Source organism: Taudactylus pleione, unplaced genomic scaffold (genome assembly GCF_031769625.1).
Source record: "Taudactylus pleione unplaced genomic scaffold, aTauple2 ptg000559l, whole genome shotgun sequence".
Taxonomy (NCBI): Eukaryota; Metazoa; Chordata; class Amphibia; order Anura; family Myobatrachidae; genus Taudactylus; species Taudactylus pleione.
The window spans coordinates 862,296-934,384 of record NW_028284961.1 but is presented as its reverse complement, the minus strand read 5'-3'; the positions used below and the strand labels follow the sequence as shown (position 1 = coordinate 934,384).

General features: G+C 43.1%; 1 protein-coding gene across 1 annotated transcript; it reads left to right on the top strand.

Moving 5' to 3' along the window:
• The first annotated feature begins 29,822 nt into the window (after positions 1-29,822).
• LOC148481839 (uncharacterized) lies at positions 29,823-61,965 on the top strand. Its single transcript, XM_088452922.1, has 4 exons — positions 29,823-30,099; positions 31,427-31,705; positions 39,140-39,202; positions 61,895-61,965. The coding sequence occupies exons 1-4, from the start codon at positions 29,823-29,825 to the stop codon at positions 61,963-61,965; spliced, it is 690 nt and encodes a 229-aa protein (XP_088309048.1).
• Positions 61,966-72,089: the final 10,124 nt, after the last annotated feature.

The following is a 72,089-nucleotide window of genomic DNA, read 5'->3' as shown; positions in this document are numbered from 1 at the left end:
TGAAGACAAAAAAAACAAGTTATAAACAATTTTTTAAATAATTATGGTTTTGTTTCTATTATTGTTTGATTTTATTGTTATTTTATTATGTAATTATGACAAAAACACAGTGATATCATCTTCACTTCTTCATATTTCACAATAAATATGTAAAAAACAATTAAACTTCTTGTTTTTTATTAAAAATGTATGTAACCCCCCTTATAGGTAAATATGATGTGGTAATTTTTTTTTATATACCATTTCTTGATGTACATAGGAGTATATTTAAGAATATAAAAGTATTATTAAAAAATCTTTCAATACCTTACATTTCGCAGACCTGTGTAATCATTCTAATTAGATGCTACTCATAATGAATTTGAACTTATTGGAGGCAAAGTGCAAAGTTCAAACTGGATGCATGTAGCGTTGGATGCAATTGCCCCTGAATTAAGCGCAAAAGACTCCTTTATGAGCATATATAATAATGCATCCTTCCCCAGGATAAATTGCACGGGGACTGAGAGAATGCTCTTCCTCCTGCAGTCCCTGTATGACACCATATAAAAAGCATGTGATTACTCTATATGTTATTGAGCATTGCTTACTGCAGTTACTTTACTATAACATATGAAGAGCAGGTGATTACTCTGGGCACCACAACACCTTTGCTTTTGTAGTCTCAACATCTAGGATCCCTTCTGTCGGCAATCTGAATGCATCCCATTTTGCAGATGAGTTTATTATCTTGTTATTTTAACTACTGCACATGCTCTGTAGCTGGAATATCATGGGTAAGAAAAATAAATACTTAACATATTGCTTTTCATTTTATATTTTATGGTTGTTACTATGCACCATTAACACTTCTCTCTCCCATTAGTAAATAAATGGGGAGGGGATAACTGTGATATGACACGATGACCTAACCTGAGCACTGGGTGGGCTTAAACTATGCAGACCGTGCAACACATCACAGACTGGTTTATGACATACTAATCTGAGGGTTACACTATTGATCCTCATACTCATGAGTATGATCAATTATACATTTAAAAGTACAGTAACCGTGAGCGGTCACCAGCTATTGGATATGCTGATTCCTGACTGTGATTTATGCAGTTATGATATTTACCAAAACAGACCCAAAGTTATTCACAGATCTTTGTGACTGCATGATTTTATTTTTAAATCTTTATTATGGACACAACGTATAGTCCGATTCTGCGATGAGGTCGAAACGCTGATCTGCCGGTCGGAAATACCGACCAGCTTTCATCGTTGTTCTATGATCTATCAGAGGATTGGTGAAATTATACTAATTTAATTTCACAGATTTGCAGATCACTTTAAAATTTTGATCATGATCGACAAATCTGTGAAATCTAACAAGAAATACGCTTACCTGGGCACAGGATGGATTTAATCTGATCTATTTTTTCCTGCATTCCTGGCAGAAGAGGTTTTCTGGTGAGAAAGTTCAGTTCTGCCTTTGTGAAGAACAGGTGATCACATTCTGGGTACAAATTTCCTTCCCGCTCATCTCTCCTCTCATCCTCCGACTTCTCAGTGCACCCGGTCACCACAATCACCTTCTTTGGTCCTGAGTAATGTAGAGAACACAGAGATGACATCACAGTAACATCCACTGACACCACAGAAATGACATCACAGTAACATCCACTGACACCACAGAGATGACATCACAGTAACATCCACTGACACCACAGAGATGACATCACAGTAACATCCACTGACACCACAGAGATGACATCACAGTAACATCCACTGACACCACAGAGATGACATCACAGTAACATCCACTGACACCACAGAGATGACATCACAGTAACATCCACTGACACCACAGAGATGACATCACAGTAACATCCACTGACACCACAGAGATGACATCACAGTAACATCCACTGACACCACAGAGATGACATCACAGTAACATCCACTGACACCACAGAGATGACATCACAGTAACATCCACTGACACCACAGAGATGACATCACAGTAACATCCACTGACACCACAGAGATGACATCACAGTAACATCCACTGACACCACAGAGATGACATCACAGTAACATCCACTGACACCACAGAGATGACATCACAGTAACATCCACTGACACCACAGAGATGACATCACAGTAACATCCACTGACACCACAGAGATGACATCACAGTAACATCCACTGACACCACAGAGATGACATCACAGTAACATCCACTGACACCACAGAGATGACATCACAGTAACATCCACTGACACCACAGAGATGACATCACAGTAACATCCACTGACACCACAGAGATGACATCACAGTAACATCCACTGACACCACAGAGATGACATCACAGTAACATCCACTGACACCACAGAGATGACATCACAGTAACATCCACTGACACCACAGAGATGACATCACAGTAACATCCACTGACACCACAGAGATGACATCACAGTAACATCCACTGACACCACAGAGATGACATCACAGTAACATCCACTGACACCACAGAGATGACATCACAGTAACATCCACTGACACCACAGAGATGACATCACAGTAACATCCACTGACACCATAATTTCCCATATTCTTTAGTATAGGAAAATAAAACTATTTTTGGTTTTCTTCAAACTTTATGTGTATAACAAATTTTAGCTGACTTAGTTTATAGTAGTTCTTTAAGATTAATAGTAGAAATGAATAACACAGCTGAAACACTATTATTGGTTATTTATTAGACTTTGTTCCTTTAAAAGCTACAGTTAGAAATTAGAAATTAAACCATTTGCCATCTGGTCATGAAATCCTATTGTAGAAGATATGAGAGAAGAAATTCTCCATCACTGCAGGACTGTTACCTATGTAACACCAGGCGCACATGACCATAACCAGTATCGTCTGAGCACTCAGAGAGTTGCTGTGTTACGCTGGCATTACGCTATTTTCTGTTTAAATGATGCACATGAAGCAATAAATATAAAAGGTAAGTACAGCAATCTAATGGTGCATTATTCCTATATGCTAGTGCAGGGACTTGGAAGACTGAGGATCTCTTGCTACTGGGATGTAAGCTAAACTTTTTTTGGCATATCCATGTTGGTTGTTACTTCCTATATGGTTTTGCTGACCTCATGGCGTGTTGACATGCCTGTACTGTGTTATGGTTATGCATAACAATTCTAAATAAAGAATACTGTATAAAACATTTTTTGATCAGTATAGGAACAACATCTTTATGTTTTTATTTGCTAGATGTAGATTCTCAGTGTTGGTGAAAAGCACAAATAATAAATGTTTTTCTACAGAGTATTTTCCTCATTGGAAAAGACCTAAGGGGGGAATGTAATAACCTCTGATTTTGCAAAACTGTTGCGATTCCACCAAATTACCAGCAAAGGTTCCGTATGTATTAGAATATGACTAGACGCATACTCACCATAAATCCACCTCAAGTAAGGTTCACAATTTTTGTAGGGTGATAGATAGAAGTCACCTGATGTAGTGGGCAGTGAGTTTAAAACTCAAAAAATGCACCAGAATAATTAGCAAAATAATAGACGGTGCTTTTGGCATTAGTGAAACCAGATATCTAAGGCCTATTAGCACTTATAATATTTAGTGCCGTAGTGAGGCTTGCCTGTCCCCGGTTATTTTCCTAAACCATGAGCAAATCCCCCTCTCCCTTCCCCCCTGCACTGGCAGAGGAGACTGTTGCTGATCAGTGCCAGCAGCACATGCTGGGATGAGGAGAACCACTGCTGGCAGGTGACAGGTAAGGTGGGGGGGGGATATGTGGGTCCTGGCTCCTCCCGGGCCCCTGCATCAAGACTGGGCCCAGGTAATTAGTACCTGCTCCCCCTTTCCTCTCTTTGCCCCTGATTACATTACATTGACATTCTATAAAGGCCACCCCAATGTCCTTTTCCCTTGTGTGTGGCTGGAGTCATGGCTGTGCTGGGGAACACATCTGAACTTCTGATGAGTACATTCCTCTCTGTCAGTGAGGATCAGTGTAAGAAGCAGGTAAAGCACCACTGCCACCACCAGAATCAAAACCCACTTGGTTATGTTCCAAATGTGTATATTGATCTAGAGTGTCCCTGGACCTCGACTAAGGTCAGGAGGTGGGTCAGATGTTTAGATGTAATCACAGAAACCTCTATGAGAAAGTGAGAGATGATACAGAACTTTTCCATGCAGTAAATAAGCAGGGGAGGGTTAGGGTTATGGACTAGGGGGAAGGTTAAGGATTAGGCACTAGGGAGAGTGTTAGGGTTAGTCACCAGGGGGAGGGTTAGGCAAAAGGGGGAGGGTTAGTGTTAGGAAACAGGGGGACAGTTAGGGATAGCCACTAAGGGGAAGGTTAGGGATCGCCACTAAGGGGAGGGTTAGGGATAGCCACTAGGGGGAGGGTTATGATTAGGCACTAGGGGGAGGGTTAGGGTTAGGCACTAGGGGGAGGGTTAGGCAACAGGGGGAGGGTTAGTGTTTGGCAACAGGGGGAGAGTTAGTGTTAGGCACTAAGGGGAGAGTTAGGGATAGCCACTAAGGGGAAGGTTAGGGATAGCCACTAAGGGGAGGGTTAATGATAGGCACTAAGGGGAGGGTTAGGATAGGCACCAAGGGGAGGGTTAGGGATAGGCACTAATGGGAGGGCTAGGCAATAAGGGGAGGGTTAGGGATAGGCACTAAGGGGAGGGTTAATGATTGGCACTAAGGGGAGGGTTAGGGATAGGCACTAAGGGGATGGTTAGGGATAATCACTAAGGGGAGGGTTAATGATAGGCACTAAGGGGAGGGCTAGGCACTAGGGGCAGAAGTTGGGTTAGGCACTAGGGGGAGGGTTAGGGATAGGCACTAAGGGGAGGGTTAGGGATAAGCACTAAGGGGAGGGTTAGGCACTAGGGGGAGGGTTAGGGTTAGACACTATGGGGAGTGTTAGGCACTAGGGGAAGGGTTAGGGATAGGCACAAAGGGGATGGCTAGGCACTAGGGGCAGAAGTTAGGGTTAGGCACTAGGGGGAGGGTTAGGCACTAGGGGAAGGGTTAGGGATAGGCACTAAGGGCAGGGTTAGGCACTAGAGGGAGGGTTAGGGTTAGACATTAGGGAGAGGGTTAGGCACTAGGGGGAGGGCTAGGGATAGGCACTAGGGGGAGGGTTATGATTAGGCACCATGGGTCGGGTTAGAGTTATGCACTAGGGGGAGGGTAAGAGTTAAGATTAGGCTTAAATTACAAAAAAAGCTTTTATGTGTCAACCATCTGAACCAGTCAACCTTTTGACAATCTACCTTTACATTATCGATCTTTTATACCACACCCATTTTTTATTGAGTTTCTAAATTGAAGTCTGATAAATCAGGTGGTTGTATGCTTTACATGTAAGAACATTAGAATGGTGATATGGGTCATTGCATCTTTTAACCTGGTGATTTTCCAGCAGTTAGCAAATTTACCCCCAAAGTCTATTTTTGTGAAATCCTTTGGCAAATCTTTTTCCCCTGTTTCAAACAGAAAATTTGTGTTTCACTACAATTGTTTAGCATTTTTGGTAGTTTAATATCTGAATTTTTTTTAGGTCATAAGTGAATTTGGAATGGCCACAATTTTTCTAACACTCCCAAAATATTCACTGACCACTTTTTAATTATTGTATTTACTATAGAACAGTGATCATAATATTTTAACATAACATATGACATAATTATTCAATAGCATCTAAAATAATGTTATGTTATTATCTATTATAAATTCGTAGCAGCTCTCTTACCTTTCTGAGCAACACAGATTTCCAGGTAAGGTTTCATGTCCTGTATAGGCCTCTTTGATGTTGCAGAGTGATAAAAGATGACTAACGATGCTGTGTCCACCATAGATTTCCAGGATTTATCTTCTTCTTCCGTGGAAGGTGGAAGAGGAACGTAGAAACTTGAACTGATACTGACATTATTAGACAAGGAGGCTGACAGGTAGATGGCATCAGAGTCCTCTTGCCAGGAGAAGATCACTACCCTGAAGCAGAGGAACAAGGAGACATTGCTTTCTATAAAATAGAACTGAATAGTCAGAAGACCAAATAAAGCATTGGAATCATCATTCTGTCAAGTGTGAAATATGTGATATGTTTGGGTTGAGGAGTTAAAAAGATCAACAGACATTATTTGGATCCCTAAATACATATAAGCTCTGGTTGGCAGTTCCCATCATTTAGACTAATATGATGGGAAAAATGTATTTCCATTTCTCCCTTTAGCAAAGTAGAGCTCAAGGAAGAATTTAGATAAGGGGGTATCCTCTGTGGAGTTCTCAGTCACACCCGGCCAGTGTTGCAGATGGTGGGATATTTTTTGTTACTCTAGATAAAAAGTACATTAAGGTCTTTAACCAGTATACTGTGTATAAATTCTGATGAACAGTAATGGGAGGTTAATTCATAATGATTAGAAATAAGGGCATTAGGTAACTCTAGACAATTAAAATGAGCAATTGAACGATAACGATATCGATATCGTTTGAAAATCATTTGCATATTGTTTAAAAAATTGGTCTTTTAGACATCTAACATCGTGCAAACATGCTGGTCAACCTAACAATAACGTCAGGTGCAGCATGTTTGCAGATGATTGATTGTGCCTACACTGAATGACTGCTCGCTCGTTCAGTGTAGGCACATCACAGACTGACAAACGACTGCATAATTACAATGTCGTAATCGTGCAGTCTTTTACCAGTCTTCTAGTGGATAGGCAGCTTTAGATTTGGTTACTACATTTTCTTTGTAGTGTCTAAAATAATTTGTTTACAGGTTTATACTGAAACATTATCTTGATGACCTCTAGTGTTGTATACACGTACTGTATCCCATCACCAATGTCCTTCACTCCAACAGAACATATCTGTGGCCTCTCAGCATTAGGTTTGTGATTGTTATTCTTACTCCCTGTCTATTTCCCAGTATACTGTAGATGGGAACACCAACACTGAGCACAGGTCAAGTTTCTATTCCTGGACAACATACACGTTGCAGATTATGGTCTCCTCTTAACCTAATTCACACAATATGTCACTATATATTCAATTATTTCTTCCCTGTATACATGGTAGCTTCCAAAATAAAATATTTAACTATATCTCTTTATTTCATCTTTAATTGGTTGCTATTTCTCACCATCAGTACACTGCTTGATGGTGGATACAACTAACAGCTTATGTGTCCTAGTGATATTGCTTTTTGCATCCTGTCTGGATCCTGATGATCTGGAGCCTGTGATTTCATGTCTCCATCCAGCCCTAACCCCAGCTTGTGGCCTGAATTCCTTGACTATTTCCCAGTGAATCTGCAGGTAACTTGTGACTGCTTTACTATTCCTGTAATCAGCACCTAAATGCTTTTTCTTATATTACTTCCTCAATTCTGCAGCTATTACTGAAGGTTCATTTCTCATATCAAGTCTGGGTTTCCATTACTGTACTGACTCTGGGAAGGATTGTGAGTCAGACAGATCTTTGAATGGATGCAAAATAGTTATTTTTAGCATACAGCACATGTGCAGTGGTGAAATTATACATTTCTGAATATCACCGTCCTATCTTCAGTTCGATGGAACTTGGCTGGATCCAGCTTTCTGTGAAATGGGCATTTTGGGACAGGATCTGGGTGGTATCCATGAGCTTGCGTAAAGCGGTTGTCTTTTGTATGAGTGTCATGGTGTGTTGCTTGGGTTCCGTGCTATTCTGAGTCCACAGACTGATGTCTCAGTGTGACATACACAGTAATAGTATTCCATGTCTCAGTGTGACATACACAGTAATAGTATTCACGTCTCAGTGTGACACACACAGTAATAGTATTCCCCGTCTCAGTGTGACATACACAGTAATAGTATTCCCCGTCTCAGTGTGACATACACAGTAATAGTATTCCACGTCTCAGTGTGACATACACAGTAATAGTATTCCACGTCTCAGTGTGACATACACAGTAATAGTATTCCACGTCTCAGTGAGACATACACAGTAATAGTATTCCACGTCTCAGTGTGACATACACTGTAATAGTATTCCACGTCTCAGTGTGACATACACAGTAATAGTATTCCACGTCTCAGTGTGACATACACAGTAATAGTATTCCAGGTCTCAGTGTGACATACACAGTAATAGTATTCCACATCTCAGTGTGACACACAGTAATAGGATTCCACGTCTCAGTGTGACATACACAGTAATAGTATTCCACGTCTCAGTGTGACATACACAGTAATAGTATTCCAAATCTCAGTGTGACATACACAGTAATAGTATTCCACGTCTCAGTGTGACATACACAGTAATAGTATTCCACGTCTCAGTGTGACATACACAGTAATAGTATTCCACGTCTCAGTGTGACATACACAGTAATAGTATTCCACGTCTTAGTGTGACATACACAGTAATAGTATTCCACGTCTCAGTGTGACATACACAGTAATAGTATTCCACGTCTCAGTGTGACATACACAGTAATAGTATTCCACGTCTCGGTGTGACACACAGAGTAATAGTATAACACGTCTCAGTGTGACACACACAGTAATAGTATAACACGTCTCAGTGTGACACACAGTAATAGTATAACACGTCTCAGTGTAACACACACAGTAATAGTATAACACGTCTCAGTGTGACATACACAGTAATAGTATTCCACGTCTCAGTGTGACATACACAGTAATAGTATTCCACGTCTTAGTGTGACATACACAGTAATAGTATTCCACGTCTCAGTGTGACATACACAGTAATAGTATTCCACGTCTCAGTGTGACATACACAGTAATAGTATTCCACGTCTGTGTGACACACACAGTAATAGTATAACACGTCTCAGTGTGACATACACAGTAATAGTATTTCCCGTCTCAGTGTGACATACACAGTAATAGTATTCCACGTCTCAGTGTGACACACACAGTAATAGTATAACACGTCTCAGTGTGACACACACAGTAATAGTATAACACGTCTCAGTGTGACATACACAGTAATAGTATAACACGTCTCAGTGTGACATACACAGTAATAGTATTCCAGGTCTCAGTGTGACACACACAGTAATACTATTCCATGTCTCAGTGTGACATACATAGTAATAGTATTCCACATCTCAGTGTGACATACACAGTAATAGTATTCCACGTCTCAGTGTGACACACAGTAATAGGATTCCACGTCTCAGTGTGACATACACAGTGATAGTATTCCACGTCTCAGTGTGACATACACAGTAATAGTTTTCCCTATCTCAGTGTGACACACACAGTAATAGTATTCCACGTCTCAGTGTGACATACACAGTAATAGCACTCCACGTCTCAGTGTGACATACACAGTAATAGTATTCCAAATCTCAGTGTGACATACACAGTAATAGTATTCCACGTCTCAGTGTGACATACACAGTAATAGTATTCCACGTCTCAGTGTGACATACACAGTAATAGTATTCCACGTCTCAGTGTGACATACACAGTAATAGTATTCTACGTCTCAGTGTGACATACACAGTAATAGTATTCCACGTCTCAGTGTGACATACACAGTAATAGTATTCCACGTCTCAGTGTGACACACACAGTAATAGTATTCCAGGTCTCAGTGTGACATACACAGTAATAGTATTCCACGTCTCAGTGTGACATACACAGTAATAGTATTCCACGTCTCATTGTAACATACACAGTAATAGTATTCCACGTCTCAGTGTGATATACACAATAATAGTATTCCACGTCTCAGTGTGACATACACAGTAATAGTATTCCTCGTCTCAGTGTGACATACATAGTAATAGTATTCCAGGTCTCATTGTAACATACACAGTAATAGTATTCCACGTCTCAGTGTGTTATACACATTAATAGTATTCCACGTCTCAGTGTGACATACATAGTAATAGTATTCCACATCTCATTGTGACACACTACACAGTAATAGTATTCCTCGTCTCAGTGTGACATACACAGTAATAGTATTCCACGTCTCAGTGTGACATACATAGTAATAGTATTCCACGACTCAGTGTGACATACATAGTAATAGTATTCCACGTCTCAGTGTGACATACACAGTAATAGTATTCCACGTCTCAGTGTGACATACACAGTAATAGTATTCCACGTCTCAGTGTGACATACATAGTAATAGTATTCCACGTCTCAGTGTGACATACATAGTAATAGTATTCCACGTCTCAGTGTGACATACACAGTAATAGTATTCCACGTCTCATTGTGACACACTACACAGTAATAGTATTCCACATCTCAGTGTGACATACATAGTAATAGTATTCCACGTCTCAGTGTGACATACATAGTAATAGTATTCCACGACTCAGTGTGACATACACAGTAATAGTATTCCACATCTCAGTGTGACATACACAGTAATAGTATTCCACGTCTCAGTGTGACATACATAGTAATAGTATTCCACGTCTCAGTGTGACATACACAGTAATAGTATTCCACATCTCAGTGTGACATACATAGTAATAGTATTCCACGTCTCAGTGTGACATACACAGTAATAGTATTCCACATCTCAGTGTGACATACATAGTAATAGTATTCCACGTCTCAGTGTGACATACACAGTAATAGTATTCCACGACTCAGTGTGACATACATAGTAAAAGTATTCCACGTCTCAGTGTCACATACACAGTAATAGTTTCATTGAATGACATATCCGAACAATTAAGTATAGATCAGACAAATGCAGTAACGTATAAAATCACATCTGCGAATGTGCTGTATGCAAAATCTCTGCATTTATACCTGAGAACTGAGTCGTCCAACAACAAATCAGCCCCACAATGGGAAAGGTAACAAGGTACAGATAAAAAAGTATACGTCCCTCAAGTAGTGTCCTTTGGGGATGGAGCTGCACAGTGGGCCTGATTCAGACCCGGTCGCAAGTGCTGAGTGCTCGCAACCGGGTCGATGGTGGCCCACAGCGCATGCGCACGACTGAGCCGGCTCCGTCGTGCGCATGCGCGAGACCCGCCTATCGACGCACAATCCATCGCTCCGGGTCTCGCACCAAAGTGGGCGAGCTGTCGATGTTGAGTGACAGCTCGCCCCCTTTGGTGGGCGGGCCGGTGGGGTGGCTGCCCAAACTGAGGCGTTCCCATGAGAATGCCTGCCGTTTTGGGGCTGCCCCACTGACATCACAAGTGACATCACAAGTGATGTTAGTGGAGAGATTCCGGCTCTGTTACAGCCGAAATCTCTCTGGGGCTTGCGGCCACGAGACCCTACCACAAGGGTCTCATCACAAGCCCGATGGTCGCGATGGTCTTGACCATCACGACCGTCATCATGGCCGCTCACAATAGCTGTGGGTGGTCACCCACAGCTATGCGAACGGCCAAGAGGCTGATCCCCAAAAAAAAAAAAGACCGGCCCTGATTCAGAGCGAGCGTTCTGTAAGAGCGAGCGGCTCTGAATCAGGCCCAGTGGGCAATGGAGCCCCTCATGCACATAGATGTAAGAATGATTAAGAAGGTACAGTATCTGCTTTCAGACTTGTCCTGTGATAGATCCTGATGAAATCAGTGCAGGATCATCTGCAGGTGAAGACATCCAATGAGATAATAGCTATCAAAGCAAGTGTGTGGTAGCGGAAGCCATCCATGCTGATGTCTTCTCAAAATCGGACGCAGCCATCAATAAAATAAAATAAAGCACACCTGCCATCAGTTTGCCAAACCATCGATGGTCGGTGGCCATCCCTAGTGTGTGATACTGGCTTAGGTATTGTGCAAATCAAATCACATTGTTACCGGCAGAGAGAAATCCGGCTATCCCTGTTGCATGCTGTGTACAATGTTAGCAGTGATCACAGTGGTAAGAAGGAAGATGAATAGGGGTGTTGTGGTGTGAGTTTAGGGTGCTGCCAGTGCAGAGTATGCATGAGGGAACTACACGTCCCAGCATGCCCTGCACAGTTTTATTATTAGGCCATGCTAGAACTGTGGCAGGACATCGTGGTATGTGTAGTTCCACAGCAGCTGGAAGGCCCCACATAGAATAACCCTGCATTATAGGCCAAGAGAAATAAAAGGGTACCTGTATTTGGTCTGAATCCTCGTAGGCTGGCCGCAGTGCTGAGGTGCCGATGGCGCCCTGCTGGTGCAGTACGGATGCTCCGCCATGGAGTTAAAACGCGTTGTGCACCCTGGAGCTTCTTCAGCTAGTTGTCTGCAATGAAGGATGAGACCAGTGTTTCCACCGTGATATCTCAGAAATCCCCTGGTCCAACCTTCCTGGTCGAAATCTTAAAATTCACATTTTTTTGTACCTTTTGGTTAATACGCTGCAATAGATGCTTTAACGGCCAAAATGACTGTCAAACGCTTACTAAATGATAGTCCTGTAAGCTAGAGTGCAGTGACTGTACCTGCTGCTGCTCGTACTGTTCATCTACCCCACCCCTCCCCTCTCCATTCCCTTTCATCTACACTGTACACCCCTCCCCCATCTCCTCACCTATGCTAAATGCCCATATATAATAGATTGGAGAATAGACCGACCCTCTTAAGATCCCAGAATTAAGTGGATTTAAAATCAATCATAGGTTTTAGTATACAACAGACTTCTGGTTTTTGATTTGCAGTTACAAATACAGTACAAGCACCTTGTCACTGTCAATACAATTCTGCTACTGGTTTCTTCTCTAATTGCTTGGTAAACTTTATTTAATTAGCATAACAGTCCAGTACTGTTTGTGAAGTACATATACAGTTATATCTGGTATAGAATAACAATTCAATATAGCATTATACATAATAAAGTATATGTTTCATGTACTTTATTTATATATAGCTTATAGATGCCTTTAGCTACAAACAGTTAAGACAATAAAATGTTACAGCAACCCGAAAACAGACATTTTATATGACATTAATATATAAGTGTACCATACTATGCCCTTAAACCGGGACACTCATGAATTTACCATCAATCTGCTGCGGAGGAGAATTCTGACACAGATATCGGGCCAAATGTAATAGGGCGAGAGTTTAGAAAAGTGAGAGTTTCTGACACTTTTTAAACTTTGCCAATGTAATAGAGTCCAAAAACAAAGTAACAGAGCAAACTTGCATGTTTTTTTAGACTTAAAAAACTCTCACAATTTAAAATCTCATTCAGATGTTTTCCCATTTTGAAGATAAAACTCAACCAATGTGAAAGTTTACTGCTAAACTCTCACATTTTCTAAACTCTCACCCTATTACATTTGGCCCATCATCTTCACATCACCCCAAAATCCAGGAGCAGCCTCTAAGCCTTGGCTGGTAGTGGGAAATAGCAGGGGGAGGGGGGGTGGCACAGGGATCAGCTTATTTTCCAATAAACAGGACTAAGTTGAACCGTCTAAAGATTAACCAGTTTTTAAAACTTATTGGGTCTTGTAGGACGTGCAGGCACTGTGTTGTGCCTCAGTAGCCAATTGCCGCACAGCGCCGTATCCCCCAGCCAATCAGTGGTTATCTCCTTTGCTCCTGCTGGGAGCAAAGCCAATCACTGCGTGTCCCCAGCCAATCGCCATGCAGCATTGTGTCCCCAGCCAATTGCCGTGCAGCTTCATGTCCCCAGCCAATTGGCACGCAGTGCCATGTCCCCCTACCCCAGAGCTGTTCCAGCTGCTATCCTGACCTCCTCCCCCTAACCCCATCCCTGCCCCCCAGTACTGTGCAAGCTACTATCTAACTTACCTTCACTCCCTACCCAAGTTCTGCCTGCCCCTAACCCCCTCCTTGCCCCAAGTACTGCCTTACTGCTATCTACCCTTACCCCCTCCCTTCCCGCAGTTCTGCCTGCCCCTAACCTCTTTCTTGTCCCCAGTACTGCACCAACTGCTATCTACCAGTAAGATGCAAACTCCCAGCACTACACAATGCCGCCCAATACCCTTTACGCAAAATCTGAGTAGTCCGCACTACAGCGGAAACATAGGTAACATCGAGAATTATCGGAACCATACGCACAATAGAGGTTGACATGATCTCGTGCAAGATTTTGACCACTTCCTGTTTGCATCGAGTCGTCTGGCTGCGTATGCCACCACACTGCCTTAATTATGCCAGCACCTATAACGGGGTCCCAACGCACAAGCATGCATGCGTTCTCCCGGGCCACCCCCCATCACCACTCATAAACGGCACTTCCTGTCAATCAATATCATAAGGTTCTACGTATACACTGCGTGTAGTCTGTGTAACTTTACCCAATCGCACTGGCTACTTCACACACGCGCAGTGCGATGCATGCGCAGTGCAAAAACATCAGCTGAGTGCGTGCGTTCTCTCACTTGCATTCCTTGCTGAATCAGGTTCTGAGTCAGCCACATCTCCGTCATAGCTCACTTGCAACCACTTAATATTTGGAAAGTAGCATTTGTGCAATTCACACAGTTGTGTAACGTCTCATTGCATAGATACAGAAACAATAATAGTTTTACTGTAAATTCATTTTACTTCTTTATCAGCTATTTTTAACTATTCCATTGCCTATGTGCCAGTTAACTAACAACTTTAGTAAGCTTGAAATAGAATAAAACAGTGAGGTAAGGAACAGAAATAAATATTTGTTTCATATGGTCAAATGTCACATTAAAAGAATAAAATGCTAATATAGAATGTAGAGCAATAAAAGAAAAACAATTTTGAAACACTTACTTTTGTGTTGGTCCCGCCCACAGTTGAATTTGTCCCAATTATATAAAGTCACATTTGTATTTTTCTCTGGGCCACTTTAAATTCCCTATCCACACCTGGATGTAGGCTAGTATGTACAAACAGAGAGTGCACTCAGTAGGACAGTATTAAAGGGTTTTCAAAAGTATAGTGGACAGGCGTTGGCTTTGAAGCTTTCTGTATTTCTATAGTACATACAGAAGATGGCTATTACTGACAATGAGGACGACAGGTAAGGTCCACATGCGAAGACTTCTGTATTAATCCCAGCACTAACATTTAATCTGTTTTATGCTTTCTATTTGCTAACACCTATAGGAAACAAGGTATGCACATTGATTAATTGGAGGATGACCTCTAGTGCCCACAAAGTGAACTGCAAGCTGGTTGGGAAAGTCAATGTAGTTAGGAAAGGGTTAAATACAGCTCTCATCTGAGACTTCTGGGCTACAGAGTGCTGCAGGTTAAAATCATTATCCTCAATAAATCCAGAATCTTGTGCTGCATCTACATCTACTAATGTTATGTTCCCCCTCTTATGGCAAACTATAAAGACTGGTAGGGTGCAGCTGTCTGTGCCCTCATGGGCTCTCATCACAATTATGGCACCGTCTATAATGACTACACACTTCACATCATTAGGACATCGGTGAATGGGTTATGGACCTTTACATGCAAACTAAACTTTATTCTGGGTCTGAGGGACAAGTACTTACACCTAATCACCAACCTCATAAACTCCTGGCATTGAGGACAAACCATTGCTTCTGGGTCTGTGAATAGTAAATATGCAAATGTGCCATAATTATGCTAATTGGGTGAAAGTCCCTTGGTATATATTGTATGTCGCTCTTTACAATCCTCACAAATGTGTTACTGAGCACTTCTTACCTATTGCAGACAGAGACACGTACAGGACGTAATATCCCCTAACCGGTGCACCAACACTGGGGCAATAACATCAGATGTTTTTCTTTCTTTTTCCATCTTAAAATTGTATCAACAAGTGTAAATTCTTTGTTACATTTTAAACTTTACCCAGAGGATGAAAATTACATGAAATGCAAATAAAAAGTCATTCATTAAAAGCCAAGAGAATGTAGTTTCACTTCTGTTATCACATGATTCCCCTATTTATAAGTTTTCTGCTATTTTACGGGTACTTGTCCTTATGTACAATCAGACATCTTGGAGGTGAGTTACTAAAGTGTTGTGTTATCAATCCGATGGGTCTATTAGTGAAGCAGTGATAGCCCCTGTCTCCAGCTAGCTTTGATAGAGAAAGGAGCAAATACCGATTTTGGGTGCACAAATTACACAATAATTAGTTAACAGTACACTGGTATATAAATGTAAATGGTGCTCCTATAGCAGGGTCAGTCCACATAACCCACATAGAAGACTCTTAAAAACAGCAAAAAGGAGGATGCAACAAAGTACAATAAATATCAACATGTAAGTTATAAAATGGATAACAAATTTTTACACAAATAAAAATATTAAAAACAAAAAAATTATAAAAATATAAACAAGCTTCAGACAATAATAAAACTATACAAAGTATTTAACAAGAACATGTTTATACATATCAGTGCACTTCTGCATTGGTGCAATGTAGATTATTCCAAACAGTAGTTAATAAAAGGAAATTAAATGAAATCTCAGAAGATGATCATTAATGCTGATATGAACATAGCAGGGGGACACTGTTATACCCCCAGAGGAATCCATGTAGAATATTGTAGGTATTACATGGGTTTTCTGACTTGAATATTAGTTTAACATCATCGAGTTTGTTCCCAGCAGAGAGTCAGAGGAAACAGTCCCAGTCAGCCCGTAATGTAAGCTCTGTTCAAATCTGCTGTCACTAACTTTCATGTTGTATTAAACAACAGTGATAGCACAGCAAAAGCACTGATAGCCTGCTATGGAGACTACGATGTTGGCTCAATTTAGGAAGCCTCTAGGTATTGCCATTTATACAAATGCCAGAATGGTTTTGCATGATCTTCGTTTGGTCATACTACTGTGCGTCTGCATAGCCAGTGACCTGTACTTCTGCATTAAGCAGCGATACAGATTTTAAGTTAGTGCATGTTTTACTATACTTAAATAGACCCCCCAAGTGGTCTATTCAGCAATGATTTTTATATATAAAAATGCGGAAACTATGATTTCTGTATTTTTTATATAAATGCCCCATTCAGCAATGGGATGAGAAGGTAACGCAATTATGTTCTTCATAAATTCCCATCACGCACTGTAGGGATCAGCCAATGATCTCTGCAGTGCTTTAATGCGTTTTGCTATTCAGCATAGCAAAAAGTATGAAATTACTCGAAAAGTCCTGACTTTATATAACGCAATCTCAGAATGGCATTATATGAAGAAAATACATTAAATTCCCCCAAAAATGCAGGGACAGAGGGATATTTCCCATAAGTCCCTGCAGTATTGTGTAACTTCATTCAGTCTCCGTCCCTGATTCCCATTGACCGCCGACAGGTGAGTCCAATAAGAGCCTGTTACACCTGCCGAAAGTGATTGCCATGTGTATACAGACTTTATATTAGTCTCTATACATGTATATTCATGTGTCATTATATTTAACATTTATTTATAAATGTTAAATATAAAAGAACATACATATACATGTATAGAGACTAATATAAAGTCTGTATACACATGGCAATCACTTTGGACAGGCTGGAGTTGTACTTACCCGTCCGCGGTCACCGCAAAGCAGGGACGGCGTCTGTTCCCGAGAGCATGACTGAGCATGCGCGGAGCAGAAACAGAAGGGATTGTTTTTGGAAACCGATAACAATGCCTTCTGTAACATCACAGGGACAGCGTGTTACCGCAACCACCGTCCCTGCAGAAAATATTGATGAATAGCAGCAATAACTATTAACAATGGCTAAAAAATCGTGACGATGTTGCCCGATAATATTCTAAGCAACATCGTCACTGTTGCTGAAAAGAGCCCTAAATATTTTTTTTTCAACCAATTTTAACAGCAGATTGAAAACATGAAACTTAGTTATAATTAATCCCTGGACATACTGTAATTTGATTTGGAATTTTAACCTGGAGAGCAGAGACCAGCGTACTTGGCAAGGATTTACACATTGTGCGGTTTTTCGATATAAGAAATTTTTATTTTTATGGTCAGTAAAAATGGTTATAGGAAATCTGGCCCCTTCTAGCAAATGTCTCCATTCCCTAAGTGCCATCGGCAAAAACTCCTTTTCTCCAATGGCATAATTCATCTCTGCAGGAAGAGATTTCTTACAGAAAAAGCCACACAGATGTAGTTGTGATTCTTCTCCATATTGAAATAGTACAGCCCCAACCCCTACTGAGATAGTGTAAACTCAAAGTATTAACTTCTTTGTAGTATCAGGTTGATTAAGGACTGGAGCAGATATAAGTTTAGGAAATGGAAGTATTGTGTTTCTTCTGACTGATGTGAGGGATCAGCTCCTTTGCAAGTAAATGCAGAAATGGGAGCTGCCGCTGCAGAATATCCCCATATGAATTTCTGGTAATAATTGGCAAACTCCAAAAACCACTGGACTCTTTACGGGTTGTCCAGTAGGTTATGGACAATCAAATCTTGCTTGGACCTTGGAAGGGACAATCTCCAAACCTGACCCTGAAATGATGTAGTCAAAGAAAGGATCTGTTTTGACTTCAAAAGTCCACTTTACAAGTTTGTAGTAAAGCTTAAGAGTCCCTGGAGCAAGACTTTGACATGTAAAAAACATTGTTGCAAGTTTGGAGATAAGATTAGTATATCATCCAGATGGACTACTACACAGACATAAAGCAAGTCCTGCAATATATTGTTTTTGAAATTCTAGAAGACAGCAGGAGCAGTGCTAAGACCAAAAGGCATTACCAGGTATTCATAGGAATCGTCAAGAGTATTAGTTGCTGTTTTACATTCATCTCCTTCTCTGATTATGATGAGATTATAAGCACCACTAAGGTCCAACTTGGAGAATATAGTTTCTCATTTTACCCTGCCAAACAGTTCAGATATCAATGGAAGAGAAAATATAATGTTTTAATTTTAATTTAATTCAACCCTCTATAGTCGATTCAAGGACGTAAGCGATCAAAAAGAATCCAGCTCTAGCAGGAGAGGTTGAGGGATGGATGCATCCTCTTTCCAGGTTTTCTTTGATACAGTAAGACATGGGCATGGTATCTGGCAGATATAAAAGATAAACTTGTCAAGAGTCTTTTCAGGTCAGAGGTCAATGGGACAAGCCCAGTCTCTATGGGGTGGCAGAGTCTCTTCTGCTTGCGTTATGTCAGTAACTTCCACATAGACAAATAGGAGTATGATCTACTTAGAAATCTAAATAGTATGAGTGGACAATAATTGTTGCAGACAAGTATGTTTGTATGCTTCACCCCAAGCCAAGACTTGAGGGGTTAACCAGTCTATATGAGGGTTATGCTTTTGATGCCATGGGTAACCCAACACTACAGGATGCAAAGCATGAGAGATGATATCAAACTTTATTTCCTTGGAATTTAATATCAACTATCAATTTGATAGGTGCTGTTTGATAAGTGATATGTCCTCCTGGAAGCTGTATGTTATAGAGGTGCTTACAAGGAATCAAATGGAATTTTTAATGCTTGTACAATTTTAGAGAAACACAGTTCTCTACTGCCCCATAGTCAGCAAGAACAGCAAAACTTCTAATACCTTGATACAGGGCCATAACTAGGATAGTGTGACCTGTGCCATGGCACAGGGCACCACAGGGCAGCATCTCCTGGCCTCCCCTGTCTCTTCCCTTCCCCATGAAGCCATGGTCCTTTTTCAGGTGCACTTTTATATGTTCCTATTTAAAAAATCGGTGGGGGGGGCGCAATGCTCCCCCTGGCACAGGGCACCAAAATGTCTAGTTATGGCTCTGCCTTGATAAACCTCTAGACTAACAGGGATAACATAATCAGGATGAGCTGGGGAGTTCACAGTCACACAGAGATGAGCTTCTCTGGATGCTGCTAGATGCAAGAGTTTACCAGCTCCTTAGAACAAGATAGGATGTCATGCCCTGGATCGGCACAATATAAGCATAGATTTTCATGGACCTGACTCTGTCATTCTTCAGCAGAAAGTTAAAGGTAATTGATTTGCATAGGCTCCTCAGTAGATGAAGTTGATGTTTGAAAATGAGGAATGACACGATTCTTGGTTTTCTACAATTTGCCTCTCTCTAAGGCTTTCTCTGAAACAATGGTTGATTTTATTACATAATGAGATTAATTTCTCCAATTCAGTATGGAGGTCTCTAGTGGCTGGTTCATCCTCGATCTTGTCAGAAAGCCCTAGCTACAATGCAGAAAGCAGAGCCTCATTGTTACACTTGACTTTAGAAGCCAGTGTATGGAATTGAATGGCATATTGAGACACATTTTGAGATCCTTGGCGAATGCGCAGAATGTTGCTGGAGGTGGAGACCACTCTGCCAGGTTCATCAAATATTTTCCTAAAAGTCTCTATAAATCTCTCATAATCAGAGAGAATAGGATCTGAACATTCCCTCGAGGTGATGCCCATTGCAAGGCTGACCAAGACAGTAAGGATATTATAAAGGCATTCCTGGTGGGAGCCATCGGGAAGTTGTAAGGATGCAGTTCTTAATGAATCCCATACTGATTAAGGAATTATCTGCATCATTTTGGTTCACCATTGAACTTCTTTGGTGTAGGTAATCTTACGATTGGTACTGATGGAGTATAGAAATGGTGGTTCAGGAAGAGGGCTGGTACCTTCTGATGAAGCCGCTGATGTCAAAGTAGGATGGGAAACGCGTCGAGGATTTACCAGCTTTACACCAAAAAGAAAGTTGCCAGCAGGAGACTTGTCCTGTACCATGGTGATCTGTGAGATACACCCTCTGATTAAAGCTGCACAATACGGAAGCTGCCAGCAGATGGGAGGATATACAACACTTTCATATCACTCCACTGGGGACTTTATTCTCTATTGAGAATGTCTATATAATCCGATATTGCCGGGGATGGATCACTAAGAGCTGTACATTTGCCGGGATATTCTAAGAGTATAAAATAAAATGGGTAACTTGTTATAAATATCAATACTAACCTGCAATCTTGCTGAATTATTGCTGCAGTCTTTCTAACCAATGCAAACTGCCGTGTATGCTAACAAGTGACTGCTAAAATCCGTATGTGCATTCTATAGCTTTCCTAACATCATTGCTGCTTCAATATATCTAATAAAAAGGAATTTTGTGAATTTGGAGTATTGATTTTATTAGTGTAATAATGTTTAATTATTGATTATTATATATATTATCTTGCCGGGTGGTATATGTATTATAATATATAATTATTTTTTTTATTTTTAGTAAATCTGTTCTGACAAATCAGTGCTTCTATTTTTATATGTACTTTTTTTCTGGGGGTCAGTAATTACCCCATTATAGAGGCTGCAGATTTTCAGTTTAAATAATTGCATTACTTCAGTCAGTTGTTTTACATTTCTTTCCGAGTTTTTAAATGTAGGGATCCTTGTATTAATGGGGAATTGTGAGCAGGAGGGCCTGTCTGAGTGTCACTGTGAATGTCAGGGACACACAGGTTAGTAGCACAATACAGTAGATATATATCATGTATGGGGAAGTCAGTAAAACATTTAAATTTTGCCTATAAAAACTTACACCACACCCTGCGGGAAGGAAAATACAGTATTACTTTCTGTTCAGTGTTATTGGTCTCACCTGGGTCTGAGAAGACACAAAGACAGAGCTCAGAACCTTCTTCATAGCCACAGAAAGACCTGCTGGGAAAGGTAAATTATATGAGGGGAGAGAGGGGTCTGGCACCTGTATTATTTATACGTACAGTACAGTGGGATCTGCACAAGGTGCCAGGGAATACAGGTGTATATAGTCCTGCTGATCAAACCTCACTAAACACGCAGCACTCAGTTGTGTTACCTGCAGAACAGTGACCTCTTGTGTTTTAGTTGTGTATTACAAAGAGGAAAAGTGATTTCTGATAGAGCAGTTTCTGCCTTTAGAGAAATGTTGGTGCAGCTTTAATTTCACTATTGCACGTATACACTGACTGGAACACAGAGAGGACATATAATGTATTTACATAAATTGCATATTTTGAGAGCTATTATGCTAGTATACAATATGGGCATTGTATTGACATGTGATTTTATGCTACCTGGAGAGAAAAAGGGATAGGTAACTTAGCTGATTAACAACAAAAATGATCAAACCTGAAATAAATAATTCACACTTGGGGCATATGTATCAAAGCTTGATGTGAGATAAAATAGTGAAATATATATCACCAACTAATCAGCTCCAAACTATCATTTATTAAACACAGCCTGCAAAATGTAAGTTAGAAGTTGATTGGTTGGTGATATATATCACACAATTTTATCTCACATCAAGTTTTGATACATATGGCCCTTGGTTTTAAATTTACTATAAAATGTAATAAAATCACTGTAGACTCATTTCACATGAAATAGTACTAGAAAAAATAGCAAAACTGATTGGAACAAAAAGACAATGAATATATATATATATATATATATATATGTATCACGTAATAAAATGTAAAATAAAATTAAATATCATGTAATAAATGTGTGTATGTATATATATATACTTTTTTTCAGCTGGTAAAAGAAGTGGCATACAGTATGAATACTATTATTAATTAATGTTCATTAGTGTTCACATTAAAATATCTCTATGCTAAGCACTAATGTTATTATTATGTTATTGTAGTCAATGAAAACAGTGATCAACGCTAATTTTATGTAATTATATTGCCATATTTGAGTTGATTCCGAATATAACAATTGGTTTTGCTACATTGGCTCTAATTTTTAAGATATTTGGGGCGAGATATAATAGGCTCCGAGTTTTTTGTGCAAGACAAACTCGGACCTTCTCTCACATTTAAAAGTCCGAGTTTGCCTCACAACTCACCAATGTTATAGCCTGTACTTTATGAACCAGCACAAGTCTCTGATTAGCTGGTCCTGGTTGGGGAAATACAGGGGACAAAACAAGTAGAGGTTCCCTGTATTTTCCATAACTAGCACTGGACTCTCTCTTTTTAGCATGAGTGTAATGCCACAGCCACAGGCTTTTCCAGTGTTTGGGAGAAAATGGTCTATTCTCATTAGCTGCAATACATTACCAGATTTTTGTTCCAACCAGCCAACTAGATGTATAGTGTGATATCATTCCAGTGTAAGCGATGGTGTGTATGGTGGTGTTCCACACTTAATCTGCACCCCAAAACAAGCTTCAATTGTATATATAAATCATTTATTAGCTGGAGTCAATAATAAAACCAATCACGGATCAAATCGATAGAAGACCAGAAGTAGCAAGTCAATACTAGTGCTGCAGCTACTGCCAGTCATGGTAGTGCATCAACATCTCCTGAAGGTAGTCAAGGGGAAGAAGGTTTAAGAAAGGGCTACCATGCCATACACCAAATGCAGTGGTAAGGAAAAGCTCAAACCATGGCCTTTCTTTGTGAAAGGCAGTCCTGCTACTTCTGTTGCATGCACTAGAAAGCCTATTGCAAAAGCCAGAACCAAACATACAGATGTGTCCTCTTGCATCTTTTCCGATAGCACTGTAAATGTGCAGACGCATCACACCATGCAATTAGCCATGGCCACATGTGCCATGCTACGCCATGCAACACACTGTTTTTGCACCATGCAATCCTATGGAGTTGTGGGTGCAAACACAGCGCTTGTACCCATTCACTTGTGCGCGACTTGCACCATTTATGTCATGATTTGCTGCACAAAGATGCAAGTGGACATATTTGTAGTAAGGCATCTTCTGTATCCTCACATGCAACACCTTCTTGCTTTGAGTCTAGAGGTCTAGAGTCTAGAGGTCTCACCAAACAGGCAAATCAGTGCACTGATAACACTAAGGGGTAAATTTCATAAAGTGAGAGTTTTTAGAAGTGGAGCTGTTACCCATAGCAACCATTCAGATTCTAGCTATTATCTTCTAGAATGTGCTAGTCAAATGTTAAGAAGAATCTCATTGGTTGCTATGGGCAACATCTCCACTTCTAAAAACTCTCACTTTAGTAAATATACCCTTATGGCTGAAGAACAAACTGTGTGTTCACAAAGTTCAGAGATCCCTTAGGAAAGTATAAGGGTGTTCATAAGTGCTATCTGTGATCTGACATTTAGAGGACCCTCCTTCTACCATTTCTACACCCTGCAAATGTGAGGCTGAGTAGTAGTAAAAGTAATGATAGTGACATAGAAATTGAGGATGCTACTGTGGAGCAGGATGAGGGGGGATATTTGTGTATACAGTGTTAGTGAGGATGTTAATGCTAAATGTATTGGATAAGAAGAAGTTGATAAAATGCAGGAGGAGGATGTTGTTTGTGTCAAAGTAAATCAGCCACGATTGGTAGCAGTTCTTCAAATGGTAAAAAGTAGGCCATTGTCATGCATGGCAAAAAGACCAAAAAAGTAGAGATGAGCAGGTTCGGATTTCAGAGATCAAAAGCCCACCCAAATTTAGCAGATCCGAGTCAGAGCCAAGCCGGCTCAGATGTTCCCGCCTTACTCGGATGTCTCATATCGAGGCAAAATCATAGAGACGAAATCTCGTGGTTTGCGAACTTTTGTCTCTATGATTAATGTAGTATATAAGGGACCACACGATGGATGCCATTTCACTCTGGCTGTGGAGACTGAACAGGGAGGGTGGGTAGTGTAGGGCTGGAAGAGGTGTTGGTGCTGTCTGCTGTGTCCTGGGCTGGTCACTGCTGATCCATTATGAGCTGGTGCTGTCCCTGTGTGGTCTGCTGTGTCCATCTGCACTGTTGCTGACCCATATGGGCTGTCTGTGCTGTCTGCTGTGTCCTGGGCTGGTGCTGCTGATCCATTCTGGGCTGGTGATTTGCTGTCTGCTGTGTCCATCTGGGCTGGTGCAGAACTGCAGATACATCTGGGCTGGTGCTGTGTCCATCTGGGCCCAAGTTCTGGACTCAAAAACAAAATATATAGTAAAAAAAATCAATCTAAGTGTCTTTAATATTTTTCTGTGTGTGTGTGTTAGGCTTAACCGCAGTACTGCACAAGATCCAGCCAGCAATGTAAGTTGCAACCTAGTGCTGCCCGACTCCAGTCGTGATCAATCTGTGCTCTGGGCCCAAGTTCTGGAGCTGAAAAAAAAAATCAATTGTTTTTTCTTCTAATAATTGTCTGTGTGTCTATGTGTGTTAGGTTTAGCATCACAAGATCTAGCAAGTCGACAATGCAACCTAGTGCTGCCCAACTCCAGTCATCATCAATCTGTGCTCTGGGCCCAAGTTCTGGACCCGAAACCTCCCCCCAAAAATAGTGTGTTTTATCTATTTATTTTCTGTGTGTCTGTGCGTGTTAGGCTTAACCACACAAGATACAGCAACGCAACCTAGTGCTGCCCAACTCCACTCATCACCAATCTGTGCTCTGGGCCCAAGTTCTGGACCTGAAAGTGTATTTTGTATATTTTTTTCTGTGTGCGCACGACTGCACGTGTGTGAATTTTTTAATCGCACCTTGGCTACACTATTGGTGCTTGCAACACAGCTACAAGACCACAGGAAATATGGAGGGCTGTCACATGACAGGAGAGCAAGGCCAAGAACCACATGTTGTAGCTGCTGCCAGCAGTCATCATGATAATGCAAGGCCGTCAACTTCCTTGTCCTCTATGACAGCCCATGCCTTCAATCCTCAAGGGCATCCAAACCGTCATCTTTGCACAGTCCTCAACTCTATTAATAATTATATCAATCAGTTTTGAGCCAGCAAGCTGGATGCAACCTTTTGGCCTTTTAACTAGATGAAAAAAAATCAATATTGTGAGCTGTGAGGTAACCAAAATTGAGTGGAAACGAATGGAAATAAATGTTAATGAGGTTGTTAATACTGTAGGAACAAAAAAGGCACATTTTATGTGATTTTAGCTGTTTTTTTTTATTTTTTTGAGAAAAAAATCCAGATCCAAAACCAAAACATGAAAACAAAACACCAAGGAAAAAAATCCAAAACACAATTCAGATCCAAAACCAGGGAAGATCCAGATCCAAAACCATAACACGAGGGTCGGCGCACATCTCTACAAACAAGCCACTACTTTTGTGTGGATTTATTTTTATCCAAATCCTGAAAACATTTGTCAAGTATTTTTTACCATTTGTGAGGCCAAAGTAAGTAGATGTAGTGTTGTTAACCATCTAGGAACCTCCTCCCAGTTACATCATTCCCAGCAAGTTCACGCAAATTATTTGGAAACATCTCAAAAACCCTGTAAAAAACTAATAACAAGCAGTTCAGCATCAGCTGCCAGCAGCATGAATAGAACCCAGCAAATGCAATCTCCACCACCAACACCATCATCATTAATCTCCTCAATAATAAATTGAGATAGTTCTTCTGCATCCAATTTGCGAAGGTTTATTGACTCCTCCCCTATCCGCAATATTTCCAAAATTTACTAGTGGTTCCCACCATTGAAGTCAATGGTAGAAACCGCTCATTGACTGAGAGAGGTGGAGGTCTGCCTCTCTCAACCAATGAATGCTCAGCCAAATCATTCATTTAGATAAGCCAGTGGCTGAGCCACTCCTTCATGAGGTACCATCCTTAGAGGTTGGCACCCTTCAGTGGGTACGAGTAATGGCATTTTTTATTTTCTGAAGATGTGGATACCTATAGAGGCAGAAGAGGACCATAACCAAGGGGTAGGTGAGTAGTTTTTTTGCTTTTACTTTTTACTTGGATGCTAAAGGACAAATGGAAGTGTTTGGCTACAGGGATTATAGGTGAGTATACGTGAGTTTGAGTGTGAATGTGAGTGTGCACGTATGCTTAAATAAAATGTAACTTTCACTGTGTGTGAGTCTTGTGGTTATTTAAATATTTTTTTTCAAGTGAACTAGAGGTACAAGCTGGCCCTTAATACCCAGCATGCTGGTACTCGTGGTTCTCCAAGTACCAGCATGTGGGGGAGACTTCCTGGGACATCTAGTTCTCCAGTAAAATACAAAATTATTAATTCAAATTTTTGTACACAATAAACCCGGCACTCATCATCCAGGGGTGCCAGGAATAGCCCCAGGATATCAGCCCATGCCTGGGGTGCTCTGGAGAGAGGGAGCTCTCTTATTGTGGGGTCTTCAGCTCCCAAGTCCAAAGCTGACTAGCAGTCAGGTATAATGCTTTGGCTGGGGGTCCCTATGAATGGGTTCCCCAGCTGTGGCATTACAACCCCACTAGAAGTGAGTCCTTCTGCTGGTTGTGGAGAATACCCCTACTCACTTTGTCCCCCATATATCCACAACCAGGACTGGCTCACTGAGCCTGGTGTTGGTTGATGAAAATACAGAGCAACTCTAAACATTTTTTTTCCCTTTATTTTAAGAACTAGGGGATCGTTATACTTGTGGGGGGCACTTAATTTTTTGTTTGTTTTTTACAGTTTACTATTTTTTTACACACAGAAACATGCATGGATCTCACAGATCTGTGCATGTTTCTGTGTAACTCGCTAGCCAGAGGCAGGTCTTTTTTTTCTCAAGTTTACAGACAGTAATAGTGTGATGTTATAGCTCTATACTTGCACATTTTGATCCTATTACATTTTGCACTACATGTTTGCCAGGCCCATGTCTCTGTTTTTATTTTCTTTATAGTTGTAAATGCTTCTCCAGGGCCGAAACTAGGATTTTGTCACCGGGGGCAAGACAGTAATTTGGTGCCCCCCCCTCGTAATTCTCCCATAGTAATGCCCCCTGCAGCAGTGCCCCTATAGTAATGCCCCCTGAGGTAATGCCTATATAGTAATGCTCCTGTACTAGTACCCATATGGTAATGCCCCTGTAGTGGCCATATGGTAATGCCCATGTAGTGCCCATATAGTGATGCCCCATAGTAATACCCCTGTAGTAGTCTCCATATGGTAATGCCCCCATAGTAATACCCCTGTAGTAGTGTCTGATGGTAATGCCCCTCTAGTAGTGTCGCTTACATTTAAAAAAAAAACAATACTTACCTTATATACTGCTCCTGTGTCTGCCGCCATCCGGTCCGCCTGGCTGCTCCTCGGAACTATGGGAGAGAGGTCATGACGTCTCTCCCATAGTGCTCATGGCAGGGCCAGACTGGCCATCGGGCTCTTCTGGCATATGCCAGAAGGGCCGATGGCCTAAGGACCGGCTCGAGGAGGGGGAAATGAAGAGTCCCCCGCCCTCCACCCCACAGCTCTGTAATCAGTGTAATATCATGGAGACGGAGGGGGTGGAGGCATGGATGGGCTGGCGGCTGCTGTGCTGTGCTAGGGAAAGATGGGGCATGCCGCGAGGCCAGCCCCCATGACTCGCGGCATGCCCCCCTTTACATGCAAGTGCAGGGTGGACTGCCATGGCTGAAATACAGCCCCAGTCCATCCCTGGCCTGTGTGGAGAGCTGGAAGCTAGAGTTCAGGAGAGAACTCCAGTCTCCAGCTACCGTGACACTGCAGGAAAAGAGCCGGGTGGCCGCTGGTAAAAAAATCTCAGCGGGCATCTGGCTTGTAGCCTCCCTGCAGCACCAGGCTGGAGGACATAGGCGGCTGGTGCACAACTATCAGGTTTCAGGATTGCCCACCAGCCAGCTCTCAATATAGCCCTGTCTCCACCCACTGATAGTTTCCATCAGTGGTGCTCTGGCAACCCAATGGCTGAGCTGTGTACTGTATGGCATGAAGCATGGCACATCTTGGCACACTTTGGAACGTGTTTGTTACAAGTAACTCAACAAGGATGGTTATTTTCATGATTTGTGGATATATGAAGGAGGACACATGATGAAGTCACTTTCTGAATAAAAACACAATAGTGTAATAAGTTTTTATAAACAACTGGGTAAGAGGATAAACTCACAGATGGTCATGACCATCTTCCTGGCCGCTCGCTATAGCAAGACCATCATGACCATCGGGCTTATGACGAGACCCTTGTGGTAGGGTCTCGTCGCCGCAAGCCCCAGAGAGATTTCGGCTCTCACAGAGCCGAAATTTCTCCCACTGACATCACTCATGATGTCAGCGGGGCCACTCCCAAACAAAGGCGTTCAAATGGGAATGCCTCAGGTTGGGCAGCCACTCCCTCGGCCCGCCTACCAAAGGGGGCATGCTGTCACTTAACAATGACAGCACGCCTCCTTTGGTATGAGATCCGGAGCAACGGTTTGCCCGTCACTATCCGGGTCTCGCGCATGCGCACGATGAAGCCAGCTCCGTCGTGCACATACGCACTGGGCCACCATCGACCCGCTTGCGAGCGCACAGTGCTCGCGAGCGGGTCTGAATCAGGCCCTATGTCCCATCTGAAAACAAAATGAAATGGGTAGGAGTAAGGTAAAACACTTCTGTATTATAGAGACATAAATGGGGCAATGCTGCATTTTTTAGGTTATGATCATGATCTATTGCTACTGAGTGTCTCATCACTAATGCACTAAGCCAAAGGTTCTCAAACGTTGTCCTCAAGGCTCCCCAAAAGGTCAGGATTTAGAGATATCCATGGGTGACCACAGGTGGTTAAATACATTTTACTGAGATACTAATTAAGTCACCTGTGCTCAACCATGGATATCTCTAACATCTGACCTGTTGGGGAGCCCTGAGGACCACGTTTGGGAACCTCTGCACCAAGCAGTACGTCACTGGGTGATGTCATAGCAGTGTATATAGGCTTTCAATATGTGCTTTACCGATTGGGTCTCTACAAACACGTCTGATGTCTCCATGGCACAGTCCTGGGTTGTATAGTATGCTGCCTGGCCACAATTGAGAGGCAATACAGGGTTTTGACAATACGTTCAATAATAGATAAAGGTTAGGAATAATAAGGTCATACTTTATATACTGAAACTATTATTAGCAATAACTGCTTTCCTACATGATAACCTGTGAATTTATTTCTGTAGTGTATTCACAGGACACGCTCAGTAAATAATATGGTTATTAAGAAACACACAGTCGGGATCTTCTCAAGAGATGGAGAAGACAATTACATCTGGCTGATTAACTTACTCCAGGCGCTGATGTTTCATAAAGTGGTAGAGAACGTGATTCCTGTGTACATATCCAATAACTTACTGGCCTTTCAGAGTGATCTGTTCAAGTGCACGTTCGCCATCTTGTATCACACCAAGAATAGAGGAAGACTGAACATCACGAATGTGACCGACTCCCTGTATGACCAAGAGCTGGAGGATCTGTCTCATCGCCTGGGTGAGGGAAACAAATCTCAATATTGTTCATCTTCTTTAAATGACCAACAGTATTAAACATGACAACGCAGTGAAAAATCATGTCAATCGCTGAAGGTGTTTTTTTATGTAACTTTATTTATTGCATCACAATAAGAGATGTGCGATTTGGTTTTCCTGAAACATGAACAAACCCGAACGTAGGGATTGTAAATCAAATTGAGTCAAATTCAGTTCTGCTGTCAATTCGGAACTCAGATTTAAAAACTGAACTCGGGTTCTCGATTGCATGTAAACAGGTTCAAATTACAGTACATGATTTTTTATTTATACATGAGCTGTTTTATCTATTTTTTGAATCAATTTTTAAGTTATGCAAAACCAAAACAAAACACTTGAGGGTTGTTTGTCAAAACCAAAACACGATGATGAATTAGAACCAAAACCTAAACACACCAATCTGCGCAAATCTCTAATCACAATATTCAAATTGTTATTTTAGTTTATGTTTTTATTGTACATGCAATTTTTTCGCTTAGTGCTCGATTCAGAGGTGGACGCTAATCACATTCCTGCTGCATCTTAAGCAACATATCTGATAAGACACGCAAATGACATAGCCGCCATCTTTTGTACAGCGACGCCAACCACCTGCTTGTCAGATCTGCCTCTTGCATACAAAGGCACACCATCGGAGGAACATTGTCAAACCTTCGGACTTCTGACCAACCCTTTATCTACTCAGAAAGTCCATCACAACTAAGTGGCTGGGGCCAGTACAGCTGTGTATGGGGATGCAGTCGCTAGTGTCGCTAAAGTGGTTGTGTACACAGATGCTTAATCACTTACATCAGAGGCCATACTCAGATGGAAAATCTGCACCTGCCATAGGGCTGGTTAAAATTGCACCAATTGCAACATCTGAGGAGCTCGAAGTGAGTGTCTCAAGCTAGATGCAGGTGTGTACATCAGAGGAAAAACTGGTACTCGTATTATCATACATTCGCAGTTGCACCTACGTAAACAGACATTAATACTGTCATAGTAGCGTGCAACTCAGAATCAGCCCCCATATGTCATTCAAATAGTGTTGCGCTGGCATCAAGAGACCCAGAATGCACCATAGAACTTGTCTTATTCAATCACCCCTCCACCTATTGTTTCCATGTAATATACTTCTTCTTCTTCTTCTTCATCTTCATTTTTTCTTTTTCTTTTTTTATCTTTTTCTTTTTTATCTTTTTATTTTTATCTTTTTCTTTATATATAAGTATATTAGCTATTCTTGTTGCCTAAATTGTATGAAATATTTATTATATATAAGTTGTCATTCTTGTCACACTGTACAGGAAGAGATAATGTCATTGTGTTGTTGGATGACCTGGAAGACATTAGTGAAAACAACAAGAGAAGCATATTACAGGAACAGCCCCTGATATACACATGCACCTGTGCGCTGATTCTCATTAGTGACTCGGAGAAGGAATCCGCTAAGTTGAAGAGTTCTTCAGATCCAAGATGGAGTCAGACCCCCAGCTCTCCAAAGCTCCAGGATGACTCCAACTCAATAAACAATAAAATATCTGACCTTTTGCACATTATATCTAAAGCACCTAAAAACAATTCAGGTATTTTCCACAGAATACAAAAGCACTAATTATTTTGTTCACCAAATATGACATTTAGAAACATGTTAGCCCTTTGTTCAAAATCTATATTGACTCAGTTGGCCAGTTGATAGGTGCCCCATGGAAAACCTAGTTAAATGATATGGCAGGCATTTATTTAGTTTTTTGTATCTTAAGATGTCTCATTAGATTGGTTTATGATTAAAATAAGTATAGATGAGAGAAATCTCACCCCGACTCACCTTAATAATACATTTGAATTGCTTGCTATAGCTATTAGACAGGTGCTGCTCTGGTGGGAATGATGGTAGAAGCCCTGATTTGAATAACAAAAAAAAAGTTTATTATTAGTACCCTAGTGATGTTGAATCAGGTTGATTTATGATTTGGACACATTAAGAGAGCACCCGACACCCCTGATCAAGTCATAAGGTGGTGTCAGGCTTGTGTTAGTTTGTGGGACCGGGGTCAGGAAAAAGTCTAGATAGCAGTCTGGAGGATTGTAGGTGAAGCTGGCAGGCCTGTAGAGACCACCTGGCATGAGATATAGATAGAGTCTGCTATGCTTCCTTGACCGGGAATCGAACCCGGGTCTCGGCATAGAGAATGGCGGATTGTGACCACAAGACAATGAGGGACCTTGGTGATAGAATGATGTATGTTGTAGAAGAAAGTGTGACAGTAGAATAACCAGGCTTAATACTGGATTGTATTGTAGATAAGATAAACAACACTCTCCTTACTTGATAACTGTAATCCGGAAGTACTAGCGTGGAAGGCTTGGCCAGGTATTAAACAGGATAGTACTGGATTATCGCTGTAGTCCAAGATCTGGCTCACTCCAACAGAACCAGAATGCAGACTGAACACCGGGATGGATGATAGTGGATAATCAGGAATGGAACCAGGAAGCAGGGATGGACAGATTAGGTACAACTGAGAAGAACTGGACTGGGACCGGCAGGAATATCTTGCAGAACCGGACTGGACCGGCAGGAGTAACTTGCAGAACCAGAGAAGGACTGGCAGGAATAACTTGCAGAACCGGACTGGGACCAGTAGGAATAACTTGCAGAACTGGACTGGACCAGCAGGAGTAACTTGCAGAACCCGAGTAGGACCAGCAGGAGTAACTTGCAGAGCCGGACTGGGACTGACAGGAGTAACTTGCAGAACCAGACAGGGACCAGCAGGAGCAGCTTGCAGAACCAGACTGGGACCGGCAGGAGTAACTTTCAGAGTGGGACCGGCAGGAGCAACTTGCAGATCCAGGCTGAGACCGGCAGGAGTAACTTGCAGAACCGGACTTGGACCAGCAGGAGTAACTTGCAGAATCGGACTGGGACAGGCAGGAGTAAATTGCAGAATCAGGAATCAAGTGCAGACAAACTACCTGTGCGGCCAGAGGAATAGTAGGCACAAGTTTGGAAATGCAGGAGTCTGTACAGCTTTCAGGAACAAAACTGCACAGTCAGGTCACAGATGAATACAATACTAAAACATAACTGGGAGTCCACAGGTTAATTGCACTGGTCATGGTTTCAGGATTCTAGGTACATAGTGGAAGTGCAGGTGAACCACATAGTTGGTGATCAGACTTAAAGAAGTCAAACACACAGGGCCTGATTCAGACCTGTTTGCAAGGCTGCGCATGCAATATAAGACGCAGTGCGTGTGCGTGAACCAGTCACTGCAATCGGGAAACGATCACAGACAGTAAACAGATGCTCCGCAAGCATGAGTGACAGGACGTGCCATTTGTGGGTGGTGACAGGAGATGGTCGATGGTAACGGGGGTGTGGTGGTGCGAATGCAGGTTTGTTTGTGCATCTGAACGCCATTTCAGGGGCGTGCATAATTAAGATGCATTGTCAGCATACACGTCACATGGCTGCAATACACACAGCAGCACTCACAGTGCTTGCGTTAGGATATGGTCAACCGATGTTACCGAATGTTTAATACACTTCCTGGAGATGACGTATGTTACTAAGGGAAGGTGGGCATCTTGTGTCAGGATGGTGGGGGTCTAATTTCATACTGCGATCACACGGCAAAACATAGTGGGCTGGTGGGCATCTAATTTCATACCGCGATCGCACGGCAAAACATAGTGGGCTGGTGGGCATCTAATTTCATACCGCGATCGAATGGCAAAACATAGTGGGTGTGCTAATGTTTTGCTAGTGATCGCGGGATTTGCATACTTTGGCTGCAGATGGCTGCGTGTGAAAGCATCCTTGTGAATGGGTCTGAATCGGGCCCACAGCCTCAAGCAATGCAGAACAGTTGCTAGAATATATACTAGTAGGAAAACTAGTACAGGATATAGGAAAGCTTTTCCCAGTGAGGACTGGGTTAAACAGTAGCAGGGTAGCAGAACTGCACTGCTCGGGATACTTATTACTTAGGGGAAGTAGTACAGGAGCTCAGGGGAGCATAGGCTCATTAGGAACTGACCTTAGATGTTGTACTGGCAAATTCTGGGTACCAGAGGCTGGAAGATATACTGTACCAGCGGGTTAGCTGGAATAGGCTCATGTTGTCTAGGATTGGCTGTATTGTCAGATGATCGAGACTTGTCACAGCAGTATTCCAGGTCAGGCTCTGATGTGAATTGAGGCCTATTAAGCCAGGAATTATGAAGCCTATAAATCTTGGAGGTGACAGAAGACGTGGGCACTATCCCATGGAAGCAGGTCCGCAGGCAGCAGAAGCGGTACTGTATGTGACACAGCAGTAGGGGAACAGGATCGGTTTGTGACAGGTGGATGTTTGTTATAGTATTCAGGGTTTACTCTGAAGATTGAGATTTTCCAGACATCTTAAAAATAAACTTATGTGATTGTTTATTCTTTAAATATATGCCAATAAATTAGCATGGGCCATTCTCTTGGCCTAATTTAAAAACCATGGTGGTGATCTGTTACATAGCATACAAAAGATTGCATTTTTAAGAGCTCTTTACAAAAAACATAAGCAGTTCTTCATAAAATATTTGTTGGATCTGTAGGCAATACTTTGAACATCTTTTGACTGCTTTGTATCATTGTTTTCGAATAATGTTTTTGTCATTTGTTAGTTGTAAATCCTTTCCTTCTGCTGGCATTAAATTGTGTTATAGCCATTTTAATTGGTTGTTTTTTGGACGTCTTTTTGAATTCCTAAGATTCTAGAGCACATATCCATTCTGATGGAGCTGGCAGTCACCTGCAAAATGCGCCTTGAATTATCTTGCAAACACCATTTGATTAGAACAAGATAATTTTTCTGCTAACTGTCATTTAATCAACAATCCACTATTTATATTTAATTTGCACAAATAAAAATGAAAGTTTGAAAACTATCAAATGGTGAGGTATATTTTCAATTACATAAAACTTAAATGTAAGAATACTCCATCAGTTCATTTATAATCTTGTCAAGAATCCACTCATATGATGTATGGTCCTAGTTCATCTGTACTCTAGAGAACCCCAAAAATAAATGACCATGATTAGGTGCAAAGTACAATGGAATATGTTGGTGGTATATAAATACTAATAAATAAGTAATACATATATTTATGACTTTGAGAAAAAACACAACATTTGCTCAAAGGATGAGCAGGCAGTAATATCTGCTAGTGGATACGCACCCTAAGTCTGTGGTCTAGGAGCCGGGTGCTCCACTGGAGGCAATGACACTGGTGCCCAGACCGGCCTTCGCCTTGAGATATAGTAGACTGATATGTGATATTGAGACTGAGAAAATGATCACCCACAACTCAAAATAAGTCATATTTGTAAGTTGATGTAAAACCATCAATATGTTGTTAATAGACAAATGTATCACACTGAATTGTGTTACTTCTCTCTAATTATTACACACTAGAAACATAATTATTTGAGTCAGAAAAAACATTGTTATTTATGAAATAAGATTTGCACAATACTAACTTCATTGTGTCATCCCCTTAATGAGTTACACTTGCTTTACTTACAGTTTTTCCCCATTATTTCAGGAGAGAAAGTAAAGTTAATTCCAGCATCCGATCGTGGCACCACTACAGGTAATGTATGAACAGCATTAGATGTCAGCATATGTACTATATATATATATATATATATATATATATATCAGTGGAGTAACTTCATCCCAGGTGCCTGGAGGAAAGATAAATGTTGGTGCCCCCCCCCAAAAAATGTAAATTTACCACCCCCCCAGCACCTATGCCAGCCCCAGCTGCTGCCGCCCCCCTGTGCAGTTCCCCCAGTAGTGGTCCCCCTGTGCAGTGCCCTCCATAGAGGTCCCCCTATGCAGTGCCTGCCTATGTAGAGCCCCCCAGTAATGGTCCCCCTATGCAGTACCTCCAGTAGTTGTCCCCCTATGCAGTGCCCCCAGTAGTAAGGGCCCCTATAGTGCCCCCAGTTGTAATGCCCTTGTAGTGCCCCAGTAGTAAAGTCCCTTTAAGTGCCCCCAGTAGTAAGGGCCCCTGTAGTTACCCCAGTTGTAGTGCTCCCAATAGTGCCCCCAGTAGTAAACCCCCTGTAGTGACCCCAGTAGTAAGCCCCCTGTAGTGCCCCCAGTAATGGCCCCTGTAGTGCCCCCTGTAATGCCCCCAGTGGTAAGCCCCCTGTAGTATCCTCAGTAATGCCCCCTGTAGTGCCCCAGTAGTAAGCCCCCTGTAATTCCCCCAGTAGTAAGCCCCTTGTAGTGTCCCCAGTAGTAAGCCCCCTGTAATTCCCACAGTAGTAAGCCCCCTGTAGTGCCCCTAGTAATGCCCCCTGTAGTGCCCCCAATAGTAAGCCCCCGTAGTGCCCACAGTAGTAAGCCCCCTGTAGTGCCCCCAGTAATGCCCCCTGTAATTCCCACAGTAGTAAGCCCCCTGTAGTGCCCCTAGTAATGCCCCCTGTAGTGCCCCCAATAGTAAGCCCCCATAGTGCCCACAGTAGTAAGCCCCCTGTAGTGCCCCCAGTAATGCCCCCTCTAGTAAGCCCCCTGTAGTGAGCACTGCACGGGCTCACAAACAAAAAAAATACTTACCTTAATCCCCACTCCAGTGCTGCTGCATTCCGTCCCCGGTTCCCGCTCCTCAGAACTATGGGAGTGGCGTCATGACGTCACTCCCATAGTGCATTGCGGGACTGGAGCTCAGGAGTGAGCTGCCACTGGCATTGGGGGGAGGGAGGGAGGAAAGAAGGAGTGGGCGCCCGCTGGTAGCACAGTCAGCGAGCGCCCGGCAAATGGAGGGTGCAGGGGGTGCGACCACACCCCCTGCACTGCCTGTATTTATGCCGCTGGAGGTGGTGCGCCAATCAGCGGCATTCCTTTTCCATTCAGTGCCCGGAACTGCCGGGGTACAATGGAGCCAGTTGCCCCCTTCAGGGCTGGCACCTGGCGGCAAATGACTCCATTGTCTCCTGGAGTTCCGCCACTGATATATATATATCTACTATATAAAAGCGAAAATGTGTCCTTCTGTCTTTCTATACAAATCCACAGTTTACAAGTGAAGATCGGGACATTTTACATAGAAGCATATTAAAATATGGTGGAGGCAATCTAAAAAAATGTGAAATCGATATTAATTACTGTTAATTTTTAATTAAAAAACACAATTTTTGCATAGCATTCTCCCTCTACAGGTCAGGTTCGGAATTAGAAAAGTATTTAGCTTATCTATTATTATTTATTTTCTATCTTCTCTACTATATAAAAGGGAAAATGTGTCCTTCTGTATTTCTATACAAATCCAGAGTTTACAAACGAAGTTCGTTAAATTTTACATACGAGCATATTAAAACACGACGGAGGCAACTAAAAAATGTTTAAATCAAAATGAATTACTGATCATTTTTATTTAATTCAAAAACAAAATTTTTGCTGTACGCTCATTGTGGGGCCTCACGGCATATGAATAGGGCCTTTTAGCAAGCGTTTTGTGTTGTCATGTTTTGTCATGATCTTAATGTTTATTATCGAACAGAGCTTTTGCAGGCTTTGCCAGTATTCTCAGCTCTCTGGCTATACCAAATTACGCAACAACATTGACTTCTTTCTTCGAACTGTGGGCTTCATTCAGACCCGCTCGCAAGCGGGTCGATGTTGGCCTCTGCGCACTCCGGAGCTTGCTACAAAAGGGGCGGCTGTCGATGGTGATTGACAGCTTGCCCCATTTTGTAGGAGTGGCGGGGGGGTGGTTTCACAAATGGAAGCGTTCCCATGCGAACGCCTGCCATTTGTGGGCTGCCCCACTGACAAGACCAGTGATGTCAGTGGGAGAGCTTCCGGCTCTGTTAGAGCTGGAAGCTCTCTGGGGCTTGCGGTAGAGGAGACCCTACCGCAAGGGTCTCCTTGCAAACCCAGATGGTCGCGATGGTCTCGACCATCGCGACCATCATCCTGGCCACTCGCTAAAGATGTGGGTGGTAACCCACAGCCTAGCGAGCAGCCAGGAGGCCGGCTCCCAAAATGGATGCGGCCGCCCTCATTCAGAGTGAGCGCTCGCATTTTGCTCTGAATGAGGTCCTGTGTCAAAATAATGACTTTGCAAGGACCCTGCTGTACTGTGAGCTGCCAAAATATTACACATGGAATGCTTCTCGAAAACATGTTATGCGCAGAAAACAGGGAGTAGCTGTAGATGGTCATCCTGGTATCAGAGCAACTGAAGCTCTTGACCGTGTTTACACTGTACATTCGGCAAATTTTGAATGCTTCTATCTCTGAAGTTTGCTTTACACCATTACAGGTCCTACTTCCTTCAAAGACCTTAGGACTGTTGATGGGGAAGTTTGTCACACTTTTCATGAGGCCTGCCTAAGGAGAGGTTGGTTGGAGGTTGATGTGTAAACAAACATTCTGAAAATCCCGGGCAATGCTGGGTACTCCAGCTAGTATATAAGTATATATATATATATATATATATATATATACACACATACATACAGGTACCAGTCAAAAGTTTGGACACACCTTCCTCATTAAATGATTTTTGTTTATTTAAATTATTTTCAACATAGTGGATTAATACTGAAGACATCAAAACTATGAAAGATCACATATGGAATCACGTTGTAAACAAAAAAGTGTTAAATAAATCAAAATATGTTTTATATTTTAGATCCTCAAAGTGTATATATAATATATATATATATATATATATAATGTGTAAATGTTGGCTGCAGTCCTTTAATGTGTACAACAAGAGGAAGATTATAGCTGTGTTGTAGAGGGTTTTTATACTATTCAGATCAAGCCTATTAGCAAATGTATTTTTCATTACCATAACAATATAAACCTGCCTGGAGCATATCCTGCAGATTTTGAGGTACCAAAGTGAGAGTTTTAAGAATTGAAAATTGACCAGATATATTAGCACTGCTTTAAGTGCTCTCTGGTTACATAATACCCAATTATTTGCTGTACCTATAGATAAATTATTCTTTTCAGTGCATCCACCCAATCCTCTAGTAAGCTCTAATCCCCTGAAATGGACCTTGGAGCACTCTGAAGGTAAGTAAAATCTACTTTACAGACCGGTTTTGTTTTTTGCATTTTGTCACCTTAATAGATTTTAACTTACAATACATCTGTCTTCCAGCTTTACTGACTCAGCGGCATTACACATTAGTAAACCACACTTAAAAAAGCGAAAAGTTTACTGTGTTCCATTCTGCTGGACCTTATTCTCTGACAGGAGTGACACAATGCAACTTTTTTATTTGACCTCATATAAATATTCACAATATATATATACTAGGGGTGTGCACCGGCCACTTTTCGTGTTTTGTGTTTTGGTTTTGGATCTGGATCTTTCTTCGTGTTTTGGATCTGGATTGGTTTTGCCAAAACCACCCTTCCGTGTTTTGGGTTCTGGGTTTTGTGTTTTGGATCTGTATTTTTTTTTTAAAAAGCATAAAAACAGCTAAAATCACAGAATTTGTTGGTTTCTCTGCTCCTATGCTATTATTAACCTCAATAACCTTAATTTCCACTCATTTCCAGTCTATTCTGAACACCTCACACCTCACAATAGTGTTTTCATGTCCAAAAGGTTGCACCGAGGTAGCTGGATGACTATGCTAAGCGACACGAGTGGGCGGCACAAACACGTGACCCATCTAGGAGTGACACTGCAGTGGCAGACAGGATGGCAGTTAGAAAAACTAGGCCCCAAACTGTACATAATGCAAAGAAAAAAAAGAAGTGCAAGATGGAATTGTCCTTGGGCCCTCCCACCCACCCTTATGTTGTATAAACAGGACATGCACACTTTAACAAATCAATCATTTCAGCGCCAGGGTCTGCCACACAACTGTGGCTGAAATGATTGGTTCATTTGGGCCCCCACAAAACAAGCTGGCAATTAATGTGTCCCTGCACAAACTGGCTCTACGGAGGCAAGATGTCATCCTCATCCTCCTCATCCACCGATTCCTCACCCTCTTCAGTGTGTACATCCTCATCCTCACAGAGTATTAATTCGTCCCTGCTGGAACCACAGGTCCCTCTGTACGTTCTGGAGGCTGGTCTCCCTGGAAGAGTTGATAATTCATTTTATGAACATCATCTTCTCCACATTTTGTGGAAGCAACCTCCTACGCCTTTCGCTGACAAGGTTCCCGGCTGCACTAAACACTCTTTCGGAGTACACACTGGAGGGGGGGCAACTCAGGTAAAATAGAGCCAGTTTGTACAGGGACCTCCAAATTGCTTCTTTTTCCTGCCAGTACAGGTACGGACTGTCTGACATGCCTACTTGGATGCTGTCACCGATGTAATCCTTTAACAGACAGACGCACGCTTGTCGCTGCTGCTTTGAGGATTCAAGTGCGGCTACAGCCCACACAATTCACAAAGACAGAAAAAAAAAAAGAATATTTTTATTGTTTGTGGAGCACACTTTGAGGGTTACACCACCCTTTAACAGACAGACGCACGCTTGTCGCTGCTGCTTTGAGGATGCAAGTGCGGCTACAGCCCACACAATTCACAAAGACAGAAAAAAGAAGAAGAATATTTTAATTGTTTGTGTAGAACACTTTGAGGTGTCACCACCCTTTAACAGACAGACGCACGCTTGTCGCTGCTGCTTTAAGGATGCAGGTGCGGCTACAGCCCACACATTTCACAAAGACCGAAAAAAAAAAGAACAATATTTAAATTGTTTGTGTAGAACACTTTGAGGTGTCATCACCCTTTAACAGACAGACGCACGCTTGTCGCTGCTGCTTTAAGGATGCAGGTGCGGCTACAGCCCACACAATTCACATAGACAGAAAAAAAAAGAACAATATTTTAATTGTTTCTGTAGCACACTTTGAGGGTGTCACCACCCTTTAACAGACAGACGCACGCTTGTCGCTGCTGCTTTGAGGATGCAGGTGGAATCTAGACGGGATTTGGAACCGAGGACACACTACATCCATCAATTGTCTAAATCCCACTGCACTAATGTCGGATACCGGACGCACGTCTAACACCAACATAGCAGTCAAGGCCTCAGTTATACGTTTTGCTTCAGGATGACTGCTGTCGTACTTCATCCTCATCGCTAGGGACTGTTGGAGGGTCAATTGTTTAGTAAAAGTAGTGATGTTCCTACTTCCTCTCTGGGATGATGAACAACTCCCAGCAGCAGCAACAGCACTAGGAGGAAGAGGTTCTTGATCTTTCCCTATTTTATTTTTATCGGAGAAAGTTTGGTCCTCCATTTATGTTATATTGATATATATACGTGCGGCTAAGGCGCACACAAACACAGAAAATATTATTTTATTTTTGCTGGAGAGTAGTGCACTTTGTGGGTTACACCACCCTTTAAGAAATGAGCCAGCCGGCTCTTTACTTATGGGACACAGGCGCACGCTTGGCGCTGCTCCTTTGTTGATGCACGTGCAGCCACAGTGCACACAATTCACAAACACAGAAAATAATTTTTTTTTTGGTTTGGACTGGAGTGTACTTTCGGGGGTTACAGCACCCTTAACGGTCAAGCCAGCCGGCCCTTTACTTATGACACAGGCGCACGCTTGGCACTACTTTGTTGATGCACGTGCGGCTACTGCGCACACAATTCACAAACACAGAAAATAATTTTTTTTTAGGTTTGGACTGGAGTGTACTTTCGGGGGTTACAGCACCCTTAACGGTCAAGCCAGCCGGCCCTTTACTTATGACACAGGCGCACGCTTGGCACTACTTTGTTGATGCACGTGCGGCTACTGCGCACACAATTCACAAACACAGAAAATAATTTTTTTTTTGGTTTGGACTGGAGTGTACTTTCGGGGGTTACAGCACCCTTAACGGTCAAGCCAGCCGGCCCTTTACTTATGACACAGGCGCACGCTTGGCACTACTTTGTTGATGCACGTGCGGCTACTGCGCACACAATTCACAAACACAGAAAATAATTTTTTTTTGGTTTGGACTGGAGTGTACTTTCGGGGGTTACAGCACCCTTTAACGGTCAAGCCAGCCGGCCCTTTACTTATGACACAGGCGCACGCTTGGCACTACTTTGTTGATGCACGTGCGGCTACTGCGCACACAATTCACAAACACAGAAAATATATTATTTTTTTAGCACTTGGGGGGAGCACCCCTGATGGACAGAGCACCCCCTGGACAACACTACAGCACTCCTTTAGGACTGGGACACTGCACAGGACTTTGGAGTGGACACAGCCCCTATGGAGAACTGACTGCACAACACAGTCCAGCCAGCCCCTATGGACTTTGAAGTAGTGGACACAGCCCCCATTAACAACAGCAGCACAGCACAACACAGCCAGCCCCTATGGACTTTGAAGTAGTGGACAACAGCAGCACTACACTACACTACACTACACTACACAGCCCTAACTCCCACCCTCCCTCTTCACTGTCCACAGCCGAGTGAGAAAATGGCGCCGACGCGGGTACCTTATATAGGATCCAAAACCCGCGAGACTCGGAAGGCGGGATGATGACGTTTTGCCTCGATTTCAGATCCGAGTCAGGCGGGAAAAGTCGAGCCTGATTCGGATCGGACTCGGATCGGGGGGGCTCGGGGGGGTTCGGATTTCAGAAATCCGAACCCGCTCACCCCTAATATATACACACAAATATCAACATATTTTCTGCAAATACTCATTTAAATACTTTCTGCAAATACAGGTTGAGTCTCCCATATCCAAATATTCCGAAATACGGAATTTTCCAAAATACGGAATATTTTTAGAATGACTGAGATAGTGAAACCTTTGCTTTCTGATGTTTCAATGTACACAAACTTTGTTTAAAGCACAAAATTATTAAAATACAGTATAAAATAACCTTCAGGCTGTGTGTATAAGGTGTAGATGAAACATAAATGAATTTCATGTATGAACACAAACTTTTTTTGATGCACAAAATTATTAAAAATATTGTATAAAACGACCTGCAGGCTGTGTGTATAAGGTGTATAGAACACATAAATGTATTCTGTGTTTAGATTTGGGTCCCATTCCCAAGATATTTCATTATGATATGCAAATATTCCAAACAACGGAATATTCCGTTATCCAAAATACCCCTGGTCCCAAGCATTTTGGATATGGGAGACTCAACCTGTATATATATAACTGTTTTCGCCTGATACACAAAGTGCAGCTACTATTTTATTGTAAACCTACAATCCTCTTTAAAGCTGATATATTTTGTGAGTGACTGCATATAACACAGGCCTTAAACACATTTAGGTATGTTCTCCTTGTTACCCAAAACTTACATTCCTACACACACACACAATTTATAACTTTGACTTGTTCACAGACTTTCATTTTATAAGAGCTGAACCCTGAGTATTGTCTTACCCGGCCATTCTTTCAGTGGTGCACTTTAATGAGTCTGAGCCTGGGTTCATATGATTAGTTCCTTTGGCATATTCAGGCTCTGTCTGTTAATATTTTGCTGCAAAAAAAAATTCTTTGAAGTTGAATTTAATAATTGGAAAAGTTGGCACTAAAGCTGGGTACACACTTGTCAATATATTGTTTGTTTAATGAATGTTATCATGAGTGCATCGGTGAGAAAGTATACCCAATATGTCTGTGAATTGAGCTGTTCACAGACCTAGCAGGATAGCCCTGCAGCACAGGTTATGCCGGTATATCTTGCTGATATATTGGTACATCTGGCTGTGTGTACAGTGACCCGCCGACCGGCTGTACACTGAAATCACAACTGGGCAGGCACATTTAAACTATTAGTAACTTCTGGAAGCTGAGGCATATCACAATCATCTTTGTTTTGTGCCATTGCCCTTGTATGGTGAGAAACCGTGTTTGTCATGGTTTATTTCTACGCACTACTGTCAGGAGATATCAACACAACCAATAAGTGGCCCTGGTGTGTGGAGAAGTAACAAAAATCCTGGGTGTATTTCCTCATGTAGGTTTAATTTGTGTTGTTCCACTTGATTGTAACTATGACATTCTGGATATTCTCACTGGGATGGTTTAGTAGTATAGCAGTGAGGTCCTACTTTTGGTGTAATACTGGTTTCCCTGGTTTCGAATCACTAAAAAGTTTTCTTTTTGTAACTCATGACACAGGCTGACCCCTGACATTGATGACATTGAAAAGTCTCACCATTTGCTAAAGGCTTATTCTGTGCAAGTGAACTAGAAGCAGCTTCTCCACTGGTAATATAAGAGGAGTGCCTGGTTCAAGATCAACAGACGAGCTTCATTTTAGACAAATAATTGGAAAGTAATGAAATGTAAACAGCAAACTTTCAAAGTACTTAAAATAAGTTTTTCACTATACTTCCCTAATTAACATGGAAAGTGAAGAATGATTTAGTAGGCAGAATGCTTTAAAGCAAAAACTGTTATTGCTTTGGTGTTGAGGATTTAACTCTAACCACACCCCAGTTAGGGATGATAGGCATTTAACCACTTAACTGACAATTTTTTTTTCCAAAAATCGCTCCAAAATTGTCGTTTTTTTTTTATGACTGAATTAGGTCAAGAACGTTCTTTTAAAACTTATCCAACACAATTTTATAAAAAAATATATATTTTAAACACCTTATACCATAAAAATAGCAATTTTTATGGTATACTGTAATGAAGGCCATTGACAGCTGTGGACGCCACTGGACCCTCCCACACCCCTGACGAACCCCCTTGTACCCCATCGCGAACACCGCTTGACACCCGCACCCTTCCATGGATGCCGCTGAATCCCCATGGTCTGCCATGGATGCAGCTGAACCCGCAAATGCAAGCTGGACACCGCACCCCCACCTACGCTGCCGTACCCCGAGGTACTATGAATGCTGAAACTATTCCATATCCATATGTGTGTGGTTTTTTTTTTATATACAAATTACAATGTGAGGACATGGGGGACAGACAGGGGCGGTTGTAGCTGGTAGGAGGGCTGGTGATGGAACACTGGCAGCCGGTCTGGGGGACAAGTACTGGAGAGGAGCAGCAGCCGCACTGGAATGGAAGGTGTGGGAGCGGCCAGGGACAGAGCGTGGCTGCTGCTTCTCTACAGTACTTATACCAAATCAGAGAAGCAGCAGCCGCGCTATGTCCCTAGCCGCTCCCACCCCTTCCTTCCCAGCGTGGCTGCTGAGCGCTATGTCCCCAGCCGCTCCCACCCCTTCCATCCCGGCGTGGCATACAAGTACTATAGAGAAGCAACAGCCGCTTTCTGTCCCTGACCGCTCCCATCCCGGCGTGGCTGCTGCTTCTCTACAGTACTTGTATGCCGCTCCGGGATGGAAGGGGTAGGAGCGGCTGGGGATATAGCGTTGCAGCCACTCCGGGATTGAAGGGGTGAGAGCGTCTGTGGATAGAGGTGGTGGTCGGGCCAACTGTCAGGTATGGGAAGCTGCGCCAGGAGGGGGTTCACGCCGGCAGCAGCTGTGGCTGTTGGGAGCCACAGCTGCTGCTTCCTTCTATTGACAACAGGCTGCCGGGAGGGGGTCCCACTGGGTGCCCAATCACTGTGGCCGGCAGTGATCGGGACACACTGGCGGGGAATCCGAGGAAGCAGAGGGACCAGAAGGTCCCTCTGACATAGGCGGCTGTGCGAAGATTAGCTTCCCGCAGCTGCCTAGTGGGCACTTCTGACTAGTCGTATGATACGACCGTGCCAGGCAAGTGGTTAATGATTATCATTCAGGTACGCTCACCATACAAAAAGGGGATAAGTGGGGGATTTCTCCTTAACTTTCTACCCACCTGTTCTAGAGGATTTACACATTTTCTCTCTAGTAGCAATTTCACGTGGTGTATTATAACTCATACAGTGTTGCGCTATGGTATTTTTTGTTTCATTTTTTTCCACCATCCATGAAATATATTCTGTGAAAGACGTATTGGGTGTAGAGAAGCGCCATATCAGAAAATCATTCTTTACAATCCATGAGCTTCATTTTAGAACACGGAGAAGCTAAACCTGGGCCCATGTATGATATTGATGACATTTTTCATGTTCTAGTTTTGCTGTCTAGTAACATTGTGTGCTGCTACCTGTGATAATAAAGGCCCAGGTACAAAACCTCTACACGAGTGTCCTGTATGTAACTTGTGACACTAGTGACTATGAGCTGGCTCAGATGTGTAGTTGCCCAGTGCTCCCAATGTATTTTGGGTAGAGGTCCTAGTTCAACTCATTAGGAATACTGCATTTGTGTTACTTGTGATGTTACTACAGCCAGGCTTATGATAGTAACCAGGAGCTCAGTTTGAGTTCATGGTTTGTATCTGCAGTTAGTTCTTTGTGATGCTGCAACAGTTGGTTTATCATATAGATAACACTGAGAAAATTCTCACCATTTGCTATAGGGAGTCCAAGGTTATTAACTGTCTATTAGTTGATGAAACTTTTGTAAATATGATTGGCGATGTGGGGATGATGCTGCAACTGTGTGGTGGAACACCAGGCTTGTTTAGGAAACTAAGGGGTCAATCAATTAGCTGTAAAGGGTGTGGATTGCCGTTGCCAGGGCATGAAAACTCTGGCACTGGCACCTCATCTCGCACACCTCGTAGCCACCTGCAAACCCGAATTTGCACAATTTTGCTTGAAGTCTTATGACAGGGCTGGCTCCAGGGGTTGCCCCGTCCTGTGCCAGCCCGGTATTAAGCGCCTGCAGTCCTGGATGACCACAAATGGGGCATGGCATAATTACCATAGACCATGCCCCCTAGGTGACATTATTTGGGGGCATGCCCACATATACACGCCTCCTGTGTAACGTCAGGCTGGAGGAGAGTCCAGCACTCCATCACTAGCTGGGCTTTACCCAGCCCTTTCCTGCCACTGAATGGATGCCAACTGCATGCGTGCAGCATCCATTCAGCTACTCCGGGTCCAGAACCGCCGCACAGCTGTGGCAGTGGGGTTGCCCAGCATCTCGATTTGACCACCTGCGGGCCACTTGATCACACTGTTCCGCTGAAATCGGGATGTTGGGAGGGGGTGCGCAGTCTATGGGGTGGTGCCGCTGTTCGACCACTCTGTTTAAACATCCCATAAGTCGACCCCGTCCTATGGGGCTGCAAGCACTTTTGTGTGAGTTTGGGCTGCAGTAAAGTGCGGCTATTGCCGCAATGACTCACTTCCACGTGATCAATGCAACTATTAAATTAAAAGACAATAAAAAAAATTATAGTCCTGCTGCTAGATTAGGTTTAGGTAGGGGGGGGGAAGGGGGACATTATAATGTAACTAATAAATTAAAAAACAATACATTATTGTTCTTTAATAGTTGAAATCTCATTAATGAAAACAGGGACAATATAAAATGCCTTGGGAGTTGGGATACCTCTTTATTTCTACCTTACTATACCCTACTCTAACAACCTACAGCCAATTAATGCTTTTGGGGAAAAAAAGTCTACTACAATACTAACTATTGCTGGATCTCTGGGAGGGTGAACTGGTCCGGAATTCACTGCAGGCAGGGAGGGTGGAGATGGTCCCAAAATCCAGGCCACTGTAATGCAACTGCTGAACGAGCTGTTCTTAAAAATGCCAACAATGGGGTGGGTCCTCACTCTCCATTTATATCTGGAAACAGACAGGAGGGCTGGGTTTGCCTGAGTGGGAAGAAGCCCTCCTGTCTGTCTCCAGATACCATCCAATCCCTGCTGTTGGCTGTAACGTGGAGGGGACCACTGACGTAGCGGCATTGAGCAATGAGCACTGCAGCGTAACAGCCATAAAATCCTGACACAGGGAAGTTCACCAGCCAGCAGGTCAGCTGATGTCCATCGGCAGGTCGCTGACTATAGTGCAGGCTCTCACAGTCCCTGTACCAAGAGACTGGACAGTTGTGCTTCCTCAATGGCAGGCAGTGCGAAACTATCATTAATATTTATTTTCTTTTACCTCATCCCCCCCAGGCCTCCCCACTCCTTCTTGATGTAACACAGATGCTGCTGATACTTGATCACATACATAACGATGGACTGACTGATTATGCGCTTGGCGCTCTGCCCCAGCGGCGTATGTCAGTCAGTCAGTGCAGTTTGCAGCAGCAGCCAGTATGGCCCTGTCACTATAGGACAGCCAGGGGAGAGCAGCCAGTATGGGACTGTCAATATAGGACAGCCAGGGGAGAGCAGCCAGTATGGGACTGTCACTATAGGACAGCCAGGGGAGAGCAGCCAGTATGGGACTGTCACTATAGGACAGCCAGGGGAGAGCAGCCTTGCAGCCAGTGTGGCAGGGTCAGATTTCGGGGGCAACACTTGCTATGACTTCCTCATGTTTCTCATAGACCACGTTATGTGTGTGTCACATTTCACTAAATTACATCAATTACTTTAAAAGCTATAAGAAAAACTTTGGGGCCACTAGCGAGTGAAAAACCCCATATAACAATATAATATATAAATATATGAGTCAGGAAAATATTGTTACGCATCACATAAGACACGTACAATACTCGCTTCATTGTGTCCTTCTCTTTATAATGATGAGTTACACTTGCTGTACTTACAGTAATTCTCTGTTATTTCAGAAGAGGTAGAAAAGTTAATTGCAGAATTCAATCATGGCACCACTACAGGTAACGTATGAGCAATAACTAAAACAAAAATGTGCTGACATTATCAATGTAATAAATAGGTGTGGTGGCCTGAAAGTGGCTGGCAATGGGTGGGAGGAGAGGGGCTTTGGGTCTGCGGTCACATGAATAGGAGAGGCTACATGGCAGTCTGTGCACAGGGTACACAGTGACATAGGTGTGAGTGGTGGGTGAATAGGAGAGGTTACATAGCAGTCTGTGCACAGGGCACACAGTGACATAGGTGTGAGTGGTAGGTGAATAGGAGAGGTTACATAGCAGTCTGTGCACAGGGCCCACAGTGACATTGGTGTGAGAGGTGGGTGAATAGGAGAGGTTACATAGCAGTCTGTGCACAGGGCACACAGTGACATTGGTGTGAGTGCTGGGTGAATAGGAGAGGTTACATAGCAGTCTGTGCACAGGGTACACAGTGACATAGGTGTGAGTGGTGGGTGAATAGGAGAGGTTACATAGCAGTCTGTGCACAGGGTACACAGTGACATAGGTGTGAGTGGTGGGTGAATAGGAGAGGTTACATAGCAGTCTGTGCACAGGGCACACAGTGACATAGGTGTGAGTGGTAGGTGAATAGGAGAGGTTACATAGCAGTCTGTGCACAGGGCCCACAGTGACATTGGTGTGAGAGGTGGGTGAATAGGAGAGGTTACATAGCAGTCTGTGCACAGGGCACACAGTGACATTGGTGTGAGTGCTGGGTGAATAGGAGAGGTTACATAGCAGTATGTACACAGGGCACACAGTGACATAATTGTGAGTGGTGGCATCAATAGGAGAGGTTACATAGCAGTATGTAAACAGGGCACACAGTGACATAGGTGTGAGAGGTGGGTGAATAGGAGAGGCTACATAGCAGTCTGTGCACAGGGCACACAGTGACATTGGTGTAAGTGGTGTGTGAATAGGATAAGGTTACATAGCAGTCTGTACACAGGGCACACAGTGACATTGGTGTGAGTGGTGGGTGAACAGGCGAGGTTACATAGCTGTCTGTGCACAAGGCACACAGTGACATTGGTGTGAGTGGTGGGTGAATAGGAGAGGTTACATAGCAGTCTGTGCACAGGGCACACAGTGACATTGGTGTGAGAGGTGGGTGAATAGGAGAGGTTAGATAGCAGTCTGTGCACAGGGCACACAGTGACATTGGTGTGAGAGGTGGGTGAATAGGAGAGGTTACATAGCAGTCTGTGTACAGGGCACACAGTGACATAGGTGTGAGTGGTGGGTGAATAGGAGAGGTTACATAGCAGTCTGTGCACAGGGCACACACTGACATTGGTGTGAGTGGTGGGTGAATAGGAGAGGTTACATAGCAGTCTGTGCACAGGGCACACAGTGACATTGGTGTGAGTGGTGTGTGAATAGGAGAGGTTAGATAGCAGTCTGTGCACAGGGCACACAGTGACATTGGTGTGAGAGGTGGGTGAATAGGAGAGGTTACATAGCAGTCTGTGCACAGGGCACACAGTGACATTGGTGTGAGTGGTGGGTGAATAGGAGAGGTTACATAGCAGTCTGTGCACAGGGCACACAGTGACACTGGTGTGAGTGGTGGGTGAATAGGAGAGGCTACATAGCAGTCTGTGTACAGGGCACACAGTGACATAGGTGTGAGTGGTGGGTGAATAGGAGAGGTTACATAGCAGTCTGTGCACAGGGCACACAGTGACATTGGTGTGAGTGGTGGGTGAATAGGAGAGGTTACATAGCAGTCTGTGCACAGGGCACACAGTGACACTGGTGTGAGTGGTGGGTGAATAGGAGAGGCTACATAGCAGTCTGTGTACAGGGCACACAGTGACATAGGTGTGAGTGGTGGGTGAATAGGAGAGGTTACATAGCAGTCTGTGCACAGGGCACACAGTGACATTGGTGTGAGAGGTGGGTGAATAGGAGAGGTTACATAGCAGTCTGTTCACAGGACACACAGTGACATAGGTGTGAGAGGTGGGTGAATAGGAAAGGTTACATAGCAGTCTGTTCACAGGACACACAGTGACATAGGTGTAAGAGGTGGGTGAATAGGAGATTTTACATAGCAGTCTGTGCACAGGGCACACAGTGACATTGGTGTGAGTGGTGGTTGAATAGGAGAGGTTAGATAGCTGTCTGTGCACAGGGCACACAGTGACATAGGTATGAGTGGTGGGTGAATAGGAGAGGTTACATAGCAGTCTGTGCACAGGGCACACACTGACATTGGTGTGAGTGGTGGGTGAATAGGAGAGGTTACTTAGCAGTCTGTGCACAGGGCACACAGTGACATTGGTGTGAGTGGTGGGTGAATAGGATAGGTTACATAGCAGTCTATGCACAGGGCACACAGTGACATAGGTGTGAGAGGTGGGTGAATAGGAGAGGCTACATAGCAGTCTCTGCACAGGGCACACAGTGACATTGGTGTGAGTGGTGGGTGAATAGGAGAGGTTACTTAGCAGTCTGTGCACAGGGCACACAGTGCCATTGGTGTGAGTGGTGGGTGAATAGGATAGGTTACATAGCAGTCTATGCACAGGGCACACAGTGACATAGGTGTGAGTGGTGGGTGAATAGGAGAGGTTACATAGCAGTCTGTGCACAGGGCACACAGTAACATTGGTGTGAGTGGTGGGTGAATAGGATACATAGCAGTCTGTGCACAGGGCACAGTGACATTGGTGTGAGTGGTGTGTGAATAGGAGAGGTTACATAGCAGTCTGTGCACAGGGGACACAGTGACATTGGTGTGAGAGGTGGGTAAATAGGAGAGGTTACATAGCACTCTGTGCACATGGCACACAGTAACATTGGTGTGAGTGGTGGGTGAATAGGATAGGTTGCATAGCAGTCTGTGTACAGGGCACACAGTGACATTGGTGTGAGTGGTTGGTGAATAGGAGAGGTTACATAGCAGTCTATGCACAGGGCACACAGTGACTTAGGTGTGAGAGGTGGGTGAATAGGAGAGGTTACATAGCAGTCTGTACACAGGACACACAGTGACATTGGTGTGAGTGGTTGGTGAATAGGAGAGGTTACATAGCAGTCTGTGCACAGGGCACACAGTGACATAGGTGTGAGAGGTGGGTGAATAGGAGAGGTTACATAGCAGTCTCTGCACAGGGCACACAGTGACATAGGTGTGAGAGGTGGGTGAATAGGAGAGGCTACATAGCAGTCTGTGCACAGGGCACACAGTGACATTGGTGTGAGTGGTGGGTGAATAGGATAGGTTACATAGCAGTCTGTGCACAGGGCACACACTGACATTGGTGTGAGTGGTGGGTGAATAGGAGAGGTTACTTAGCAATCTGTGCACAGGGCACACAGTGACATTGGTGTGAGTGGTGGGTGAATAGGAGAGGTTACATAGCAGTCTGTGCACAGGGCACACAGTGACATTGGTGTGAGTGGCGGGTGAATAGGAGAGGTTACATAGCAGTCTATGCACAGGGCACACAGTGACATTGGTGTGAGAGGTGGGTGAATAGGAGAGGTTACATAGCAGTCTGTGCACAGGGCACACAGTGACATTGGTGTGAGAGGTGGGTGAATAGGAGAGGTTACATAGCAGTCTGTGCACAGGGCACACAGTGACATTGGTGTGAGTGGTGGGCGAATAGGAGAGGTTACATAGCAGTTTGTGCATAGGGCACACAGTGACATTGGTGTGAGTGGTGGTTGAATAGGAGAGGTTACATAGCTGTCTGTGCACAGGGCACACAGTGACATTGGTGTGAGAGGTGGGTGAATAGGAGAGGTTACATAGCAGTCTGTGCACAGGACACACAGTGACATAGGTGTGAGTGGTGGGTGTATAGGAGAGGTTACATAGCAGTATGTGCACAGGGCACACAGTGACATTGGTGTGAGTGGTGGGTGAATAGGAGAGGTTACATAGCAGTCTGTGCACAGGGCACACAGTGACATTGGTGAGATAGGTGTGGCACCATGTGTTTGGCTGGTAAGGAGTGGGGGGAGAGGTGCTTTGGGCCTGTAGTCACATGAATAGGATATGGTACATAGCAGTCTGTGCACAGGGCACACAGTGACATTGGTATGAGTGGTGGGTGAATAGGAGAGGTTACATAGCAGTCTGTGCACAGGGCACACAGTGACATTGGTGTGAGTGATGGATGAAGGCGCTGCTGCCACCAGTCTTTACAGCGCTGCTGGTCACGTGGGCCACTCCTGCGACAGGGCCCCTGTGCAAACCAATACACCTAGAACACCTCAGATTAAAAAAGAAATGGCAGAAATGATTTCATCGTGGGCAAAGCCACAGGCAACAGTTAGTGAATAATAAATGTATTGATGACTTTGACAAAAAACAAAACCCTTACTCAAAGGATGAGCGGTCCGCTGTTTCTAAGAGCTAAATATTCTAGAGAAAGAGATGATAGAGGCCTTTGCCTAAATCCCTAGTCAGGCCTTGTATTAATACATAGAACATAAACAGGCTACTCTATGATATTGCTGATAATGTGAAACTTCACATCACAATCATACCCTGAGCAAGTGCAGTGGTTTAGCTGGCAGGTTACCCCATACTTGCTCCCGACCTTCCGGGAAGGCAGGCAATCCTCCCGGCCCCCGGCGATGTGTCCTCACCCCTCCGCACTTGTAGGTAAAAACCCCGGCAGCAGGGGGGCCGATGACGTGATTCGTGCTGAATCGCGTCATCGTGGCTACGCCCCCAGCTGCACAATGTAGAGGGGGCGGGGCCACGATGACGCAGTCATGCTGTCACGCCCCCATGCTCCGCCCCCAACACCGCATCAGCTGCCGGGCCCCACCCCCTTTGACCGCATCTTACCCCCAGCCACGTAAACCCGACAGCTCCCTACCGGAAGGAGGGAGCTAAATGTCGGCAAGCCTGGGTTACCCTTTGGTAACAATGGTGGAGCTGGTGGTCTGCATCCATTGGCAGACAAATATTTAGAACATAGTCATGATACACAAGCTGGATTATGACCATGAGAAAATGTCATCACTTACACAGGACATGTACCTGGGCTCAGATGTATAATCATCTAGTTCTCCACTGATAGCGGAGGCCCTGATATAAATTACCAGGCAAGCTTCCTTTCTTTAACCTGAGATGTTAATCCAGAATGATTGATGCCATTGAGGAACGTCTTTCCTAATGCTGAAACCATGCACAGTACTCTTATAAACAGGCATTTATTGTCTAAATTGTGATATTGCACCATGCTGGCTATTTATATTAATGACATTAAAAGAAATTCTCACACTTTTCCCAAATCATGCGCTATCTCACTGGCCTAATAGCAGGTTAAATGCTCCACTAGAGGTAATGACACTGGTCCACAGACAAATGTCACCTTGTGATATAGTAGTAGACATATATATGATATTGATGACTGATAAAAGGATCACCCACAACCCACAATAAGCATTTAGGTCATATTTGTAAGTTGATGCAAAGACCCTGAATCTGTTGTTATAGACAAACTTAAATAAATATGAATTACACTGAATTGTTTTACTTCTTTCTAATTATTACACACTAGAAACTTAATATAACTATATGTATGATATGAATGTGAGTCCGAAAAACATTGTTATTGATAATATAAGGAACGTACAGAACAGTACTGACTTCATTGTTTCCTCCTCTTTATATTTATGAGTTACTTACAGTAATCCTCTCTTATTTCAGAAGAGGAAGTAATGATAATGCCAGCATCAGATTGGGACACCACTAAAGGTAACATATGAGCAGCACCAGATGATTATATATATGTATATATATATATATTGTTGTAACAGGACCAGATTAGGGGTCCCTCTCCTGGGGTAGATGGACTCCCTCTTCACACACACGGAAGCCGGAAAAATAGTACGCCAGTCTGGGGTCTCGTGCTAGCTGGTCGGCATCAGTCTTTACTGTGCAATGCAAAAGGAAAACAAAAGCATAAAAGTAAACTCTAGCCCGTCTGGGCGCTAACTAGACAAGAGGTTCCCTCTCTACACAAACAGTGGGGTCTACTGCCTCCACCATCAACACAAGCATATGCACAAGACTTACAGGTAGTTTTCACCAAGTGTCTCAGAGCCAGCCAGTCTGCTTGCTCTCCCAGGTATGAGACACCAGCTTACAAACAGACACAGCCGATATCAGCCAGTTCCACGTGCAACAGGCCAAAAACCAAAGCCTGGAGTGGGTTGTGGCTAGAGCCTACCCTCTCCTCACATCCACACCCCCAGGACCCAAACCGGCTTTTCAAAAAGCCGAAACTCAAATCTGCTACACTGCAGACTTTCTCCTGGGGGGTTTAGAACACATAGGTAAAAAACCTAGGGCAAATGTATCTAATCTATCACTGACCACTTTAGAAAGTGATCCTGTCACAATATATATATATATATATATTCCATAGACAAAAAAAACTTACGGTTTCATATGTCCCATTAAGGCTGCTTAGACATGATCTGAAAATTCACAAAACCTATTGATTTTCTGCCACTCAAACTTCAAAAAGCAATGAAATCATGATCATTAAGGCTGACGCCTTAATGGACATGTTCCTTGCACAATACAGATATGGTATACCATCACATCCTGTGGTTAACTGCAGATTCAGCACTCTCACAGAATGAGATTGCTGTCACTCACAAAATGGTGGAGCTGCTGAATCACAGAATTGTGTGCTCATTGGAATACACACAAAACAATCTCACTGGCTTCCAACATCCTTCTCACTGCATACATTTATCTCATTTAGAATACTCGTTCAGCTCCCTTATTTTTAAAAATATCATACTCTGTCTATGCATGTACACTTTCTTCCCTTATATACCTCCATGCTGCTATATATTCCCCAATCCCTACTGCTGTGTTGTCTCCCACCGTGATAGTCTGTGTTCCCTCATCCGCACCAATGTTTTTCTCCAGCTGCAACGCCCTGTATCCATGCCTTCTCCACAGCCATGCTGCTGTCTTTCTATTATATGTGGCACTCTTTATTCCTCCATCTGCACTACTCTTGTCCCCCAACCATGCAACTCTGTCTCCCCCCACCACCCACACCACTCTGTCTTCCTCCACATCCACACCAATCTGTCTTCCCCAATCCCTACTGCTGTGTGGTCTCCGAACTATGGTAGTCTGCATCTGTGCCACTCTGTTTCCTTCTGCACCAATGCCTTCCCCTGCGCCACGCCGCTGTCTTACTTTCCTCTGTGGCACTCTTTCTTCATCCATGTGCACCACTCAGCCCCCCCAACTGTGCAACTCTGTCTCCTCCAATCCCTACTGTTGTGTGTTCTCCTATTTGTGTTAGTCCCAATTCCCTTATCCACACCAATCTGTCTTTACCCATCTGCACTGCTCTGTCTTCCCATGTCCATGCCACTCTCTCCCCCATCCACATCACTGTCCCCTCAAACCATGCCACTCTGTTTTCCACCATCTGCACCACTGTTTTCCACCCATCTGCATTTCTTTGGCAACTCCCCCCCCCGCTCTGTACTGCTTAACCCTCCCTCCTCTACACACCTTTGAGTCTCCCCTATCCACGCTGCTGTGTCTCCTCCCCCATCCACACCACTTTTATCCCATCTGCACAGCTCTATTCTCTGCTTTGACCTCAGTTGCATAGACTGCTTGTGTATATTCCAATGAGCACACAATTCTGTGAATTAGTAGCTCCACCATTTTGTGAATATATATATACACCCTACAGGCTTGTGTACAAAGTGAATGTGTATCTCTATGTTATGACTGCAGATGTAAACTAAAACAATTAAACAGGTCACACAGAATACCCTCCACACACATGCACGCACAAAGTCACATACACACACACATGTACGCACACGCACGCACAAAGTCACATACACATACACACACACACTACCAGTGAATTACAATAAATGGGGTTTGTGTCACACTTGGACAATCACTAGATCAAACTATTGAGATAAAAGAGAACTGCTCCATCTGCATATTATCTATTCTCACGCAAACTAAACAACTTAATAAATGAAGACAGGATACAGTCAAACTGTTGGCATTTACAATGTCGACAGTTATGATGTCGACATTGATAAGATCAAAGATAAAAGCAAAGACAAAGGTTCTGTTGCAATTAATACGCTCGATATTAGAAATGTTTTTGAAAATTTCTGGGTGTTCCTGGGCGGTGAATGGGAGGTGGCATCACTGAAGTGTTTCCCTACTCAAACGCTCAGTAATTCACTCAGGAGGCCAACATTTGGCAGAAATTCTGCACCTACCATAGAGATGCTGCACATTTCTGGGCTGGGCAGCACAGACGGTGTAATGGTTAGCATTACTGCCTCACAGTACTGAGGTAGTGGGGTCGATTCCCACCATGGCCCTAACTGTGTGGAGTTTGTATATTCTCCCTGTGCTTGCGTGGGTTTCCTTCGGGTGCTCCGGTTTCCTCCCACACTCCAAAAATATACAGGTAGGCTAATTAGCCCCAAACAAAAAATGAACCCTAGTGTGTATGTGTATGCACATGTGGTAGGGAATATAGAGTGTAAGCTCCACTGGGGCAGGGACTGATGTGAATGGCCAAATATTCTCTGTAAAGCGCTGCGGAATATGTGAGCGCTATATACATAACTGGTAATAAATAAATAAATAATACATTTCTCTGATGCGACCGATGGTGCCTACAGATGCTCAAAGTGAGCGAGCACTGAACATTACCTTTATGGACCCCTCTCTGGGTGTCATTCACAAGCGCAGTTAAGGTGTGACCCAAAATGCTGAGGCGCCCTCCTACCTGCTGCTCTCGGGAGATGCCCCTGCAACCAATCACTTAGTCCAGGGGTGTTAAAAAAGGGAAACTGACTAACATTGTTCATTATGTATAAGTCTAATTTACTGTTTGTTTCTTTTTTTTTATTTTAGATGTGAAAGAATGTGATGGGGTAAGAAATTCTAAATTTATACAATGTACATTATATTGTGTTTTTCTATAGGCATAATAACATATTTAGATATATATTTAGTAGGTGAAACTCATTCAAAGGGCAAAATTTACTAAGCGGTGGTTTGACGTTGGTTTCTATTCTATTCTAAACCCCGGTGGTTTGGTGGTGGTTTTGCAGTGGTTTCTAAATGACAGCCCTGTTCTATTCTATTCTAAAATGTATTTTGACTGTGGTTTGGCAGTGGTTTTGCTATCTGCAGATTTACTAAGGCCAAAACCGCTGCAAAACTGCCATCAAAACACATTTTAGAATACAGTAGAACAGGGCTGTCATTTAGAAACCACTGCAAAACCGCCACCAAACCCCCGGGGTTTAGAACAGAATAGAAATCACCACCAAACCGCCAGGGTTTAGAATAGAATAGAAACCGCCGTCAAACCGCCGCTTAGTAAATTTTGTCCAAAAACTCAAAACTCTCCCAAACTGCACACTAAGGCTGTTTTTACGGGAATAAACCACAAATACTTTATGATAAATGGGCCCCTGTCACTTTGATTCTATTTTAACTCCATGGTGTTATCATGAACCCAATAGTGAGAGAGAGCTACCAGTAGATTGATTATAGTGGAGTGCTATGATTTTCTAAGATCAGGTGCTGCTAATATTGGAAGGTTATTGTAATATCTGAAATGACTGAAATAATTAAGGTGGATGATATTGTGAATAGCTGATCACTTCTCAGTCTAAGGCTGTTCTGCCCTCGTGTGACAAAGATACATCCTAAATAAGCACTGGATACTACTATACTGTAGAGTTACAAGTAAAACTCCAATGGACACATTAAATACTTCTCTTCTCTGTTATATACAATGTGGTATATAGGAGTGAGATAATATAATCTGTATTACCAACAGTGGCAATAGGATACAGTTCTAATTATTCCATTATTAACCCACCGAAATGAATAAAGTATATTGGTCCCAGTCACTGTACATGGTTTCAGTAACTAATCACCCATTAGACTAATACAAAATTATTTTCAAAACACGACACAATAATATGAGAGTATTACAGTATTATTAAGTGTAGAAAATAAATACAAGGACACACAATAAGGTATTGGAGAAATCACATATTCTTTATTTATTTTCATATATATCACTCAAATTTATAATGTTTGTCCAATATTTTGCTTGCTTGCTCTTTTAGGAGCCAAAAATAATAAAAGTTATGTTTTATTTATACGTATTTGGTAAACTACCTATTTCTTGATCACCAATTCATTACTAGAAATAAATCTTAGATTTTGATAAGTTGAGTCCTATGAATGTCCCATGTAAGGAACACTGTGCTCTTTTTGTGTTGCTGATGACTAAATTTATTCCTGGGTGCCCCCCCTCATAATAATTCAGCTAAAGGAAGAGTTAAGTATGAGCATGAGTTAGAAAGTCTATAATCTGTGCGGATAGATTACCACCCTTAATTTCTGCAATATCACAAGTGTTCGTTGTGATTAGGGGCAAATACACAAAATAATAAGGAAATTATCTGGGGGCTGTAATTTTGTTACCAAAAGTTTTTTTTTTCTGAAAAATATGACTGTTAATTTTTTTTTTTACAATCCCATTTTTCAGCAATTTATTAAATTCTGGAAGAAGGCTGGTGCTTGGGTAAGTAACATTTCTGCCAAAGTTACTAATATGTAACATGAAATGTCATTGCATGAATATTGGCAATAGCAGTGAGAAAATCAGGAGACTTTTATAGTTAGTGCAAAGGAAATATTGACACAATGGGTTCAAGGACACTGCCGTGACTAGTGAAAAATCTAATACAATTGCACAAATATATTATATATACAAATATATTATATATATATATACACTATATATATATACTGTATATATATACACACACACAATAGCATTAGGCAGATGGTCGGCACTCCTGGCTTCATATATGATGAAAAAATCACACGCTGGAACAAGCGTAATAACAACCTATATTACGCTTGTTCCAGCGTGTGATTTTTTCATCATATGTGAAGCCAGGAGTGCCGACCATCTTCCTAGTGCTATTGTGTGTGTATTGTACCTACAAGGAAGAGCACCGACTGCAGTTGTTTTTTGGTATACAGGAGTGCCGAGCATTTGAATTTTGTTTAATATATATATATATATATATATATATATATATACACATTATATACCCACACAGCTCCGCTTCAGTGCTCACATACTACACAGGTGTGGCTTGTTCAGATATACAGTAATGTAAGATAGAAAACTGGCCTAATAAAATAATTTTAATACTATAATGAGCTATAAACAACAATCAGCATTTATCAACAAATTCTTCAATATGTTTGTATATGAATGTTAAAGTGATGGTTGAAAGAGAGCAGATGAGTTTATGCCCCAAGTACTTTTTCTGCACAGAATATAATGTAGTATTTAGATCCGTTATGGGTGGTGAATACACAAATCCTTCTGATAAAGGTGGCAGCAGTCTTTCCGTATCCCGTTTGGTAGCCGGATGAAGGTAATCTGAAAAGAGGTTTGGAACGTACATGCGCCTAATAGTGTAGTATCAGAAGTAAAGTGCACGTGCTCAAAAATAGTGAGTACCAGATAAAAGATCTTTTAGGCTTATCTGAATTTCAACGTAGAGATTCCAGTTTATGAGATGGACCCGGAGTTCTGGTGATAGGAAACCTTATGGGAGAGGCACAATTCGAGCCAAAATATGTTAATAAATATATAGTGTAGTACTTTCTGTATTGAACGTGTGGAGAAGATAATATAATTTACATACGAGACAGCACTAGGTAAACAGCATGTAATAATTAATTCCTACTTGTTCCTCCAATATCCTTTAGTGACCCCACAATATTCCCACGGATGGGTATATGAGCTTTTAAACAAAGCAGAAAGGACCCTTTATCAGTGGTGATTTCAAAATTTTATTTATTATAACAAGATAGGGGGGATATGGAATACAGGAAACAACAATAAAATGTAAAAAATCCTAAAAAAAGTGGTTATCTGTATATAGCCAAAAGTCCTTAGTAGCATCTGGGAACATCCACACTCAGGAGAGGCTGGTAATGTAGTCCCAATGCATTTAGTACTGTTTGGACTTCCTCAGGGGTAAGGGTGGGTTTTCTGGAACACTCCTTATATACTTAGAAAATACTAATAATTGATAGAATTAGGTTTGGCGCTAATCTCCATTCTGTGTATGCGCAGAATGCCAAAGCCATCTTTTATGATGTCATCAATGGGTATACAATTGGGAAACCAGCTGCCTTAATACCGACAGCCGGCTTCCCAACTGTCACATCCTGGCGAGGGTGAAATGCCGGGCGTCTAGATGTAGATGCCTGACATTTCCCTGACACCGGGAGACAGACGCCCGGCATCCCGATCGAAGGGATGCCGGATGCCGTGAGCAGACAGCCGCGGGGGGAGGGTTAGGTTTAGGGCACCCGGGGGGGACTTAGGGATAGGCACCCCTGCGGGAGGGTTAGGGTTAGGCCAGGGGGATGGAGGGAGTGTTAGGGTTAGGCACCCCCAGGGAGGGGACTTAGGGTTAGGCACCCCCCCGGGAGGGTTAGGGTTAGGCCAGGGGGATTGAGGTAGGGTTAGGGTTAGGCAACCCTGGGGGAGGGACTTAGGGTTAGGCACCCCCCCAGGGGACTTAGGTTTAGGCAGCGGGGAAGTGGGGGTTAGGGTTAGGCACTTAGAGGGGAGATTAGGGTTAGGCACCCCTAAGTAGGGTTAGGGGGATAGGTTAGGTTAGTTTATACTTACCTTAGCGACGATCTGGATTTCCAGTGCTGTCGGGCTTCCGCTGCCGGGAACACTGCTTTTGTCGGTCAGGCGCATACCAATTCCCATCATTGACCTCGGAGGTATTTCAAAAGTCCTTGCAGCTAGTACTGCACATGCGCAACGTGCGGTGGTGCCTCTGACTGGTATAGTGACCTACTTGGCCATTTCTAGTGACATTTTATTATGATCATCATGTCAGTAACTCAATTAATAACCCATTTATAATAATATATCACCTCTGTCTGGTATGCCATTATCCTGTTCATTACCTTTTATATCTTATTTATGCATGCTGTATATGGCCCTATCTTAGCACAATGATAAATAATTTTCACTTAAATTTCCAACATGAACATGTAAATTTTCACGTGAATATAGCATTGTGCTGTTGCCGGGAGACGTCTCTGATAAAAGCCTGTCCCAGCAAAGAGCTGAAAGCAGAGTGTTAGCTTACACGAAGCGCAGCCATTGCCTAGCTCATGTGTCAGTGGTGGCTTGGTAAATCTGACAGCGTAGAAACTACTGTATGTTCCTATGAGGGCACTTTGCAGTCAGCAGTTGAGAAACCACAGCAGATATTGGAGATATCTGCTGTAATCCCTCCTTGCTAAATCTTGGGGATGCTTAAAATTTGTAGGTACGCTCAAAAATAGGAGTTTATGGAGGATATCCCATAAATTGTCATTAATAAATATACCCCATAATAATAACAAAATAGCTGGCATACCAAGTGGGAACTTATTTCTGCTATACAGTTATAGGGTCAACTCTATTTTGTATTGTGAAATCCTACTTTAAATCTCACTACAGCTGTTGACGCCATGTGGACGCACCTTGCGTACGGCGATACGCAAATATGAATGCACAGTGTATGCAATGTGTGAAGCATACGCAATACCTTCCCTTATTGTAACACCAACAGTATGCATAATAATTGCTATCATCGTATCAAAATACAATGTAAATTACAGTGCTATATATATATATATATATATATATATATATATATACTGTATATAAACTGTATATATATCTTAGTATAATAACCTTATTTTTGAAAGCAAGTGAAAACACACATTTCCAATTTCTGTGGTCCAACGCACAACAGTAAATATTGTATTGAAAGTATATATAACATAAATTTTTACTAGTTATACAGTGGTACTATATAGTTCAAGAAACAAAAGGTCAGAGTTTACAAACCAGTATACATTCGTTTGCATGCGCTCCCCGGATCCAGAGTGCAGTCATCACCAGATGACTGGTAGAATACAGCTACTTCTCTCTGGTTCAAGGGAGCGTAATTTATACAGTTAAATTATGGGTGTGTATAATAGCAAGTTGTGTCTTCTTCCATTGGTCCAGGGGGGGGAAGTTTTCAGTTCACTAGAGGTTATTGATTGGTTCAAACAGTGGGCGATGCCTAGGCTCAAGATGCTGTTAAAGGACTTCACCTCTGGGTTCCCTCCAAAAACTAGTTCAAATCAACCATTGTTATATGCTATTATTAAACATAGATCCAGCATTGCTAATATACGCTTGCCGCAATGTGCGACAATCTATTTACAATCACCGGATTTATGCTAACACAATTCTGTACATTATGACCTCAAACACAATGTTAATATGTGGTTCCATCCCTGGACTATGGGCCTGATTCAGAGCCGGACGCTATTTGCGCTCACTCGTTCAGAAAAAGGGGCTGGCTATTTAAATTGATCGCTCCCTCTTTGCGGTCTGTTGACGCCTCTATGTCTGAGCGAGCGAACGAAACATGCGCTCGCTATTTTGTAAAGACGCCCCCTGGCCGCTCGCATCCTACGTCATCTCCGCTAATTATTAGATTAATCGAGTACATCGAAAGGCGTCCGAACTGCTCTCAGTGCTTGTGGTAGGATTTTCCTCCTGCAATCATGTGAACAGTTCAGGCTAAGAAACAACCAAGTGACGTGGTCGATGACGCTGCTTTGTTAATTATGCACACCCTTAAAACGCCCATTTTGACCGTTTGGCATGCCTGCGTTCGGATCTCCACTCCCCGTTTTCAAGCACCTTCCCCTGTTACCACCCACAAATGCCTCATCCTGTCATTCAAATTAGCAGGCACTCGCTATTTTGCGAGCACTCGATTTCCGACCGCAATGACTGGTTGGCGCATGTGCATTATGACCCATACGCATGCGCAGATGTGCGAACATCGCTCGGAGCGAACGAGCGGCCGCTTACGAGCAGCTCTGAATCAGGCCCTATATGTATTGTGTGAGCCACGAGAGCTGGGATATATATAATACATTGGACATGTAATATAAATGTCTAATTCATTCTATATAATATAATATATATATATATATATATATGTATACTGGTAATGTGTGGCTAATCAAATTAATCTCTCACGGCCACAAGGGGGGAACTGCCACCGCAGCTAGCTGGTAATAATTTGTAGAAATGAATAGAACTCTAGGAATATGAGGATGAGAGACATCACCAGAAATAAAATATCACCAATTGTTATGTCAGATACACTGCACATATACATTTCAAAGAAAGAAATAAAACAAACAGGTTTAAATATATATGTCAAATGCTTAGACAGAATGCATGCAGTTGTATCTGTCTCACTGTGAAACAGGTTTTCCTGTCCATGTGACAAAACAATGGAGTGGGCACTGGTATGCACAGGCGTGTAGGCAATACCTATAAGTGAGATCAAAATCATAGTGTATCAGACCTGGGGCGGTCATAAACAAGTTCATCCATTGTCCAGTATGGGTCAGTAGAGGACCCAGGAAAACAGCAGATAAGAAATCATTTATATATTGGTATCAAGGACCCCAGGCATCACATGCTTATTTGTACATCAAACACAGGGGAATATTGGTGAATAGAAATTCCACATTTTATGACACCATGGTTGTTTGAGCAGAAACATCCAACCCAGGCCAGCAAACATGACCCACAACTCCTTGGAGGTTTAATGGCTAACCCATAATTATCTATTGCATTAAAATCTATGAGAATATGCCAGTTAAAGGTAAAATATGGGATTTAAGTTATTTTGTAGTGTATTTAATATTTTTGACTTTGACAGTATATAAAATGTAAAGAGAAGCACATGAGGGAAGAGGTCCCTGCTTGTGAGAGCTCACATTCTAAGGGGAGGGGCAGACAGACAGGCGTGACACAGAAGGGGAAGATAGGAAGGAAAGAGCATGAGGTGGGTTAGGATGAGAGCTGAAAGGCCTTGATGAAGTATATATATATATATATATATATATATATACACAGACACAAGGGTGGTTCAATAAGTAAGGCAACAAGACCTACAAGTGTAATGTTCTCTATTTCTTTATAATTTCCCGCCAGGCCAGAGCAGATAGACCACTGTTTCCCCTGGTGGCAATTGTGGTGCCTATACACGGAACAATGTGCTCAACTATGCGATATCGTGAGCAATTTAACTAGAACTCTCCCCGGCACTCAAGGAGATGATGTGCAGCAACAGCTAGAGGATGTGATACAAGATCTATCGTGCATGATCTAATGATTTTCATATCATTAGACCATCCACGATAGCAGACAGATGCACTCACTGATCAAAACACAAATGCCCGCATTAATCAGTGTGATCCATGTTGTAAGCACCTGTGATAAAGGACACAAATGCATTACACGGATCAGTGAGATCTGTCCATGAATCTGTGTAAAAAAAAAAATAATAAAATGGTAAAAAATAAAATGTGTGTCCCCTCCCCCCCAAAAAAAGCACAAGCTGCACCGGGCTTTTCAGAGCCATTTCTGTGTGTCAAAATATAGGGGAAAAAAATCATAGGGGTCCCCTGTATTAAACGTAACCAGCACTGGGCTCTGAACCAGTGCTTGTTATGGAAATACAGGGGACAGAAAGCGTAGAGGTTCCCTGTATTATCGATAACCAGCACCAAACTTTTTCTAGCAGGAAAGTAATGCCACAGCCAGCGGAACAGATCCCTGGAGAGTTAGGCACTCCTTTTTTGAGGGATCCCCAACTCTCCAGGGCACCTTGTTTGTCCCCTGTATATAGCACAACCAGTATTGGATCTCCAAAGCCCAGGGCTGGTTGTGCTTTTGGGAGGGGACACAGCCCGTTTTTTGTTTTATTTTTACAATTTTATTAATTTTTTTACACAGATGCATGGATGGATCTCTCTGATCCATGTAATGCATTTGTGTATTTTATCACAGGTACTTACTGCATGTATCACACTAATCCTTTGTGTCTTGATCAGTGGCGTCACTAGGGTATTTGGATCCCAGGGCAAATTTGAAAAGGGAGTCCCTCCCCAACAACCCGATATGTGCGCGCGCCCCAGTAGAGGTCCTCCTAATAATGGTGCCCCCAGTAGTAGCCACCCCCCGTTGTTCCCCCACCCCAGTAGAGGTCCCCCCAGTGGTAGCCACCCCCGTTGTGCCCCCAGTAGTACTGACAGGTTTTTAAAAATATATATATAAAAACATACTTATCTGAATCCACGCTGATGCTGCTGCTCCTCCAGTCCGCGACGCCGCTCCCGCCCGACAGTCCTCCCGGGCTGGCGCGCTCAGCATAATCGGACAGACGTCATGATGTCATGACGTCTGTCCCGTTACCCACTGCAGGAGCCGGACGGAAGTCCGGCTCTTGCAGTGGGTGATGCAGCAGTCAATGACTCTCATTGGCTGCTGTTTAACACACGCATTGCTGCCAGCGCTGGTGGCGATGTGTGTGTTATGCACAGCCTGAGCCCACCTCCTGGCGCTATTGGGTAAGTGCTCAGGGGGAGGGAACGGGCTCAGGTTTGCAGCACAGGACCGGCGCAGGAAGCCTAGCGCCAGTCCTGTGTAAATGTGTAGCGCTGACCGCACTCATTGTGGTTGGCGCTACACTGGTGGCTAACTAGGGCGGGCCAGACTGTGGCCGGTGGAGCCCCCCCAGCGCCGCCGGTCCCACGGTGCCCAGGGCACGCACCCTGCCCGACCCCCTCTAGTTACGCCACTGGTTTTGATGCATGCATCACATATCTCCCTGATCCGTGCATGCAGCATCATGCAGATTTGAATGACATATCGTTCAGGCATACACATTAAACAGTATGCCACCGGAAAGATCTGATGAGATGATGAATGACCTGCGGGTACGTGCATCATTATCATTACCGTTCTGTCGTTCCGATGCATCAAAATTGTGCAGATCGTGCATAATATCGTACCGAGTGTGGGGGCCTTTAATATGCCCCTCATGTCTGTCATACTGTACCAACATCAGTTATAAAATGGCATGGCTGGCTGGCAGAAACATGGTCGACCACACACCTAAGAGTAGTATATTTAATACAATTGCTCCTGCCCCATGTCTTCCCAGACTTCTGTCTCTTGTCACTCTAGCCTCCTGCCCCAGCAATCAAGCCTCCTGTTCCCTGCCTTTCCAGCCTCCTGCCCCCTTTTCACTCCAGCTTCATGCCTGCTGTCACTCCACCTCCGCGTCCTGCCATCTGTCACTACATCATCCTGCCCCTGTCACTCCCCCTTCTGCCCCGTCACTACAGTCTACAAACCCCTGTCACACAAGCCTCCTGCCCCCATCATTTCAGCTCCCTGCCCCCTGTTACTCCAGCTCCTGTCACTACAGCCCCCTGTCACTCCAGCTTTCTGCCCCACCAGCCCCCTGCCCACTGTCACTCCAGTCCCCTGTTACTCAAACCTCCTGTCACTACAGAGGGTCTTGTCCCCCATTACTACAGCATTCTGCCTCCTGTCACTCCAGCGTCATGTGTCCCTCCAAGAACAAAACCGCTCTCTGGCCCCCTCCAATTTGCCTTCTTCTTCCCTGCATGCTGTGGCTAATCCTCAGTGGTGCAGCATGGAGGAAAGATGTGATTAGCCATGCATATGCAAAAGACATATGTCAGAGGGGTTGTGCAGCCACATCTCTGTAGAGAACTGCTAGGACTTAGGGCCTGATTCAGCAAGGAATACAAAAGAGAGAATGCACGCACCAGTCCGATGTGAGAATATGCTAATCAATTCATATGCACGGAGGCAGCAGCACAGGATGCAGCTGCTCAGCCCCATATTAAACCACCAATCTCCCTTTACTCACAGCCTGATCAGTACGAAAATAGCGTAAACAAAGAGTGCAGCAGTGGTGCTGGTGGGGTGACTGCACTGGTGCCCATAGACCACAGCACCCTGGGCAATAGCCCTACCAGCCCAACCCTTTATCTGCTACTGATTGTGATTTCCGTCAGGATCTGGAGCCGGTATTGTGACCGTTGGGATACTGACCATCAGGATTCTGATCCCACCCAAAAAGCTAATCATGTGGGCAGCTGGTTATTATAAAATTATTTGTAATGGAACTTTTAGGTGAGTATAGATATGAGATTTAAACAAAAACTCTAGCACTAACCTCCTGAATGAGCCAATGACAATTATCAGTATCAGTGATGACTTCTGCTTCTAATTACAAAAGGGAAAAACTGAGCCCCCACAATAATAAACAAAAAGAAAATAAGTATCATAAACCACTTGACATTTATTAAATTAACAGAAAAAAAATTTAATCACATATGTAATTCACACCACGGCCGTGTTATCCCTTAAAACTTAACATCCAAAAGAAATGTACAATAAGATATTAAGATTAGCACAAGATACTTACAGTATACCAACACAAGGAAATTGTTTTCTGTTATAGAGCACAAGTATCAGCTACAAAAGTAACTAGAGAATCCCTGCAGCAACTGCCTTAGTTATGGAGAATACTATAGATATTAGTTACTGAGGATATTATGGAGATAATGGAGTAAATGTAATAGGTTGCAAATTTGTTAAAAATGCGAGTTTAGCGCTAAACTTGCACTTTTTAGTCACTCGCAAATTTAATAGGGTGTGACTATAGTAAACTCACATTTTTTGGGCTTAAATGTAACTTGCAAAAAACATCTCGCATCCAGATGTTTTCCTATTCTCTAGCTAGAGCTGGGGCAATATAATATAATAGAGAGTTACTGCACAATTACTGGGCACTCCTGTACCCCAGTCATTCACGCAGAGGAAAGGTATGTGTCCTCCTGTCCGGCATAGTTTCGGGTTTTTTGCGTTTTATTTTTATAACCGCCTGGATGCCTACAGGGACCAAAGAGGACATGAACAATGCATAGTAGAGGTGAGTATGGATTTTATATTACAGGTACACCTATGGAATCCTACTGGACAAGGGGACATGATGTCATCAGGGATACTAGGTGAGTATGTGTGTCAGTTAGTGTGAGTGTGCATGTGTAAATAAAATTGTACTTTTACGGTGTGTCTTCTTGTCTATATAAATATTTATTTTGCTGTGGAACTACAGGTACCATCGGGCACATAATGCCCCACATGCTGGTACTTGTGGTTCTCCAAGTACCAGCATGTGAGGGAGACTTGCTGGGACGTGTAGTTCCACAACTAAAGACAATATTTTAACTTCGAATTTTTACACAACACTACACTATCAACCTGGCACCCAATGGCCAGCGGTGCTAAGGATAGCCCCGGGCTATCATCCTAGGCCTAGAGTACCTTGAAGAGGGGGATTTCTTTATTGTGGGGGTCCCCACCCCCACAGGGATCCTGGCCTGGGCTGACTAGCAGTCAGGGGTAATTCTTTGGCAACAGAACCCGGTGAAAGGGTTTCCATGGCTGTGGCATTACCCCCCCATCCACTAGAAAGAGTTTGGTGCTGGTTATGGAAATTTCAGGGGACCCCTACTCATCGTGTCCCCAGTTTTTACACAACCAGGACCGGCTCAGAAAAGCCCTGTGCTGTACTTAATACACAGGGGCCCCCTACACATTTTGGCCCCTGTATTTATAGAACCAGCACAAGCCCGGGGCTGGTTATGCTTCTGAGGAAGGGTGCACATCTTTTTTCTAACACAGAAGCCTTCACGGATCTCACTGATCTGTGAATGCTTCCGTATAACTTGCACCTTTTAATGCTAGTTGCATTAAAATGTGTTAGTTTACATAGTGAAATACTTGCATAGATTCACATAGAGTAGTAGCCTTCAATTGAAAGGTTCGCAGGCTATTACTTTTGCGAGTCCCAGCACCAACTCGTAGCTTCAAAAAATGCGAGAAGGTGCAAATTGGAGTTTTACTTAACATTGTGACGTATTGCATTTACCCCAATGAGTCTGTAATTTGAGGGTATTTATATAAAAAGTTCTGCTAAATATGGTGGAACAACCACATTCACCTTTTTTCTTCTTTTCATGTGATGCCCTGGGGATGGTCCTTGGCTGGATTCTTTTGGGGTGCCCTGCACCTCAGACGTGAACCCCTGAATGTTAGGGACGCCAATATAGAGGAGCCTTGATGCTGGCCCGGCACTTAATCATATATTTGCAAATGTATGCAACTAATACCTCTGAATTTCTATTATTATGTAGGGTTAAAGTATGTTTGCTGATATTGTTGCAGTGTGCTGGAGGGAACACCCTTTTTTCTGTGGTTCAGAGTAAACCCCGCCCTTTACAAGCACCTGTGCAATACCATTAAGCTGATGTGAGCAACCACTATATTTTTTATTGCAGAGTTGAGCAACTGTCACATTTTCCAGAGCACAATGGTGATGCATTCTAAACGACGGGAGGACATTTTGTCACATAACTCTGAAACGAAGCAACCAATTACAACACCAATATTGTGCTGCAAAGTCTATGGACCAAGACCTTTAATTTGGTATATTATTTTCCCTGCTTAGACAACTATATCATGATGGCACTCATAAAAGTCATCCTTCTACTAATATATAGATTAGATAGATTGTTGATATGTTAGTAACTACAACGTTGCAAGCAATTAGTGGTATGAAAGAATGTAAGCCAGAGTCCAAACAGCCATAAACAGTCATTAATTAGCTTATCCAAGCAAAGGTTATACCAGCTTCTTGAAGCTGTCAGCACACAGAAACTCCAGCACATCATCCACTTTAGCTCCGCTGATAGGAGATGCAGCAAGGGATACTCCAATTCACTGCAACATAGATCCTTGTTTCAGTCCGATTATGAAGTACTAAGCAAGGGAAAGCAGTCTATGTAAGGGTACTTGTGGTATGTTCAATATATTATCAAAATTTACTTTTATTAGTAAAATTGATAATCTGGAGACATACCAAAATGTAAATAGACCACAGGATCTCAAACTCGGTCCCCAAACAGTGCATGTTTTCCAGGTCTTCTCACAGAATCAGAAATGAATTAATTAGCTCCATCTGTGTATCTTTTAAAATGTGTCAGTGAGTAATGAATACACCTGTGCTACTGCTGGGTGACCTGGGAAATGTGTCAGTGAGTAATGAATACACCTGTGCTCCTGCTGGGTGACCTGCGAAATGTGTCAGTGAGTAATGAATACACCTGTGCTCCTGCTGGGTGACCTGGGAAATGTGTCAGTGAGTAATGACTACACCTGTGCGCCTGCTGGGTGACCTGGGAAATGTGTCAGTGAGTAATGAATACACCTGTGCTCCTGCTGGGTGACCTGGGAAATGTGTCAGTGAGTAATGACTACACCTGTGCTCCTGTTTGGGTGACCTGGGAAATGTGTCAGTGAGTAATGACTACACCTGTGCTCCTGTTTGGGTGACCTGGGAAATGTGACCTGTGTGTGGTCATGAGGACCGAGTTTGAGAACCACTGAAATCTCCCAACATACACAATATAAAAATTATGATATTGGACCTCAATCAGAGTCTCTCGCAAGCAGCCAATCGCTCGCATTCCAGCGTATAATAAATTTTTCAAAATGACGCCATGGGAAGCGATTGCTCGCTAAGGCATACGCGCACACACTTTGGCTGTGCGAGCGATCGCTCTGTGTATGCTGACACCCATTAGCCTATGTTGAGACGCCCACTTGCGCACGTCATCTCCAGGAAGTGTATTAAAACATTGGTACATCGAGCACCATCGGTTGCGATCGCAGCGCTTGTGGTTGCCTTACCCTGCCGCAAGCACTGCGAGGATTTCAGGGTAAAAAACAAGCATGTGATGTGTACTATGACTCTGCCTATTAATTATGCCCGCCTTAAAAACAGCATTGAAACACTCAGGCACGCCTGCGCTCGCACCTCCACACCCCCGTTATTAGTGTCCTGCCCCTGTTACCACCCACAAATGGTCTCTCCTGTCACTAATTTCACTGGGCTGTCTTTGCTGGGCGAGCGAGCGGGCTGCGCTCGCACAGAGTAGTTTGCGCACGCGCAGAACAAAGCGTGCGCATGCACATACGCAAACCATCGGACTGCATGTGTGCACACAGCGCTTGCGAGAGACTCTGAATGAGGTCCATAGTCCTAATGTGTTGATATAAGGTTAATCCAATAAATAGATACAAAGGGACTAATTAGGTATTGTTGTGTATTTAGGCCCTGATTCAGAGCTGGACGCTCTGACAGAGCGCTCGCTCTGAATCAGGGCCATCCCTTCTCCTTTTGGAGAGGCCAAAATGATGGTCGCGATGGTCAAGACCATCGCGACCATCGGGCTTGCGACAAGACCCTGCGGTA

Coding starts and splice junctions, on each gene's coding strand:
- LOC148481839 (XM_088452922.1), top strand. CDS start 29,823: ATGGTTATTAAGAAACACACAGTCGGGATCTTCTCAAGAGATGGAGAA. Junction 31,706..39,139: donor AGCACCTAAAAACAATTCAG/GTATTTTCCACA, acceptor TATTCTTTTCAG/TGCATCCACCCAATCCTCTA. Junction 39,203..61,894: donor GACCTTGGAGCACTCTGAAG/GTAAGTAAAATC, acceptor ACGTGAATATAG/CATTGTGCTGTTGCCGGGAG.